The 72,089-nt window shown below is 26.7% G+C and overlaps 2 protein-coding genes across 5 annotated transcripts; one reads left to right on the top strand and one right to left on the bottom strand.

Annotated features, from left to right (window-relative positions):
• The first annotated feature begins 8,917 nt into the window (after nt 1-8,917).
• Nucleotides 8,918-43,550, top strand: LOC145840162 (uncharacterized). Of its 4 annotated transcripts, none has more exons than XM_082947313.1 (10): nt 8,918-8,949; nt 15,598-15,873; nt 18,937-19,092; nt 22,647-22,751; nt 24,807-24,899; nt 31,466-31,659; nt 36,698-36,787; nt 40,833-40,932; nt 41,148-41,455; nt 41,691-43,550. In XM_082947313.1, the coding sequence occupies exons 2-10, from the start codon at nt 15,666-15,668 to the stop codon at nt 41,877-41,879; spliced, it is 1,443 nt and encodes a 480-aa protein (XP_082803439.1). In that variant the 5' UTR covers nt 8,918-8,949; nt 15,598-15,665; the 3' UTR covers nt 41,880-43,550. The 4 variants fall into 4 exon arrangements, with proteins under 4 accessions (XP_082803439.1, XP_082803438.1, XP_082803441.1 ...); XM_082947312.1 differs by having other exon boundaries at nt 8,920-8,949; nt 22,647-22,760; XM_082947315.1 differs by having other exon boundaries at nt 8,922-8,949; nt 31,478-31,659.
• A 6,763-nt stretch (nt 43,551-50,313) lies between these two features.
• LOC145840165 (oligosaccharyltransferase complex subunit ostc-like) lies at nt 50,314-57,203 on the bottom strand. The gene is made up of 5 exons (XM_082947317.1): nt 57,048-57,203; nt 56,152-56,245; nt 54,432-54,548; nt 54,113-54,193; nt 50,314-50,667 (listed from the first exon to the last, which is right to left on the bottom strand). The coding sequence occupies exons 1-5, from the start codon at nt 57,187-57,189 to the stop codon at nt 50,649-50,651; spliced, it is 453 nt and encodes a 150-aa protein (XP_082803443.1). The 5' UTR covers nt 57,190-57,203; the 3' UTR covers nt 50,314-50,648.
• Between the last annotated feature and the right edge of the window lie 14,886 nt (nt 57,204-72,089).

Genomic DNA, 72,089 nt, shown 5'->3' on the forward strand with positions numbered 1-72,089 from the left:
AGTTTTTAATTTAAAAAAGCATCTTAGACATTAAACATTGGAACTAAGCTACTTATATAAGCTAAACGTTAGTAAGTTTGTTTTTTAAGTTTTTTTTTTCGGTAGGTTTACCATATTTAAATACAGTTTAAAATAATGAATGAACTTGTAATATAGTTTTTAATGTTTACAAAACCTGCATTTAGAACGAGAATTTCATACTGAACAAGCATATCAAGTTTTATAAGCAAGTTTGTCAAAATCTTTTGTTTATTTTACTTGTCTTTATACTGTGACTAATTGGGCTTACTACCAGTGTTCAGTATAAGAAGTTTCTCAACTTACATGTATAAATTCAGTACTTTATTTTGGTTTTTATGAACGTTGTTGTATTTTATATATATTTTTTTTTTTTATCAAGAGTTCTTCTTGCTACTTGTTCTTACTTGTCATCTTTGTTAAACTTATATAAAGTTTAAGCCATATCTAAAACCGTAGCGTCAAAGTAACCACATCTGCGGTACATTACCCCCCCCCCCCCCGCATAGTGTCAAATTAACTCATGGTAGTTGAAATGTCACCGCAAGCAAGCTAATTACGACCTCGCGGGTGACATTATTGCGGCTTGTAAGTAGCTCGCATGTACCTTGTGACGTCATAATTAAAAATGGCTAGTTTGGTTAATTTACGGCGGTTGTAAGCTTTTATTTTACAAGTTGGAAGTTTGTTTAAAGCAATTGTAAGGTGTTTCAAAATAACGCAGGAAAACTAATTAAAAATTATCAGATAAGTTAATTATGCTACTTCAGACTAACTGTTTGTCTTTCTGCTAATGAGGCAAAGTTAAAGCGGGTTTAGCAACTTATTTGCAAATTATTTGCACGCTTAACTCAATTACTCACCACAAGATTAACTATTTATAACCAGGTGGCTGCTGCATAACGAATTAAAACAAAATGGTCCGATTGCCTCGCTTTTAAATAGATGCTTCTATATTTAAACGCGGCATTGCAGAAGTTTACAAAACAGGTGTATAGAGGTTACCACATTGATTATAATGAAGGGCAATCAATTTAAGGCACGCGACGCGCTGATATTACTTTATATATATATATGTAATTTCACAAACAGGTTAACACTATTATGCAGCGGGTTCACACCGGGTTATAATGCATGAGTTATCGCCACACCATAACATTAATCACGACATTTTGATTGAGCGCAGGTTCAGAATACCTGTTTGTCACCAAACACAAAACTTCTCGAGGTTCAAGCTGGTGCAGAGGTGCGCGCGCAAAAGTTGCTTTTCCCCCACAAAAAAGCTGCATTAATTTTTCAAGCGCTTTCTGTTCTCCGCTGGGCATTTCACTTAAACTGGCTTTAATTATTCAGAAATGAGCTGAAACTTCCCGCGCTCGGAATAAGTTTTTGTGGAAATTTGCGAGGTGTTTTAGAGGTTTTTAGAGATTTAAACGTGGAAACGTGACCGGACATGTTTTCAATTAGTTTGAAAACTATTACTTTTCGATTAACCGTTTTTTATCACGTTGTAAGTATGTGTTTATCTGTTAGCGCGGTAAAGAAGCAATTTTTAGCGGTAACGGATAAAATTAGAGTTTTTATTGGTTAATTTGGCCCAAAGTTGTAAAAGCTAAAATGATGTAATTTTCAACGGACAAGTTTTGAATTTTAGTCGCCGAAGTTTGTTTTGCAGCAAATTCTTGAAATGTGTTAATCAGGTCTAAATTTTATATTTTATTTACAACTATGCTTGACACGTTACACTAAAATTTTTTTGCAAAAATTAAAACAGTATTTTTAATATACACAACTTTAAAAGAATTTCATGTAATGTATATAGAGTAAGGTATGACATAAATGCAAAATAGTGTAATAACTTCCTTATATTTAACATACAAAGAGAGTTCTGATAAATTTAACAAACTTTTTTAACTTAAGCTCTAAAATATTAGATTTATACCTGATTAGATGTAACAATAGAATTGTTAGTAAGATGATTCAGCGTGTTTATCTGATAATTTTGTCTTATTTTATAATTCAACTTTTCAGAGTTCTGTCAAAGAATGATTTAGATCAAGTTCCAAAAAATTATTTTTTCACTTTTTGAGTTCTTAATCAATTTCTCAGTACCTATTCCACCTACCATCTATAGTATTTCGCGCTTTACTCATGGTTTTTCATGATTGTGGTAACTAGTTAAGGATGTGTGGTAACTAACTAGGATGTGTGGTGACCTCAAACTGTGTCAGTCACTAGAAAACTTCAACATTTTGCCCGAAAAACCTGGTTTTAACTTTATTTAAAAAAAACGCGCTTTTTTTGAATAGCAATAAATCACTGGAAGTATCAATTGTTCCTCGGTTAGAAGAAACTTTCTTACTGAGAACTGGATTCTTGGTTTTTGTTGGAAACTTGCTTTGACTTCCGAGAACGTTGCTTATGAGAGAAGTTCTTTTTCTACAAAGTTGCGAAGTTTTTCTACTGCAGTTCAAAAGATTATTTGTTTGAAAGCTTGTCACTTGCAGTAGCCTATGCACTGAGGTACACAGAACTTAGCACTGTGGTTTTAATATTGTATTTCTACATAAATTTGTTATACAGTCAGGATAAGTGGAGTGTTTAAAACAGAGCAGATTAGGTTTTAAATCAGTAATTTTAAAGTAATTAAACTTGTTCTTACTTGTGGTCAGTTTTTTTAAGTTGAAAAAAAAAAAAAATTTTTGTTCAACTTTTTTTAAATAAAATTTCAAGCTTCACAGCGCTTAACAGTTATTTACCGAAAATTTCTTACAAATCTCAGTAAAGCTTCAAACGGCTATTAATAGCAGTTAAGCTTGGTGTAGCTTTCCAGTATAAGTGCATTCTGTATTTTACATTATGAAAAGTATTTTACAAAGTATTTTGCATTGTTAACTATGCAAGCGTGTCAAAATATTTTGCTGAAGAATATTTCAAATATTGAATGTGTGCAGAATATTTTACGGTAAAATAAATTACTACCATATCGAGCGTTTAGTTGAAATATCTTGCCGCTAACTTTTATGTTGAATGAAATTACTAAGTAAACTGAATATTTTTTGCTGATAACATCTAAACAACTAGATTATTTTCGAACAGATGTGTTTCGTAGTTTTTACTTAAAATTTTTAATAGTGAAATTTGTTCTCTAAATATAACTTAGATAAATTTAATTATGGTTTTGTTAGAAAAAAAAACGCTAATTTTGTTTGAATGAAACCACTTATAGTTGTTGAACAACTTGAACTTATAACATATAAGATTATGTTAAGTTCCTAGTTTTCCTCGTAACTTTTTATTTACAAATTTTTGTATTAAATTTCGGTAAGCATTTTTTGTTTCTTTACTTTATTTACGTAACTTAGCAAGCAAATTAAAATTTTAAACACTGCTGGTTACATTTTCATAACCAGCACACTTTTGCATGTTTTGTTAACCTTACAAAGTTGTAAGCCCGCAACTAAAAACATAATTGCACCATAAAAACCAAAAACCTGCAACAAACTGGCCACATTTTCAAAACCTGTTACAAATCAGTAAAGCAGCCGCTAAAAACTTGATTGCTTTTTTCCACAACCCGCCATTCCGCTCAGTAATTTTCCGCGCAAACTACAGCAAGCACTGTGAAGTTCTCATGCATGGAAGCTCGTATTACTTGTTTCAACACTCAGGAAGCAGCTATTTTGACAGCCAGTAATTAGAAAATACTGGGAAGAAATTTGCGCAGTGGAATTTGTAATAGGATAGTCTCGCAGACGGTGTTGAATTACTTCTCTTTTGTGTTACTTCACACTGTATAGACTGCGCGGGCTGTTGATTGAATTTTTATACTCTCGATATTTGAGTTTGCTTTGTTTTAGGTTACTGTTGATAGATTAATTTACTTGTTTTTGTCAGCTTTAATTTACAAATCGTATTTGTAGAATTTTTTCTATTAGAAAAAACTAAGTTTCTTTATTTAGAAATTAAATTCTTTTTTATTAATAAGTTTTCATAAACAGCTTGTTATTTTCTTATTTGAGTTTTTCATACAAATATTTACAACTTTTTACTTAGCTTTATTATAAATAAACTTTTTTTATTAGATGCACCTATTTTTATTTCAAGTAGTCGTATAAATATCAACTTAAAAATTAGTTGATTAATATCAGTAAAAGCACTTAAAAAATGCAGTTACGTTTATATAGGGCTAAACGTACTGTCGTTAAGCACTTAGAACTTTTACGACTTTCTTAATATCACAAATTTTGTTACACAACAGCACGAATAAAAATACTTTTTACAAAGACTAGGTCATAAATAATTCGCTTTGTAATCTGAAAATATTTATTTTGAAGCTTTCACTAATATTTTCGGAAGATAGAAAACAATAAGTTTTTTTATCCAACATAGTTGTGACTTACTTTAAAGCGGAGAGGCGAATTAATCTGCTCATGTAGCAGTTACACTGTTGAAAGCCTGATTGAAATTAAGACAGGTTGAAAACAGAAAGCCTGTTGTTTACGAGATAATTTTCTTCTGCTGAGATAAGTTTCAAGTTTTTCTGCTTTTTAACACAAAGGAAATACCAATTAGTTTCGGGATATGTTATTCACAATAGCTACTTTTATTGGCAATTTAGAATGTCGATATAAAGTTTTATTTGTTTAAAAGTTCTAATGGAGATTTCCGTTATTTTGTTTTATCATTTTTGTTAATAAAAAATTTTAATATGAGGAGCTTATGTTTATTTTAGTTTAATTTATACTTTATTTTTTCTGCATAAAGTGGTACATATTTATCTATAAAAAGTATTAAATAAGTAATAAGTAAGCAAATAAATAATAACAACAAAATGCAAAAATGCTCATTTAAAAGTTGCTTTGTTGTAGATTTTGAAATATTTACGCTTATAAATCATTGATTAGCTTTTTGCATATTAGCTTTGCTTACTTTTAAAGCTACATTTTTTCTTTACAATGCTTAATTTTAGCAAAACAAAAAACCTCATGTTGTTTTAAGAAAATTGGTTTAAAACATTTTAAACAACAAAACTTTTAAAGGCTTAACTTACAACAGTAATTTTTATATACTTCTAATGATGCAAAACTTGTGCATTTTATCCACTTAACTTTACCACTTGAACAAGTTTATCAAAATGATAACAATAAATTTTTAACCACCAACATTTTAGCGACTTTCTAGGCACGAGACATATAATCACCTAGCTGAACAAAAACAAGTTTGGAAATAATAAAATAAAAAAAAATAGAAAAATAAAATAAAGTTTATTTCAAGTCTTGGCTGCCATTCAGGCTTTCGTTTACCCGGTAGCCACTTTGAAACTTAATTTTATCTATCAATAAAATTTCGCTTTATTTTTTTCTGCATAAAGTGGCTTTACAAACTGACAGTGTTTGGTTTGTTAACGACAAGAAAACTTTTGTGGAAATTTTCGAGGTTTTTTTTTTAATTTTTAGTCAAGTAACTAGTGTACTCGAGACTCTATACTTTTTTTTTTTTTTTGAAACATGATACTTTAAAACTTATTTTTCAGTCTTGCGCAACTGTTTAGTTCAGTTTAAAAAACTGGAAAACTAAAATAAAAAATTGGTACTTATTTTATTTGTTTAAACATAAATAGAGTTAGTTCAGCTTTTATTTTATATTAGGTAAATGTGATTATTTCAGTAATAAAATTTTATCTTTTAGTTTTAAAAATATATATATTAAAGTTTTTATTGAAAAGTTATTTTTTAAGGGTTTACAAGTTTTCTACAACAAGCTAAACTAGTTAATTATTTTACTTTAACTAATTAAATTAGTTAAATAGTTTTAATTTTCAAGCATAGCTTGTTAACAGCTGAAATATATTTAATATTTTTTCAGCTATTGTTGTAAGTAGTTTTAAGTACATACAATTAAAAAAATTTTTATGAATTTTTTTCAAATTATCCCAAATTTATAAACAGCTACTTCTTTATTGTAATACTTATACGTTTTTAATTAATTCTAAAATAGTCAAATTTAAAAAAGTTTTAAGATTATTTTGGGTGTTTAAACACTAAAACAATACTAAACACATTTATATATGTATGTTTTGTATTGTACTTAGATATTGCTTAACATACAGTTGTGTGTCGGCAGTATTTAAATAAACGAATTCTTAACAGCTTGATTTAAACATTATAACTTATTATCAGTTTATAACAAAAACTATAAACTGTATATAGTGAAAGTAACAAGTTTTAAAATTTTACAAATCTAAATATACATATATACAATTATATATTGTGAGCTCTCAACTATTTTTGAATATGTATATAGAAAAGACAAAATAAATTACTTTACATATAGCAAGCTTTGATATCAGTTAAGCCAACACATACTAACAGACTTACTAATCCTTATATAACAATTACTACGTGACTGCTACATCGCAGAGGTCAGTTACCAACTACGATGGTTCAACTGGTTACTTATGGTGGAGGGTCAAACGAAATCAATTTGGAAGTTCAGTTAAGTTCTCTAGTTCTTGCAAACAAGTCGGCATTCTTAAATTCCTCGCCACTTAAAATATTACGAACGCGTGCGAAGGTTTATGTAGAAAGTTTGATAAAATTTGCATAACTTTGTAGCATTTCAATTAAGAAGTTGCTTTTTTTCATTAAGATTGAACAAGTAAGCTACTAGAAGTTTTCAATAATATTAGATAAAGTTTGCAAATGTAAGTTATAAACATGTTTTAAACTTTTTAAATAATTTGATGCTTTGTTAGAGTACAATTAAATACACGATCACTTTTAATGCTGTTCAGATTGAATGTTTTTATAATAAGCTACAAATAATGATTAGCCCTGCAAGTTATGTAGTAAAAACATAATGTAAAAAGTAGAAAGAAAACTTTCTTATGCTTGAAAGTGGTCAAAAATAGATAAAAATGAAACAATATAAATGTGGCACTATAATGCTATGCTTGCACAAAATTTTATAAAAAATTTTGAAGCCAGTTAGTTACAATTTAAAAAGTTTAGAGCTGTTAAGCATGAAATTTAAAGATTTTTAAATAAAAAGTTTTTTCAACAGTGTTAGTAAAACATCGTAAGTTTTCCATTTCATTATGATACCGTGTGCAAAAAAGCATTAGCGATTTTCATACCTAAACAATTTTTTAACCACAATTTAATATTATTACTAAGCTCGTATTTAAAAAATGATTAACATCATCGTTAAACATGAAGTATTATTTAAGCTTGTTAGTTATCAAATTTAATACGCTAGCTGTTTATTTTAGAACTAGATAGCTGTATGTTCTAAAACGTTTGCAAGTTTGTATGCTTTTCAAAGTTATTAGTTTATTTTTACTTTCAAGGTACGAGTGAAAATATTTATAATTTATCAACTAAAAACAAGCGATGCTTTGTAAATTGTTGACTTATCAATTCTCACGGAACCCGCATACTATTAAATGAAGTTTTATAATCAAATTAAGTTAATTTAGTTCTAAAATACGCGTGCCGGGATTTCATTAAATACATAAACAATGAACTTTAAATTTCGAAGATTAAAAACTATATTTTAAATATAAACTTCAAAACTATAAAGTATTATTTTCAAAGTTTCAACTGAAACGCTTGTATTTTTTTATTAAGCTTGTTAGAATAGCTTTAAAACTTTCAAGTTTTTGTAAACTTCTCCATACAAACTAAGTAATTTGTTTTTATTGTACTAACCGAAAAAAAACTACAAAGTTTCAAACTTTGTTTTTGACAGTTTATTGAAAGCTATATGATTTCTTAAAAAAAAACACTCATTGACTGACACTGTCAACTCATAATGACATTACTTAAACTGTTTCTTATTTTTTATTACATCTTTATAAGTTACTAAACTTCTGTATAAACTGTTTAACATCTATAAAAGTTATTTAACCGGTAATTAGTTTTCATAACTTCTTTTCATCTTTAACCCACCACGAATGCTACTACAAACTGTTTGATCTACAACCGCACCTTAGTGTTATATAAAATTGTTTTGATGTTTCGGGTAGTTATATTATACTCACCATTTCGTTTACTAATACTTATATAAACTTTAATGATTTTATAATACAGGTAGTTAGATTGGTCAAATCTTCATTCCATATTTTTATATCCTTCTTTTAAAGTTTACCATGCTTTATTTTTCAAGTGTATTTTTTTTACAAAATAAAAGTTTTAAACACTTTATTTCACATTAAATTTTTCATCATGACTAAATTAAGCTTTTTACAATTGTTTTTACTATTTTACACCATTTTATACTCTCTGTTTACAAATTAAATCTCACAACTCCACTAATAAAAAGATTAATACTTTTACGTTGAAAAGGATATAAAATTGTGATTGGAATTTTGTAATTAATCATACTTTAGTTCTCAATGTTTATTTTTAATTTTTTATAATCCGATTAAATTTTTCACCCATGACAGTGAAGCGAGTGTTTCTCGAAAATATTGCGGCTTTTTGAAAAATTGATTGTCAAATTTTCAATTTTAAATCCGACACATTGTAATTAAAAATGTAAAAATACAAAAACGATGATGAAAAACAACTTTTCTGGTTGCTTTGTTTTATATAAGTTTTGAAAAAAAAAAAAAAAAGGTAATTATTTTTGTACCCATTTGAATGTATTGTTCAAAGATTTTTTTTAATTTAGCTTCGGGTTGTATTAATTATAGAAATTGCAAATATTTTTTATGTAAATGAATTCAATTGTTATCAATTGATCATTCATTCAGACATTTTCAATTTATATGATGAAGCATATAAAAGTTGATTACGAAATTTATAACAATTAAAATCTAGTTAAGTTAAAGTTTTGTTATTGTGAAACGTAATATACTGCATATTTTTCTTTTTGCAGAATTTATTATAAAAAAGTTTGGCTGTAACAAAAGAAAAATTTTTGGATGTAAGTTTCTTGTTGTAGACATATAATTAATTAAGCTTTTTTTTTTTGAACTGAAATAAACTTTAGTTGTATTTATGACTATTATTTGTTATACATATTAGGTTTCCAATGTTTTATTGAACAAAAATAAAATAAATAATATTTTGTTTGTTTAAACAACCTCTTTTAAAACTTCCGATCACGGAAAAGCTAAAAAGTCACAAACCACTAAAACGTGCCACAAGAAAAAATTTACAAAAAAAACTTTTCACAAAAAAGCGCACAAATTTGTCAAAGTGGAAAATAATCGCCAACTCATCCACCGCTTAAGCGCCCGCAAAATCGCACATTGTGACGTCATAGTGCTCGTTTGTTTGCTCGCGTCGTCGTAATACCTGGAAGTCAAACCCCCACCGCGACATGTTTGCTGCCGGTGCAGTTTTGGTTGTTTTTAGACGGGATTAGAAGCTGTTCGGTTCGAAATCTGAAAATTGCGGATTTTCTTTACCTGGCAATTCGTAAGAATTTAGGTTCAACTTATTTATCAAAGTAGTTTTTCTAGAGTGTTTTGTTAATTTTCCCGTGTTTTACTTTATAGTTTATTGAACGATAAAAGGAGCGCTCAAAAAGTTTGGTCTAAGGACCTGGTGAACGAAAAAAACTTTCGGTTATCGTTTTGATTGGAAAATTTAATGATAGGTTTGTAATAAAAATTTTTATTACAAATTTATTTTAATAAATTAATTAATAATTTGTTTTAATATATTGCGATCAGTGTTTAAATTATAATTTCAGTTTGTATTAAAACAAAATGATTTCAGAAAATTTGTAAGCACAAATTATTATTTTTATAAGGAGTAATTTATTGGAGTTTTTCCAACAATATAATGTAAAAATATTATTTTGTTCTTATCTTAACATAAATGCGACATAAACTCAGATAACGGGTTATTTATATACAAGACACATATTTAGTATTTGTAGATAAGATAAACGTATGTGATATAAAGTAAGTGTTTTACAAACATTTAAGTTCAAAGTGCTACATAAATAAAACTATTCATAAATACTCGGACTTCTCTAAGTGCAACAAAATACAGTACTTTTGTTATATATATAAATTAAATATACCTAAGCTTGCATTATAATTTTGCTGGGAAAAATAAGTAGTTAGAGTTTTATTAAATTTGTATATCAAATGTGTTCTAAATTTTTTTTAATTTCAAGTACTTAAACACTGTTTTAATACGGTTTAAATAATCAACTATGACATATCTTACATTGAGTAAAGTGTAGTGAAAAAAGTAACAGCTTTAAAAAGTTAAGCGCTAATTCAAGCATTTTAATCAGATTTGTTGTATTATAAAACCAATTGATTTAATTATAATCTGCAAATAAATCAACCTGAGTGCTGTTTTGTTAGCGGATTAATCCTTTCAAGTTTTGATTTTATAGTGAAAAAAAAACAGTTATTTTCTCAATTGATCAAAACACTACTGTGCATCCGCTTCACAACCATTGAAACAATTCATCAACTTTTGTTAATCATCTTGCAACAAAAGAAAAGTGATTTGTGTATAAAGTTGATAACCTTGGTTGACTTTTGTTTATCTACGATGTGTTTTACTTTTAATATTTCTAATTACAAATTTTAAGTGTTAATTTTAAAAAATAATTAACTTTTTTGATTTATCAGTGTAACAAGTTAAATTCTTATAAACATTTTATATATTAATTTAGCTCAGTTGCTAATGTTATTAAACTATCTATTGTTTTCCAAATATATGTTTATTCCCTAATTTTTTTTGATTGATTAGTGTGTCCCTTACAAAGACAAAAAATTCACATCCTTCTAAAGCAAACAAACCAATTTACACAGTCTGTTTCCTTTTATTACTATCTTACAATAAACATCTATCATAGAAATTTTCAGTACACATTTTCACAATTGTTTTTTGACAGATTAGTTTGTTCCTGCGATAATTCCTTGCATCCAATTTCCCACCAAACTTTTACACAAAATGATAACTCACACACATAGGTGGACTACCTAAAGCAAACAAATGTTCGAAAACGTTCACACAAGCAAAACGCACAAGAACATATCTGTTGGGAGGCATGATTGCAATGGGGGGTTATGTTGCTTCCTATCTGCTTCCTAACAGCTGCTGTTATCTTAATGCGTGTGTGTGGAAATCTTATCAAGTCTGGGAAAGATTTCTCTGCACAATATGTCAAAGTTTTCTTTGAGAGTTTCTTGCACTTTCGCTTATTAAATTTTAATTTGGGAATGTTTTTTGGCGGCTAATGCACGAATGTTCTCAAAAAATTTCTCACATTTTATCTTTGTTTTCTGTTTTTCTTTTTTTAAGCTTTTAATCCGGATATTCTTCTGCTCAAGACTAAACTTTTCTTTCTTAAACTTTAAAATCAAGTTGTATTTTTGCCTTTCCATAGCTTTCTAAATACTGAGTACTTTTGAAATAAAACTATAGAGTAAAAATATTTCATAAAATGTTTGCAGTGTTTCAACCAACTTTGGATTAATTCACAAAAATCAGCGCAGAATGAGCAGACGAAATTGTTCGCGTCGCAGGAAAAGTCAACAAGTGATTACAAGCTTAAAAGTTTCAACGCCAAGTTCCAAGCGCGCCCACACAACACACACAGCAGCAGCAGAAAGCGCAAAAGTTGCCGCAACTCTCTCGTTTTCGCAACTCTCTCGAAACTTTCAGCTCTCTCGAATTGTCGCCTGTTGCGTTGCGTCGTTCCCGCTGGCCGGCCGCTCGCTCCAGTCTGCCGCCTGCTGTGTGCGACGCCAACTACGTGTCTCGGTGGCAATTGTGTAATTAATTACTTTTCTCTACTCTGCTGCTGCTAGTTGAAAGGCTTCCTCTTCACAAAAGTTATTTTTAACTTTTTTCTTTCTGCTTTCTGCTCAAGTTGCTTGCAGTCAATGAGAAGTTTTTTTGTTGGAAGTTTTTTTTTGTTTCAGCTTTTTGTTTGCCAACAAAAAAAAAGTTGGAAGTCAAGCGTTTTTGGGTCGATACTTTTTGTCGAAAAGCTGCAGAATATTTTGTTACCCAATTACTTTAGTTTAGTAATATTTTTTTTAAATGTTGTCAAACCTTTCATGTATAGAAAACGTGTCTCTTACAACGGGTTTAACTTTATATTTACGTCTTATCTTAATCCCGTCTGTTTACCACCAAAACATCAAAAGTGTTTCCACTTTCCAATTTACCCAATCAATCAAATTACTTAATCCTTACCCTCGCTTGGCCCTGCTCTGAAATATTTGCTGCGCCAAAACGGCCGAATGCAAAAGTGGCACCCGGGGCGGCGTCGTACGAAGTATTCGAAGCGCGCGCAAAAATAATTATTAAAAAATAAGTGAGAGAGTGGAGAAAGAAAAAAAAATTGAACAGAAAATATTTGCAGCCTAAGTTGTAGTTATTGTGCAGACGGTGTGGTGGCACAGACGTGTTAGAAATATTTTCAACCGGTAGCAGTTATGTTTTCTGATATTTTTTTCAGAGGTATTTACTGCCCGAGGGGAAGATGACACTGCTGAAGTGTAGAAAAAAGTTTGTAGTTTTTCATGCAATACACAAAATGAAGTGTAGAAAAAGTTTGTAGTTTTTCATGCAATACACAAAATGAAGTTGAGAAAAAAGTTTGTAATTTTTCATGCAATACACAAAACGAGGTGTAGAAAAAAGTTTGTAGTTTTTCATGCAATACACAAACTGAAGTGTAGAAAAAAGTTTGTAATTTTTTATGCATTCAAACTGGTGTGTATTGAAGAAGTCAGGTTTTATTGGTTTATTTAAAACGTTGATGAAGTATGAATCGAAAAATTATCAGTTGTTTTTCGGCAATTTAACCTTCGTAAACATTTAAAGATGTTTTTAAGTTTTTGTTGTAAGAATTTTTTTGAAGGCTATATATAGATGTTTATTTTTATTTTTGTTTTTGCTTTATATAGTTTAGGAATCTTTAATGAAAAAATTGAGTTTTTCTTAATTAAATTAAAAATTGCGTTACAGTTTGAATACTGATACTTGTTAAAGTTTTTCGAATTTTAAGTATTTTAGTCTAAATAAATGCAGAAAAGCTATTAGATATTAATTAAAATAACTTATCAATACTTGTTAGATTAACTATAAATCAGAGGTACTTTGAAAGACTAGAAATTTTTTAAGCCTCAACTTTTTACTTTTACGGTCTACAAATAGTTGCGTTCGTATTCACCCAGGGTTAGAAGTAAAATAGTTACAGAATATATTTTTTAAGCTATCTAGTTAACAGCTTAAGTTTTATAGTAGCAGTTATTTAGACGGTAAAAGGTTATCAAGCTTTGATTCATCTAAAAAATATATATTTTATTTACCAGTTTTAAACAACTAACTGTTTTACGATTTACCAAAACTTAATATAATATATTCTAGTCAACATAGTTTACAACTATTAGCATATTACTTAAAACACCAAACAACTAACAGTTTAAAACAATTTTAAAGTGAAGTTTATTAGTCATACACCCCACGCGCTAACTACAGACTTATTTAAAATTAAAGTTAATTACAGACTAAAGTACAACTTTGTATTTCATTCACAACTTTGTGAGTTTTGTTGTGTACTTGTTAGAAATTTGTTATTACTTATTTCACTTTATCAGTGTTATTTTATTTTTAATTAAGTAAATGTTTTCATCAGAGCTAGAGACTAATAGAATATTTGTTTGTAAAATTTGTGTTAATTTAACACTACGTTCAAAAATACTAAAAAGTGTTATAAAATGTTTAATGAGAATCAATAATTACCTCGCAAATTGAAAAAGTAACTCTAGAAAAATATTATTTTAACTTCAAACGAAACCAGTATTAGCGTGAAAACTAATAAAACAGACGAGTAATAAAATATTAAATAACTCTTAAAAATGGAAACAAAAAATTTGTCGGTATTTAAGCGGCGGTCGCTTCTTAGCGAACACCGCAGTTTTGCGAATCCTTCGATTATCGAACTTTTGTGCAGTTTTTCGAAAACTTTTCACTTTGAAACTTTAAATTTTTAAGTTTTGCAGCTATTTTAAATATTACTAAAAATAAAAATGTACTTTGTTACGTTTAATTAAATGTTTTTTTTACAAGTTTTAAACCCCATGTTTAACTTAAGGTACGTTAAATTAAAAAAAAAAGTTATTGTTAGTTTACTAAAAATAAACACCATCCTTTTTTATGTTTTTTGAAATAATTCTAAGCATGTTAAATTTTTAACAGAAAAATTCAGTTTAGATTTAGCTGAACTAAAAATAAACAATTAGTTTTGTTTTTATACCGGACGAAAAAGAGTGAGCTAAAAATTTTAAATATTTTAACTTACGGAAAATAATGACATCTTAAAGTCGTTAGGAGTAGAAATTAAATATTATTATGAAAACTACTCAATCATAAACTCCTCATAAATGTTTTAACAAGTTCAAGTCTTTCAACAAACTAAATGGGAGTATTTAATATTTTACCTGTTGATAAGCTATGCAAATTCAAATTGTGGCGAAAAATATTGTTTTAAACCTCCGTTTATTTGTAGATTTTTTTGCGTTTATATGAACTAAAATTTTGTAAAATTACATGCGGGTTTCATATGTTAGGTCTTTTATCACTATTATTCTTTTTATAAAAGTGAGAAGTTGTTTTTCTATAACTAATTCCCTTAAGTATTATTTAAATATTAAATATTTAAATATTAAAAATAAACTAAAAGCCGTACGGGAATATAAGAATGTTAAAGAATACACGAAAACTTTGTACAACTAATTACTACTGCACGTTTTATTTTTTTATCATTTGTCTAATTATTTGTATGTGTTATGTACAGCTTGCATAGCGAAATTGAAGAAAATATGGTTAATTTATTTTTATGTTTTTTTTTTTAATTTATCGCGTTTACTTAGTTTACTTTATTTATTTTATTATTTTTTGTATGATGTATATGTTTTGGCCTTGGCTCACGACCATTTTATTAAAAAAACCGTTGAAAAAATCCCCCATAAAATCCATTTTACATTTCTTCAAAGCTTAGTATAAAAATATACTGCTCTAATTTTGTACATACTAATTTTATTTTGTTTTTCTTCATTTTTATAGAGATACAATAGATATTATAGATGTACAATTAACCACTTTTATAGTAACTTAAGTTAAAAGAATACTAATATTAGTACTTACATGTGTTTAATTTAACTTTTATCAACGAAATACTAATGGTTAGTTATATTTTAATTTTATTTCTATGTTTATTTTAGTTCATCGCTCTGTATTTTGTTTTATTTTTTGTGTCTGATGAACTGATCTGCAGGTAAACGGCTCAATGCAATAAAATTTAAACAATAAGTTAGTGTAAGTTATTTGTTAATAAAAGCAGCTAATTAAGTGAGAGTGATCAGAAAAAAAAAACATAAAAAGTAATTGGATGTTAAAAAAAAAATTTTCAACTTAATAAAATGTATTTTATACTAACTTTATTCCCTAGAGTGGCATTTATAAACCAATAAAAAAACTTATATGAAAACAATAATATAATTTACAGTTAAATTCAAAAATTATGCTTTGTGCATTTGTATGTGTCAAAATTAAACCCAATGTTCAAACCCCAATGTTTTTTCAGCAATTTAGTATTTTTCTAATTATTTCAAACACCGCACAACCATTCTGGCTTCTTCTATTCATTCGAGCATGACGGGAAGTCACATCGGAGGGGGATACCCCCCGCAGCAGAGTGACGTCACGAGTCAGCAGGTCGGGGCGATCGGGAGGCAGCAGACGCTGGAGAGGTTGGCCGAGAGTCACGGGGACCTCGCCAAAACCGACTCCCCAAACTTCCTGTGCACCCCATTACCCCAACATTGGAGGGTGAACAAAAGCTTGCAGACCCCTTTTAAAGGTTTTTTAATTATTATATTTACATGTTATTTTATCTAACTAGTACTATTAAGTATTTTTTCCAAATTTATTGTTTATGACAAACTATAAGCACAAGTGTTTGTGTTTAAAGTTTTTTATTTATAACTGTTTCAAAGCTTACAAGTTATCTACCAAAAAATTAAGGTGAGTTTGCATAGTAATTTTTTTTTAGTAGAAATAGTTTTAGGTTTAAAAGAATAATTTGACTTGTTTTTAAATTCTAAAAATAAACTTACGCCTTCTAAATTTCAAGCCATAAAGATAGACTGTTTCTCTTTAAAAATTTTTTTAGATTTTTTTTTTTTTAATTTACACGCAGAGAAAAAAATTGTAAAATATATAACTAAATTCATTTGACTACCCTAACTTGTAAATTTTTACACATTAGTTGAAAAATAGTTTTAAACCCCCTAAGATTTAATCTATTTCAATTTTAATTTAAGCTTGTTAAAGTTTTTTCTGTAAAAACCTAAGTAGCTAAGTGCAATTTTTATTATCAATTTTTAGATTAATTTGTACAAATCAGCTTGATAATTACATTTACTTATAAATAAACTTAACTACTATAGTTTCTATTTTCAATTTGTTTAAATTATCAAACAAGTCATCAAGTGTTAGGCGAATCGGATTAGGCAGCTAAACTAAACCTGAAAACAAATTAGCTTGAAAAGTACTTGTTAATTAGTTAAAGGTGCTTCAAGTAGCTTAGCACGCTTCTATGCGACTAGTATATTGTTGTTACTAGGAAAAATTGACAAAACTTTAGTTTTTATTTCAGTAAATTTCTCTTAAGATTGTTTCACGAACTTTGTTGTGGGATTTCCGAAACTGAATAAATCAAGCAATTCACTTTAAAATTGTTATTAATTTTTTGAGTCTATTTTTTCTGAACTCACGTACAACTTTTAGATTAAGTTTTCATGTTAAATACATTATATAATGTGTATATAAGTTTTATCTATAAGCTACTTTAGAACCTCTTTTTCCCACTAATTTAAATTTAGTTTACAAATAAGCACCAAGACCACTTACTATAGACTTTTATAATTAGTTTAGCTCATAGTTCTTTGTAAAAGATCAACTTGAAGGTAAAGCACAAACAAACACTACCCTGTCTGTGATTAATAAAGAAGCTTTAATTTAGTACGTTATAAAACTAAATTATATATAAAACAAGTTTCCAATAACTCTGAGTTTAGTATAATTACAAACCAAAACTTAACTTTAACATAAAATTATACTTGAACAACACTAAAGATTGTTTTTGGTAAGTAGTAAATTAACTTTTTGACAATATAATAACATTGCCTTTCATTAAATTTTGCCTTATTTAATTTTGCTTTAACTTTTTATGTATATTGACATAAAAATGTCAATATACATAAATACTAAATACATTTAAAATAAAATTCTTTTTGATTTTTAAACGTAAAAGTTTCCTGTAAGCTAAGTCCCAAAAAACGAACTAATTGAATTAAAAATTGAAAATACTTTTAAATTTAAATGTTTGTTATGTTATTATATTGTCAAAAAGTTAATTTACTACTTACCAAAAACAATCTTTAGTGTTGTTTTAGTATAATTTTATGTTCGGATAATATATTTGAAGCATTTTTGGCAAAAAAAAAAATCTTGAGAAAATGGAAAACAAATCTTTTGGGAATTTTAAAAGCTGGGAAGAGTATTTATCAGCAGAAGGCCAAAGAGATTATTAAACTGACATTTTATAAACATATTTCTTTTGTTAATTCTTCCCAAATTCGCACACATATTTTGTCTGGAATGTAAAATAGACAGAAGGCTTTAGTCATGGCATTTTTTTTCAATTTTTTTTTAGTACATCTAAGCGGAACTTTTTCTTAACATATTTAATATAAGTTATCCACAAGACTAATTTTTAGAATAATTTGAAACACTTTTTTATCGCTTTTATGTTAAAAAACCTAAAAATATAAATGGAACTTTTTCTTAACATATTTAATATAAGTTATCCACAAGACTAATTTTTAGAGTTTTTGCAACATTTTATATCGTTTTTATGTTAAAAATCTAAAAATATAAACGGAACTATTTTATATTGATTTTTCTCCTTTTAAGTATTATAGAAGTGAATTTATTACGTAAAAATGTGAAACCATAAATCTAAAACCTTTTTATTGTTTTTTTCTTTTACCATCAAAGGCGATGCTTTTTGACAGTGAATGAGGTCTTTTCTAATCCATAAAATTAAAAGCTTTCATGGGCATATTTACTCTATAAAGTGGTGAAAAATGAACGCAAATTCCAATAACTTCTAACACATATAGTTTTTAAACTTTTACATACAAGAATAGTTTGCAAATCGTTATTTAGTTTTATAGTCTTTTAAAACTTAAATAAATATTTTTGGGTGCTAAAAGATTAAAAGCTTTGCGGGTGCACTTTTTTTCAATTCAAAGTGTCTTGTAATATAATTTTGTATACTTTTTTCCAGTATATAGATTGAAAATGGTTAAAAAATATAGACAAAGCTATGTCAGAAACAGTGTTTTTGTTTCAGTCATGAACTATTTATCTCATTGCCAACGTTATTAGAGTTTTACTTTTAAAAGCTATAACTCTTTTATTTCTGTATCCCTGACAAAATTCACACTTCACAAGTAAAATTAATTTTAATACATTTATAAGGTAAGAGACTTCTAACTTATTTTTGAGTTTTTCAACTAATTTTCAATTGTGACCTCATTAAATATTTTAAAAATTTTATTAAGTATTTTACGTATTAGATTTTTTATATTTTTTACAGCGATGAAATTATTAAATTCGTATTTAACATTCGTGGAAGTATTTTATAATATTTTTTATAGTAGTAAAATTAATTATTTATTTTTGCAATATTTGTAACACTATCAATAGTAACTACCAAAATAATAACATCAAACAATTTTTATTCACAGTTTTAGAATTAACAAAAAACTTTATGATTTCCAACAGTGGTAGCCTTATCAAATATTGTTTATATTTTTCACAACTGTGGTGACTTTACTTGAATTTTTTCCAACAGTGGTAGCCTTATCGGAGATCCCGGACGGAACGGAGATCACAGTTATGGCGGGAAACGATGAAAACTTCAGCGCTGAGTTGAGGAACTGCAAGACGACCATGAAGTCGAACGTTGCACGCTTCAATGACCTCAGGTTCCTCGGCAGGAGCGGCAGGGGTTAGTTACCATGGTTACCGTATTTGTAGGGGGTTAGTTACCTTGGTTACCGTATTTGTGGGGGTTAGTTACCATGGTTACCGTATTTGTGGGGGGTTAATACTTTTGTGGTAGGGGTCGTTACAGTTACTTGTTTTTTCAGAGGCTTCTATGGTTACTATGTTTGTGAGAAAATACTAACTGTGAGCGGTTGCTATTGTTACAGTTTATAAGGAGTTATCATTCTTATTATTTAGTTTTGGGTGGCTCTAGTTACAAGCTATGAAGTGTTGCCATGGTTAGTAACTATTAGAGAGGTTAACATTTAATCACTAGTTTTGTAGGGTTAAGACGGTCACAAGTTAAGGGTAGCGAAATTGTTGTTAATGGTTTCTAAAACAGCTAAACATTTCATACTTATGGTTTGAGTGAATGTAGTTGCCACGCTCACTATGGTTTTAATATTGGCTGTAAAACGATCGTAGCTTTTACTTGTGGTAGAGCAACTGTAGTAAATAAACTATAAAACTGAATACAAAAGTAGGTTCTTATAGTATTGTCAAATAGGGTTAATCAAAATCCAATCACTTTTTCTTTTGGTTTTTGTGTCACTAATATCGAAACCACAATTTAGAATTAAGAGTTTTGATAGGTTTTGTGTGTTACCAAAGTTACCGAATTAGGTAATTTAAAGGCCAACTATATTTTTTTTTGTCACAACGGTTTAACATGGGTTACAATTTTGAATTTATGGTTAATAACTTGGGTAACCGTGTTGTAACACACTATTTTACTACGAAGTTTGGTTTAGGTTTTTTGTCACCATGCCACATTTGGTTAAGGACGTTTTTATCGTGCCACTGTGGTATACATGTTGGTTTCAATTAGAGAAAAGGAACACCATTATTACACGTAGGTTGCTTTGTGGGATTAACTAAAAGTAGCAATGTTGTTGAAATGTATCAACTCTCATTATAGTTAATTTCAATTAGACTTGAACATTGAAATGGTTGTCAGAAATGTTTACTTTGCTTTTTTTCACCAGTAAAAGACCTGTAACATCCTATAAAATTATTCTAACCTTAAAAATTAAACAGAAACTACTTATGCTTAGAATAAAAACACTTTTGTTAGTTTTTAGTATTTTCCTAGTTTTATTTTTTATAAAATTCTTAAAATGGTAAAACTAAAACAACAACTTTTTTTTTTAACTTTTAGTACATTGCTTATATTATAAGTTTGAAATAGTATTCAAAGTTAAAGTTATTAATTCGACAACTTGTGGTCTTCAACTTTAGAAAACAGTATATATCTAATTTACGATATATTTTTAAGTTACTTTTATTTGTTACCTTTATGCTTTTTTATAATTCTTCTGTTTAGCATACTTTAAACTTATAAAAGAATAAAACAACCTTATGTTTTTTAAAAGACAATCAATAATCCTTTTCTCAGTTCAATGCACAATACAACAGTTTAAAACTGGCTTATACCTTATAAAGAATACAATGTGTTGTAACATTCTTATTTCAATGAATAACAAAGAAAGTGTTGTATGCTAAAGAAAATAGTTTTCCATCTTTAAAATTCTTAACTTTATACAAGGATTTCGTCAACAGTGTTAAGGATGAAATGTATGTTTAAGGTGAATACATGATACGCATTTTCTTAAAATATTTTACAAATCGATGCGTTTACAAAAAACTTTCTGTTCTTCAATGTTGCATACACATTGTATTTTACAAGAACAAAGAAATATTAAAATATTAGTCGATACCTAGCAGAAAAAACGAATAGTTTTAAAACTTATGTTTGTTGTAGCAACATAGTTTTTTTTTATGTTATTAAAACTCAATACATATTTAGTCATAGAAACTTTTAAACTTGTTTTTACGACTCATTAATATTTTTATTAGTGTTTGTACTTTGATAAAATTTAAAAAACATATCAAACTACACTGTCAAGTTTACACATTAGGCTAGACTATGTGCCTCAAAAGTAAACAATAAAAAAACCTTGAAAGCAAATAAAGTGTTTGTTTTTTAAATTATTTGTCTTTCACCACAAAATTCTAACAGTCCTCCAAAATTTAGTCACTATTTGACAACTAAAGCGTTTTTTATTCGGAGAAATAAAAAAATTTGTTTAGTGAGGATTAATATGTGTAATTGTGGTCTTTTTAAAGGATTACACAGATAAGCAAGCCACATGAAAACTTTGAAATAATTAATTGAGTTTTAATTAGTTTGGTAAGTTCTCTTGGTTGAATACGTAAATAGTATGGATTATAAGTACTATTCGATTATTTATCGTTAAGTTTGATTTACTAAGTACTGAGCTAAGCAATTTTCAGCTACTTTTTTGATTAATAGATGAATAAAAAATTTTAAGTATGATTTATTTTTAATGAAAAAGACGATGTCAATCATAGTATTGATTCTTCATGGTTTAAATAGTTTGAAATCAAAGTTGTTTATTTAGATATTTTACAATGCTCAATTGTCAATGTTCAGTATTCTAATTTAATTTAATTATTGACATAGGAACAATGGGTTCTAGTTTCCTAAATTGTGGGATCTTACTTACAGTAATTGTGGATGTGTGTTTCTTGATTGTACTTAGAAAGTTACACCTAAAGTACAAACAAACTTTGACCATAAACCGAATTTTAATATTCTAAAGTTTGGGGATCACTTTTACTTACATTTGTGTTGTGTTTTTTCACAGTGGCACATAAGTACACAATTCACATACATATACACTTTAATAAAAAGAGAAGTGTTATTACTTACTTTAATGGAGTAACATAATTCTATTTATTAAGTTCTTAAAAAGATAGTACTGTTCACTTAACTTTAAACCAAAAACAGTCATGTACTTTGGGATATGTACTTTACTAATCATACTAAACTTTCACTAAAATCTATAACTAAAACATTTGTTTATCTTAAAACTTTAATTTGCGTTGACTTATTTTAGTTATGTAAGAATACATAAAGTTTTTAAAAGATGATTTACTTGATAAAACATACCTTAATTATTTTTCAACATTTACAAAATATGTTTTACAGTGTGTAATTAATTTTTTTAATGATATATTATAGCTGTAGTGAGGTCGATAAACTAGCTGTATAAACAAATTTTAAACTAAGTTATTTAATTTACATGTAATAAGTGCTTTCTTAGTTTTTTCAACCATTCCTACAATGTTACTAGTAACTGTGAAACGCTGATGGCATTTGAATATATGTAAATAAAAATATAACTTTGAAGACATCTTGTTTTATTAGGGTTCATTATATTTGATTTTGTTTTTCATCACTACCCAATCAAGTTTTCAATCTATAGCAAATATTTTCTAACTGCATACGTGTATTTTTATTTACACTAAACCATCTAAATGTTATTTTAATAAATACCTAAATTACCTTTTTTATAATTCTACATATGTATACGTAAAAATATTTTTCAAACTTTTGTGTATACGTAAAAATATTTTTCAAACTTATGTGTAAAATATATACTCTATACTTATACTTTTTGTTCTAATAATAAACACAAAATAATTTAACAGGGAAGTCCTTCACACTAACAATAACAGTTTTCACCAACCCTCCCCAGATGGCAACTTACCAAAGAGCCATAAAAGTCACCGTGGACGGACCAAGGGAGCCGCGTCGTAAGTACAGTTAGTAAATTTCACTTCATTTGCATACTATGACGTAATAATTGAGTCGTAAGTACAGTTAGTAAATTTCACTTCATTTGCATACTATGACGTAATAATTGAGTCGTAAGTACAGTTAGTAAATTTCACTTCACTTGCATGATGTGACGTAATAATTGAGTCGTAAGTACAGTTAGTAATTTTCACTTCATTACTATGACGTAATAATTGAGTCATAAGTACATTTAAGTAAATTTCACTTCACTTGCATGTATCTTTTATGACGCATTAAACTATTATTGGTAATAACTTTTGTTTTAAGATTTTTATTTTTTTATTTGATCAACATTTAGTTTTAAATTTATTAGCTAAAAATTATTTGTATAACAATAATTTTATGTTTAACTTATTTACTTAACTTTCAAACTACTTTCACAATTTCATTTTGCAAAATAACAATTTGAGTTTTGGAGTTTTACAATGTTTAAAATATTAACCAGTATAAGTACGGAGAACAGAAAATGTTAAAGCTTAAAAAGCTAATGTTTAATAATTTTAAGTTAAAGGTTCCAATGTGTATTAGATGATTTAAAAAAAAAAACTTTGATGTAAAAACATGCCATTTTTATTATTTACGTATGTACATGTATTTTAAGAAAACTCTTAAAACACTCCATAATGTAGTTTTTAATCAGTGTTTATTGCAACCTCCCATTTACTTTTTAAATACTCAAAATTTTCTCACATATTTTCAATTATTTTAAGCTTATCTTGCTGTAAAGTTTTATCTTTATTCTTTTATGAAGGCTACTTAACTATTGGACGTTTTCTTAATGACTTTTCAATTTAAAATATTTACACATGTTAATTTTTGCAATAAATTTACATATTTTGTCAAATTAGTTTAATTCAGTATATTTAAGACTGTATGATAGTAATTAACAAATTTTACATAAAAAACGTGAAACCAAAAACAGTTTAAATTTGAAGAACTTAATTTGCCAAAAAACTCATTTGCCTTTAGTGTGCAATCAATTATACGAAAGTTAAATGGCTTATAAAATTTAATCTCAACCAGTTTCAGATAAAAAACCGAAAACTCACATTAGTGGGTATATTCAAGCTACTGAGGTCTACATCTAATATATTTATGGTTTAATAATACATTTAATACAATGAATATTATATTCATTCTAAAAGTCACAAACAATTTAAATTTATGAAAGTTTTAATCATATCTGTATTTTTATTTTTGTAATTAAAACTTTTTAAATAATACCAAATTAAACAGATCAGGCGTAAAACCCATTTAACTTACCGAAAACATTCAAAGCATGACTGGTTAAAAAATCAGTGGTAAACAAGTTAACTTATTTGATATATTAACATCTCACACGAATTCCTAGTTGAAGTAAGTCTACCTTCGGGGCGAAACGACGAATAACTTGAATAGTTTCAAAATTGTGCAGTAATTTAAAATTGCCTCCAATTTTTTTTCCTATTCTTTCCACGCCATCCAAATTGTAATTATCCACGTTTTATGGATTAAAACGAGCCGTCGAACTTTCTTTTATGTGTATATACATATTTACATGTAAACTTGAAATTTCACGATATTTTTTTAATAGCAGTAAACTTTGTGATTTATTTTTATTTCAAAGTTTTATAACATGATTAAAAATTTGCTATGTATTTTTGCTTGTGTTGACAACATTGACTTTGTCAGATTTTTTTTTCGTTAAACTTTAAAATCAATGCAGTTCATTATTTTTATAAGTTTTATAAAATTATGAAAACTTTGGACTTTAAGATACTGAAATATTTTGTTAGATACAAAATTTATTAAGAAAACTTTATATAGTATTCTAAACTTGCTACTTTTAGCAATAATTTGTAACTGTTTTATGTTGCTTTAATAAAACTATCTAGCTTTAGCTATATTTTTAAAGAATTTTGACATTAAGTTTTAATATTCTAATGCTTGAATGTTTACTGATCAAAAGATGTGTTATAACAATTTTTAAATATAAAAATAGCAGTTATAACAACGTTTTAAAATTCATTCAGGAAACCGGCACCCAAACCTGGACAGCAGGTCAAAAGGATTCCCATTCACAGACGGGTTCCCGATGATTGCCGGTAACCGGTACCAGACTGGAGGTAAACTTTTTATTTAAACTTTTATTTTTGTCGAGTTTCAAACACCAAGTATTTGTAGATTGTCAAGTAAAAAATATGTTGAATACTTTTAAATTTATATTTTTCCTTTATGTAAGATTCTGAATTTTATTTAATCTGTTTGTATAATGGTAAGTAGTTCTATTTTAAGTGAAACCATACTAGACAACTAACAAATTAAAAGTTTGGTTTAACTTTTTAATTTTCACATTAGTGCTTTTCAACCGTAAGGTAACTAAGTAAATGAATAGTTATAATAACTAGTTTAAGTTCATTGTAGTTAATTTTAATTTTTCACCTTAAAGCGTTTATATTAGTTGTTTTAACATTAATTGTCTTTGTAAGTTTTTAATTATTTAAAGTTATTTTAAGAATGGTATTTCAAAAAGACTACATCATACTACTAGTTACTACATTTAAAAAAATATCATAACTTATTAGTTGTTAAAAATAATAAACATGAAACAAACATTATAACATCGTTAAAACCATAAAAATTTCAATAAACTACAACCTTCTCATTTCAAAGAGATTTCAAAGTTTTATTAGTGAAAGTATTTACCGAAGGCATATATGTCAATAAAGTTTAATTGCAGTTATAAAAAAGAAAGAGTAATTAGTTCGTTCAAAGCGAATTTAAAAGCTCTTTAGAACGGAAAACGGTGCAAAAATAAAATTTATATTTAAATTCTCATCACTTTTGTTTGAATATAACAATTTTTCTAATTAAAAAAAAAATTAAAAATCTTAATTAATCTTTACATTTAAAGTTTTGAAATTTAATTATTTTCATTGTTATACACTCAAACTGAGATAAAGACTTTAAAGCTTACACAAAACAACTATATGTAAATCTTAATCCGTTTTTGCGAACTAACAAATTTTATACACAAACAATAACCTCTTTATTATACCCTGACATTTTTCAATCAAAAATGTATTAAAAGATAATTCGCATTCGACAACAAACAGATTACAAATTAGCGCCTGGAATAAATCCTTAAATCTTTATTTAATTTAAAATAAAAATACACTCTATCTTTGCACCCAAAACAATACGGTGTGTATTATAAGAACTTAATTATCACTTCGCCTTCACTGGAAGATAATCTGAGAATTTAATCACCATTATTTCATATTATTTTATATTATTTTGTATTATTTCAGGCATTCTGGCTTGCCCCGAAGGCTGAGCGCCTCATAATCGAATTAAATGTTTCATCGTGAATGCTTCCATTGTTTTGAGAGTTTCACGATAAAAATCTAATATTATGTGTATTGAAATGCTTCAATTTAATCAAAATTTTTCGAACACGACTCAGCAAGGTAAACAGTACACAGGTTTCTGTGCAAAATGTGTTTATGTAAATATAAAATGACGGAAACTTCGTGTAGAGGGTACAATGAAGTTGTTGTTGAGTTTGTGTCAGCGTTAATGTCTTTTTCATAAGTTTTCTGACCACAAAATTTACATTGAAGTAGCACAAGACATGTTTGTTTGGTTGAAGAAAAATTAAACGTAAATTACAATAAAAAACTAGCTACCAAAAGCAGACAAGTTACAACAAAAACGTTATTTGAGCAGCTTTTTAAACATCCATTGACCACAAAAAAAAATCAATGAGTTAAGTTGTTTGAGTAAAACCAAAGTATTTTTTCAACAAAACATTTTAACCGAAACCAGAGTACTAACACAAAACGTCTTACAATAATTGTGGCCACAAAAACTACGAAAATAGTGTCAAACAACCAAATCTCCAAAAAATTCACTTTTCTCCAGATTGCAAGTCTCCAACTTTGCGGCAAGTTTCCATACAGCTGCTGAAACGTGACTGGGGCGAAATTTACCAGAAATAAAACAAAAGCACAACGGCCGCTAAAGAGGCACTTTTGTGACGTCACAAAAGCAAACTGCTACGTCACAAAGCACACACACACTCAGTACACATTCAGCGGTGGAGTGTAATTGACTTTAACGAGCTACTGACTTGCATGGTCGAAATACTGGTTTTGTTTCCGGCGAACATTCGAAGTTGCATAATGTTTGTGTGTTGGTTTCGTCAGAGAAAGTTGTTTTCACAAGCCACTTGATAAGTTGGACATCTTTCAAGCCACGAAAGCAGCTGACGTTTTGAGTAAAATACCACTTTTGAGCTGGTACAGTTTTTCAAAAGTTGTTGGAAAAAGTACTCTCTATTCTATAGATACTTCGGTATAATGTTTGAGTTGTTTTGGACCTATAACTTCTGAAAGCAACCAAAAGGTTCCGGAATATCAGTTTTTTTTTCAATTTGGTTTATTTTAGTTTGTGAAAAACCAGTTTAATTTCAATTATTCATAAAATCCATTAAAACGCTCTAAACTCTAAAGTATGATTAGTTTTGTTTAACATGCGGTTTAAACTAAGTGATACAATCCATCAATTTTGTGTATAAATAATTGGATTAAAGTATGCATATTCAGCATTTTTAACCAACTATAGCAAGTGGCACCATAAATTAAATAAAAATTATAAAACATTTATTCAAATACCACTAAATTTCAAACATTTTTGCTTTACAAGCCACATACAAATGTACTTACAAACAATGAAACAAGCCACACGTGAAACAGACGGTTAATCATGTACTTAAAGGAACTTGGTTGCAAATTTGCTAAACATTTATAAATCATTTCCTCTCAAGTTCAACAGATGAAACATTTCACTTACCAGCGGCTTTGCACAACCGCTTTCTTTTTGAATTGGTCTGAAATTATTTACTCAAGCGAGCCGCAAAAAGTTTAAGCTTGCTTTTCGCGTTAAAATCTTTACAATCCACAAAAACCAACGATCCATTGTGTCTTGTTACCAGAAAAATTGCGCCGTACCACCGTATTATACACACAATTTCCATTGTCGTGGCCATTTAATTTGAACAGCTTGATCCAACTTTTTCTTGAAAGCCACCGGCGCAACCTGGTAAACCCCAACAAAGAACGCCGCCGTATTGTCGCAAAAAAGTCCCCGTTGTAGAAACTTTTTGGGGTGGAGCACCGACACGAAGTTGCTGTCTGCCACTTGGAGACGGCAGTGAGTTCTTTTGTTCGACTGCGTATGTGCTCTGCCGGTTTTGTTTGCTGTTTGAAAATTGTTTGTAAATTTTCAGCTCGTTTATTTCACAGTTTTAATTTTTGTAAAGAATTTAAAAGATTTTTTTAATACCAAATTACTTTTTTATTCCGCGAAATTTTCACGTTATTTCTTATTTTCTACATATATTTTCCTATAAAAATGATCAAATATTTGTATATTTGGGTGTGTATTCACTTCTTACCAATGTATGATTTAAAATTATTGTAAAATCATATTATCGTAAAACCGCATATGCATATTTGTTTTCAATTTCAAGCTATAAAATTATTGAAACAAACTTTTTTTAGTACTCATTCCTAATTTTTAAAGCTGTTATGTAACATACTTTGCAAAAAACAGTTTTGACAGTACTACACATCCTTCCACAACTTTCCACAAAATTATTTGTCATTCGAAGCACGAATTAAAAACAACTTTACGCGCGATTAGATGCCATTTGAAATATTTATTATTATAAGAAGCGACTTAGGGGCAGTAGAAAGCCACAGACAGGCCGACAAAACACTGAAAGCGTTTAACAACAAAACGAGTCAAGTTCAATTTAAAACTGCGGTCGACAATACACATTGTGAACATAAAGAAAACTTGTTATCCTCTTAGCATTTTCTTTTGGTTTACTAAGCAATTACTAGCTTTTTGTGTTTAGAAAGGCAAAGCTACTTAAAGCACCCATTGTGTTTAAAAGATACTTTTGAAATGGCTTGCCGGTCTTAATAGCTGATCTCAAAACTGTTGTAGACGTGTTTATATAAGCAGTCGCAACTTGCCAGCATTTGTTATTCTACATCATTCACGAAAGGAGTCAAGTTCATTAATGCGCTTTGCGGTCACTAATGCTGAACTTTTTTCCTCTTCTACCAGCTTTATTTTAAATGATGGAACAATCACATATTTTTAACATGTTTTCAAAATTTTTTTTTCAATTTTGAAATTTTAAATAAGTTTTCTGTTCTTATTTCAAGTGTGTTTATTCTTTAGTCCTACATTTAATGAAGCAAACTTAAACAACATCATTCAATACACATTCTTTTGATACGCTCAATTAGCTTTTAATAGCTTAATACCATGTAACTTAAGAGACAATTTAGCCAAGCATACTTTTAAAAGTGCTGTTGGTTTAGTAGTAAAGTAATATCACAAAGAGAGGTATTGTTAAATTTTTCCCTTGAAAAAATCGTCGCAATACACACTTTTATTTATTGCTTTTTTTTGCCTATCTCTGCGTACATCAGACAAATTTTGTATGCTTAAGAAGCTAAGTACTATGCTTTCAATGCTCTGAAAAAACATGTTTTCAAAGCTTACTTAAGCTAGAAAAACTTTAAAGCAAAGTTATTGTAAACCACTTTTACAATCCCTCTAATTACACTATCAAGATTAATAGGTTTTTTCCTTATTTTGGTCTATAATTTTATTTTTTATTTTAAAAAATTCCGTGTTCATTTGTTTTCCAAATTATATATCAAGTAACTTTTTTGTTTTAACTTGATTTTCACCACAACTCTTTAAAACAATTTTGAAAACCAATTAGTTTTTAAGTTTAAAAACAGAAAGCATTTTACTTGTTTGATAATTGCACAAACTTTTTGAAAATATATCCTTCAAAAAGCTTTTAAGTTTTTGATTGTTTACGGCTTCTTTCTATTTGTTTGTAAATCATTTCAGCTACTTGAGTTGAAACCTTTCAAAACGGGAAAATTGATTTGAAACACTAAAAAGTTGAAACAGTTTATTTTCTACGCAAAACACTGCTACTTTCAACAAACTTCTGGTTTTTCCTGTTTCAAAAGTTGATTGAAAATTATTTCGTGCGCATAGAAAATGAATATTTAATTTCCTAATTTGTTTTTGAATGATCATCTAACAAGTTGTTGTGGAAAGAAACAGATAACAAATTTGTTTTGAGTTGTTCGCTGCGGTTCGGTACTCAGTATATGGCGGACAACTTGCGTATAAGTTAATAAAAAGCTTAGACGTTTCAATATAAAATCTTGATAAAGTGGTATCATCAAAAACACTTTGTTACATTAACGAGCTTACCAAACATTGAAACCAATGTATTTGATATTTGTTGTAATACTTTGGCGATTTTAAACAATGTAATCTTGACGTTTAGGCACATTGAAACTAGCTTAATCTTTTCATCTAGCACACGTTTAGCCGTTTTTAATATAGATATAAAATACCCATACCATGAAAAGTATTAATAAAAGGATGACTTAAATTCATTTCAACTTTTATACTTGGAATTGCATGTTGCTATAGAAAAAATTTTAAATCGTTAATCTTGTTATTTTCCAAAACATAAAGAAAACCATATTGATGCATGAATTTAAACTAAAACATTTAAATTAAGAGCATAATTACTTTTAAGAGCATGAAAACTTAAGATATGTATAAAAAAATTCCGTATTAAATATAAAATAACAAAGTCAAAGAGCTTTTAAAAACTTACAAAGAAGTTAAAAACACGTAAATAAGTACAAAATTAGTTATATAACCTCTAGTGTGAATTATCTAACTTGTATAAAGCCGAACTTGCATATCTAGCTTGTGTAAAGCCGTATATCTAACTTGCATGTGCAAATATGCCCATGAGAAGGATGTTCAGCGAGAAAATGGGCGAATTTGTATCTAATACAGCTACTTTGAACGTGCCGACAGATATATATATATATATATATATATATATTGCGTATAAATCCACCGTGTCAATTCTCTCATAAGTTGTGTATTTGAACTTGGCAATCTGCTGCAGCATCTCGTTGTAATTGGCCCTGATAAGCAGATATCCGTAAACAATTTGTCCTTTTTCGAAATTACTGCGACTACTTTTGTGCTTAGCAACGCGATTATTTGAACTTCTTTGCTGGAAGTCCTTCTAAGAAGCTTTAAATTCCAGAAAAACTGTTTTGAACAGTGATCTTTTCATTGGCAAAGTTGGCAGAGGATGAAATCAAACTTAAATTCTAGTTTGCACTACTAATTAGCTTATCTTTTTGAAAATAATTAAACTTATTTAGGGGTGTGCGTAAAATATTGGTTTTAATTTTAAGCTCTTGTAATCCGGTTTTAGGAACTTAAGAATTAATTTTACGTGCTTTTTTCGTAAAGAAGTTAAATTTTAACATGAGAAGTAATCCCGGAAAAATAACAACACAAAATATTCTTTTTTTTACGTGTCGACCACTGGGTTTCGAACATGCAAAGTTCAACTCAGAGAGTAATAATAAACAATACTTTAGTTAGTTTGTTATAAAAAAAATTTAGACAACTTTTACAAAACGTTAGCTTTGTTTGTATACTTTTAATAAAGTCAGCAAGAATTTTTTTTTAAATTTTTTTGTAATTATATTTCTTCTACTAAAACTGTGAAGATATTTAGCAGAACGTTTTCGTTGAAATTTAAATTCAGTTTACCCCGTAGGAAGCTGGGGATATCCGCCAGCGGCGCAATTTCCCTACATAGGACACCACACTGCGGCGAACATAATGTCGCGACAAATCTCCAGGCAGCCGGGCGGCGTCAATCTTACTGCAGGAGATTTGACGCACCACCAGCCGATAGTGAGCCCGCACCCCACTACTGATGGCATCAATATGATCAAGGTGGGTTGTTGAGTAAATGTAAAAAAAATAATAATAATAAATTAAAATTTAATGTCACAATTAAAATTAAAATCAATATGATTAAGGTTGGTTTTTAAGTAAAAAAAAAATGAATTTTTAGTTTCCAAGTAATTTTAAGTAAAAATCGTAAAGGTAAGGTTATTTAAGTTATAATAATGAGTAAATTAAATTGAAAAAATTCTTTTAAAAACTACAAGCCCAACTCAAAACATGCTAGAAATAAGCTCTGTATTTGACATGTCATTCTATATGGAAAATATTTATACGTTTTTGTATTACGGAACCTTAAAATATTTTCTGTTGCAGCCATATGCTTTTATTAGATTAGAATCTGCTTTCTTTTGAACTTCAGTAAAACCAGTAAAATTTTTGTACTTTTCTCTTGGCTTCATTGCTTGTGTGACATTTTATTAACCCGAATATTTTGTACGATCAAATGTAGATTAACACTGAGAACTCTGCTGATGAAGAAGAAAGTGCAACTGCTGAAGAGTCGTCGTTTGAAGATGAAATTATCTCATTGTAAAAAAAAATACTATTCACAGCCAGACATACGATATTTTATTAGACAAACTGCTTTAGATTTTCAAAATTAAACTTAAATTAACAACTAGAACAACAAATTTAAATAATACTCTTAATACTAACACAACTTGATTTTTGCGACCATGTACTTTTTTGATTAGGCAACCCTTTTAGATAGTTTTGAATTTTGAACTAACAACAGATTAAAATAATGTTTAAAAGTAATATTTTGAAAAATCTACTTTTCCTAAAACCCTTTGTAAACTTAAACTAACACAACATATCACGCAATTCTAATTTTATTCGATGTTTAATTAAAATATCGAATAAATTTAATAAAGTTAAAAGTATTTTTTATGGCGACTAAATACTATTATTAATAAAATAGACAACTCGCTTAGATAATTAGAAAACTATTTAGTAAACTTATATAATAAATTGGTGCTATAATATGTCTGCATGAATGTTAAATGTATTATTTTTATGTTAAAAATGTTTACTAAAATATGAGAATAAACTTTGCTTTAAAATATTTTTATAAACAGATTGTCGATTTATGCTGCGACTTTCGTTTAGATAAGTTTTTAAAAAGTTGTTTCAGACTTTAAAACTTGTTTTTAACTTAATTAACAAGCATTTATTTAGGTAGTGTTGTTCAAGCAAATTAGTTTTTAATTTAATTAGCTCATTGAAAAGTCTTAAATAATAACTTTAGTGTATTTGTTGTTTTATCTAGGGATTAATACCATAATTGTGTTTGTTGGAACAAATTTATTTCTTAAACAACGATTTGTACCAAGGTAATTTGTTTGAAAACTTATAGATAAATACAACATTTTTGCTTAATTGGATAGTATTATTTTTGTCTTGTATTAATTGTTGATTTAATAATAAATTCTTTCTTTTATTAAACTTGGAAACAATAAATCTATTCATATGTTAAAAATTTGTGTTGTAATTTATGTTTAACAAATTGTGTGCATGAAAAACTATTGGTTTAATTCAACCAATACACGCTTCTAAATACACTTGATAATTCGCCATTTTTAAATTAATTGCTTTTCATACAGCTATTAAAATTTAATTTTTTTTTTGTTAACACGCATGCCATATATACTATGATTTTTTTTTGATAAATTTTTTCTAAGTATATACTTAAAAAATATTTTATTAAAACTAGGAAATATCCGGTGGTATAGATAAAAAGAAAATAATTGCACTTAAACTACTTTATATTGATTTAAACACTAATTATAAACTAATTCAAAACTTTTTAAACTACTTTAGATATCAAAGTAAAAGTGCGTTTACTAAATAATTATAAGGTTAAGTATTGAGCTACAAATCTTATACTTTAGTTTAAAACTTCGCTAAACTAAATTCAAGCAATTATTTTGCCTAGATGTATTTCTTTAGATAATCTATAAAACATTTACTTTGATCTTTTAAAAAGCGTATATTAATGTTTTTGTTGAATGATTTCCTTAAAAAAAGCGGATAAGTTAAAATTTTATTCAAAAAATATTCACTGATAACATAGTGTGAAATTTTTAAACGAAATATACTTCGTCATTTAACATTTTATCTATTTTGAAATTCGTAAAAGTGTCCAGATAATTATAAAAAATTCGGAGTATTTTCGATAAGTTAATTGATGTGCCTGATCAAAATAACTTGTTATTACTTGACATTAAGGTTAAATTTAATTTGTAACCGATAAAATATTTTAGTTAATTAACTTATACCGAAACGTCATTATTTTATTAATCGATGTTATCAGTAACTAACATGAGAGTTTAAGTTCTGAGTATGTAAAGTATGTCATCTAGCAACTACTTAAAAGTCTTCACATGTTGTTTTATTATCTATTTTATTAATAATCGAGTTATCTAGTCAACAACATGTGTTTGATGATTTTTGAGAACTTTAACTAATTGCGGTAAAGTATTTTGAATATTTATAAAATCGCACATTACTGTTACTTAAAAAAAATGTATAGTTTTATGTAAAACTCGTTAAATTGCGAATCATCAGAATAAATAAAACGCAAATCAGTGCCTGTTTTTAACAAACTCTTTAGAATTTTTATTTTTTTTAACACTTTGAAAACATAGTTGCACGATACAACTTTTCTGTGTAATCACAAATCATTAAAATAATAAATAAACAAATTAATGTTTGATAGCTTGTTGTTAGCAAATTTGCGCAATATAACTGCCAATTTAAACCCTGCCATGGGAGTTAGCGCGCATAACGCCATTTTGTGCCGATGCAGAATGCAGACGTGATCACTCCATACCAGCCACTTGTAATTTGTACAAACACCACTCAACATTTGTTTGTTTCAACACATTTTGTTTGTCCTTTTAACCTCTGCATTGTCTGCAGTTAAAACAAATTGATTGCAATTTATTTTATTAAAACAAAAAGTAGTGGTTTGTTTAAAATGCTCGTAAATTTGAATTTTTCGCACAGTTTTAGCAAGTGCTTCTTTATAGAGTGTTCACTATATAACCATCAATTTTTTGTTAATTTGTCATTTATCACAAACATGTTTGAGTATCAAGATTTTTTCTATGAAATTTTGTGTTTTATTATAATCAGATTTTAATTTATTTGTTTATCGTAAAGTGAAAAAAAACAGCAAGAATTAAGTTAGTTCAACTTTTTATATCGTATCAGGACAAATAAAATTTTCTACCAAACTACTTTAATAATATATTTCACAATTGAGCAAACTTGTTGTATTTAAAAAATTCTACAATAAATTTCTTAGCACAACAGGCAGCTTTATTAAACATTTCAAAAACTTTTTCAAATTTAATCAAAAGTTTGTTGTTTAAACAATATACTCCCAAATATTTCAAAACAAAAGTGAGGCTTACATTGTCAATGTTTTCACGGACAAAATTATAATTCATAGAAAAAAACTTCCTACAAAAACCAGCAACTTAACTTTGTGGTCGAATCGGTCAACTTTCGGTCAGATGGACACATATACGCGGTTCAGTGACGTCACAATACATAGATCACCACGTGTCGACCGGCCCCTCAGGTATCTGAAACTTCAAAGCCGCGTCACGCCGTTCAGATCGGCATTGTTACGTCATAAAACGTTCGCCTGAGTCACAGTTCTTTTGTTTGTGTTTGACGCCGGCAACAAAAGAAAATCGTGAAATTAAAAGTCTCAATGCGAAATTGAAAGTTGTGAAATTCGCAGTGTGAGATGCAGTCGAATGTAAACAAGTTCGAAGTTTGAAGTTTCTAGTCATTTTTTTAAGTATTTTTGTGAAGTAGTCACTTCTCCAGTAGAGTTTCTAGTCGTTTCTGTTAAGTTTTCAGACGTATTTCCGTGAAGCCTTGTCATTTTCAGCGAAATTCAGTCGCTTCAGTAAAGTTTCGCACCGCACACTTGCAAATGCGGTCACCAACTCAGACTTGTACCTGAACTTCTTTTGTCTTTCGAAAGTTTTTATGCGAAGGTAAGAAGGTTTATGTTTACGTTAGCAGCTCAGTAATATGTCTGTACCCGAAGGCGATTTATGTACTAAACACCTTATATAGAAGAACATGTTTACATTTGCACATACTTACACTAAAACAAAATATATATATATATATATGTTGACAGTATTACTTATGCATACTATGATCTTCTACGATTTTCTATCATATATAGAAAGTGATCGTTTACACTACAGGTTACAAATTTACGAATACACTACAGGTTCTATATACAAACTGTTAAGAAGAAGTTTGCATTAGCACTAAGTTTGATTATATATAGTAGCAGTTTCATTGTAGTCTGACTAATATTCGTATTGTTTACTTAAGTTTCAACGTTTAACACGTTTCATGGGAACAATATTAGACCACGTTTACTCAGAAGACAAGCCGTGTGAGTTAACAAACCAAATATATGTATATATATATAAATACATATAGTGTGTGTGATGGCCTTTCACAAAACTTGACAGTTTACTATTATTTACATTAAGTTCAGACAAAACAAACTGACGCTAAAGTCTGACTATATATAGCTGAACTCACAGAATTAAACACAATAGGGCTTCTGTTTTAAGGTTATAAGCAGACAATATTAATCAATATTATTATGACAGTTGTAAGGTAACTTGAGTGTTATTTTGTTTTCACTGACAACTTTTCTTAAAGCTAAATATAATTTCACAATGATGAAATGTGTTTACATATAAACTTACCGCGGGTACAAATTAAAAATCGATGTGTTAGCTACTAACAGTTAGCATAATAGTACTGAGTATAATGAAAAATATATAGATACCTTAATAAGAACACTTAGTTTAATTTATTCATATTTAAAAATTTTTAATAAATGGAATTGTATGATCTATTTTGAAAAGAATGTTCCAATTGGTCTTGAAGATTTTGATTGGGTTTTTTATACGAGCTTTAAAATGTACTTACATTAGTTAAAAATTTAAAATATTTTACTTATTTTTTATTATTTCAGAGAGAAGACTCAGGAATATCAGGGATTTCAACATCAGCAACGGCAACCACAATTGACGGTTCCTATGGAAACGATTCCGTCAGATCTGAGGTTTGTTCAAAGTGTTTTTTAATAGAATAAAATTTGGTAATTATTAAAAGTTTTTAATAGTTTACTGAAAGTTTTAGTTAAAAATCATATGTGACATAGTTACGTTGAGAAACAGCTAAAATTTTAATAAACAGTTGAAGTTTAAGGTTTTCATAATAAGTTTGTGAAAATATGAAATACATTATAGGTCTTCCAAGTTATTTGTGGCTTATTTACCAACATCTTATAATTCAACTATCTGTTGCGCAACAATATTAATAGGAACTATGTATTATTATTAACAATAAATTTTCCTTTGTTATAAGTGTAAAGTTTATTTTGTACTTGTTTAAATTTTTGAACACGACATACAAATCTGGTTTAGGCTGGTAGATAAATAGGGTCAATTAGATATTTAGATAAAAATAAATTAAGACTTCTGCAACAAGTTTAAAATTTTTCACAGTATAAATAATTTGCAAAAATTTTTTAAGTTCGTTTTCAATAACAAAACAGTCGCGCTGTTATAAAGTTTAAACACACAAAATATTTTTATGTAAAGCAAATAAACGCTAAAGCTTTATTTTAAATTTCTTATAAGTGTAACTTTTTGAAAAAAAAACAATTTTTAATGAGTCAATGGGACTTTTATTTGATAAAAATTTATGCAATGTGTAGACAAAACAACTTTAAAGCTAAAAGAGCAAGTTAGATACAAAAATAAAAAACTTTAAGGGCAGTTACTGAATGTAAGTTTAAGTTAATTATTTTTTTAAGAAAATACTTTTCAAAATATTTATTTGGAGTGCAAGTTATAAAACTTCAAAGTTTCTAACATTTTAACTGTTTTCAAAAACATAGCTTTTGAAAAACATAGCTTAATTATAACACTAAGGCTGAACAACTATGTTTAAAAATTTTCACAAAACTATAAAAAAAACAGTTGTTACACTACAGTTGTTTTAGTTGAATTATTACTCTAAAAATATTTCCCAGTAAAAAGTTAGGATTCGACATTTTTCGAAACTTATTGATTATTGCTGTTTGCAGGCTCGTTCTCTTTTTTTTTTGCAGGTCAAGTAGTTAGCTTTAACCTTTATAAATTATCTACTAAGAATGTACAGAACACAACAGTTATTCTTATTTGTAGAGACATTTTTAAATGTACAATGGCTCGTAAAGATTTATATAGAAAAACGTCATTTTTACAAAACTTTTTTATTAAATACAACTCTTGCAAGCAAGTTTCTGCTCTGAATAGAACTTTTTTTTTAACTTTTATAAACTTTTTTTATAAATGCAAGTTTTTCCTCTTTTGTTTAAACTAAATTGTCAATTTTGAATTTTAAATCTGTTTATAATATAATTTTTGTCCGTAAAACTTAGTAAAACTTGTAAGTAGCAAGTATGTGAAATTTCTGGTAAAAAGTCTCGTATTCACGAAAAATCGCCAAAATTCGCAGTTTGATTTTTCACGGCATAATTTGTTTGTAAATTAAATCGCAGCTGCTAGCAAGTTGTTTCGATTTTTCGTGCAACGGGCTTACGCGTAACTAAATATCTTAAGTTGTGCGCGCTACAAAATTGAACATAGACGATTTCTCGCAAGGTAAGAATATAATTTAAGCTACTGTTGCTAGTTTGTTTTTTTTTCACTTAAAAACTTTAAATTATTTAAAACTATATGTTTAGGAAAACAAATTAGTATAAACACAATTTGGATTTTTATTTAAAGTAAAATTCCACTTTTGTTAGTATTGGTTAAGTATTACTTTTTTAATTGTGACCACTAATTATAATTGTGGTTACTATTAAACTTGTGATTTGTTTTAAAAAAAGCGGTTGTGATAAACTTGACCCTTATTTTAACCACAGAGTAATTAAGATAACTTATTTGTTTCTTTCAAAACGTAGCAGGTTGTCTTGAGACCATTTACTAATCAATGTGGTAAATTAATCAAAATTGTTTTAAAATCTGTTCTAACAAAAACATAAAACAAAAAGTTGCTTCTTAGTTTTGGAAAAAAGATGAAAGTACTAAAATGTTTAAACTTTTGAAAAAACTTAACAGTATGATTTTATCGATTCTCTAAACTTGAAACAGTGTGAAACAAGCTTTAAAAAAGTATGTTCTCAAAGTAATATTTTGAAATAGAAAAGTTTAAGCATCACAAAGTTAAACTTCAAAAACTTTTTATTCTTGAAAAACGCCATAAGTTATACAAAATTCCCTCTATGATTAGCTGGAAGTTTCTCACAGAAAATAAACTTACTTCTGCCTTCCTGAGGGATTAGTATAAAATCGCCATAAAAGTCGCCATATGCTTCCATGGAAACGCACTTTGTTGCCATGGGAAGCGACTGGCTAATGAGTTTCCTTGGAGATGGAAGTAGTGCAAATTTCTTCAAACTTTTGCGAGTTATCACAAAATAATAATGATAATTTATCACTTTGGCTTGAATCTAGGTTACTTTTACACTTTGCTTTCAATAAATTAAAAAATCTTTTTCTTTGCTACAATAGAAAACTTCAATTGATTTTCATAAACTTCTTACATCTAAGAAAAGCTTACTTCCAAATCGAGAATTGCTTTATCAAAATTTTCAGTCTAGTTTTTAATTTATCATGCTTTAACATAGACATGTAACTGTGTTTTAAAAAAAAAATGTTTATACTGTAAATTAGCAACTATTTTAGTTTTCCTACTTATGCTTTAAATAAGTCAATAATTTAATTCGCTCAATTTTAGCAAAAATTAATAGGTTTTACACCCCCAACGAAAATAACTTTAATACCGCAATTATTTGAAATTAAATATTTTTGGTCTAATTTTGCGTTTACTCATTATCGTTGGTTCTGAAACGACAATATTTTCCTACCAATGTTTTTTGCTGAATCAACTGCTTGTTATTCCTTTTAGGGCCATGAAATTTTTCAGCCAATTTTACGCACGCATTAGGAGCACATTGTGCATGTATCATGTATAGACTCGAACATTAAAAAAACCACCCTAACCACCGAAACCAGACGAAACCACTTACTCGCTATAATGTGCATCACGGCTGATGCAGCGGTTTCTGATAATATGCTGAAACCACTTGCGTGTTATACGGTGGATCCATGCATTGACTCGGTTGCTTTTAGTATTCTTTAGAATTACTTATACTTGTATAATGTAGCGACTACGTGGCTTACCTTTATGGCTTTTAGTGGGTATTTTTGTAAAACCATTAACTTACATAGTGACATTGTGGTTTTAAAAACAACTTTGCTTCATTATATATGTACAACATTGCATCTTATTAAAACTTGGTATTTTAATTTTATTTTATTATAGCACTAACTATCAACTAAAGTGATGCAATTGTTTTTATAACTACTCACACATAAACTGAATGCGTATCACTTTGTAAAAAAACTTTGGTCTGATACACTTTAACACGCCTGTTTGTAATATAACTTGTCACTCGTACATATCAACAACATATACCAAGTTGTTAAAACTTTATACAATTCTAAAAAAAAGACTAACTAGTTTAAATTGGCGATTTACACAAACTTGGTGTTTAAACATTTTGCACCACGTGTCATGGTTTAATATTCTGCACCACACTACCTACCACGTATCATGGTTTGACACGGTGGTTAATACATTTTGGTTAAATATACTTTAACACAGTGGTTCAGTTTAAACGCAGTGGTTTCAACGCCGAACGCAATGTATTTCACAATGGTTTTGTAGTTCGACCTTCAATTTTCAGCTCAAACTTCAAGGGTGCAAACTTAACTCTTCACACTTTTGTATTATTAGTAAAGTAATCAAAAAATTCAAATTTAATACAAACTAGAGACAAACAATTATAAAGTTCAAAGAAAAGTTTTTTTTATTGTACACGTTTGTACTGCATTTGGCTTTTCAGTATTAATAAAATCGATACTTATGCAATGTTTTCTTAAAGTAAAGTTTTTTTTACTAGTTGTACAGTATTTTATAAGCAACACAACTATAAGCCCGAAATAATATACAATCTTTTCTCATAATAACCTCATTATTACGCCACGCAGATAACAAAGAGCCAATTGGAGAGAAGTTTCGGCAATAGGGGAATACCCGTCTACCCGGGAGGTACTTTCTCAACGTACGATGCTGCGATGCTCCCTTCTGGTTTGTTAATAATATTTACAATAAAATTTGTTGTAATTATTTTTCTTAAATAGTTTTTATTGATTTAAAAATTAAAACACAGGTAACTTAGATAAAATTAGTTTAATATAAAATGACTCCGAACTAAATAATCTATAACTTTACTTCATAAACAAGTTAAATTTCCCGCTTCTTTTTAAATCCCCACAAAACCCCCTCAACTGATCAACTTTCAGGTCCCACAGCCAACGCGAACCCGGTCAACCCGTATCTCTATGGCAACGCGATATACCAGGCCGGGGGGTTGTACGCCCCTCCCACCCCCACTTCCATGGTTACCAGCGGTTACCAGGGGCAAGTGACGAGCCAGCCGGCGCAGAGGATTAAGGAGGGGGTTTCCCCCAATGAGCAGCAGGGGGCCAGGAGGGGTCGGCAGGACGGAAGCAGCGTGGGGTCGGAGGGGGACATGAGCGCCACGTTGTCCCCGGGTTCCGGGTCGTCAGGGCAACGGGATCAGCATAACAACAACCACAACTCTAATGAGGTATAAAAAAAATATGTAGTTGAATAAATAAAAACAAATGTTTAGTATTTATATTATTCATGTCATTTGATTTAGTTAGAGCTTCCGCAACAATAAATAATTTAAAAAAATTAAGTTGATATTATAAGTTATATCGTTGATTGTTTCCAGTTTTACTTAAAAACTTGTTAATAACTTTTCAAGACAAAGTTTACAAAAAAAATTACTTATTTTAAATTTAACTACTTGTACACAGCAACACAACACGACAACTACTCCCACCCAGCCATCAGCACAACAACAACAACAGCAACAGCAGTGGAACACTAGCGACCTGTGCAAGGCCATGTTCGACGCTAGGGGGCAGCAGAGAAGTGCTAGGGAGGGGGAAGTACCTCAATCGACACCAAGCGACAACAACGAGGATGTGTGGAGGCCGTATTGAGAAATGATGTGAAGGGGCACGACCCCAGAAAGTCACAGGGGTGTGGAATATTTTAGGGGAATGGAAGATTTTAAGAGTTCTGTGATTTGTGTCACAGAAAAACTAATGATGTTACAGATTTTAAGGTTTTACTTTTTGTAAGAAGTCTGCGAAACACAACATGTTAAAGAACTTACCAAGAAATGAAAGTTTTGCAGGTGATACGACTTGACTTGATCAAAAGCTCTCACTTTAACTTTAAGAGTCAAAACACTTTGAAAAGTTTGAAAATAGACAAAAACAGTTCTGTCAGAGTTTAATAACATCGGACAAAATTTAAGGGGGGTTTCATCACAAAAAGTACCTGGAAAAGTTTAATTTGACACTTAATTTAAAATATTTACTTTCATCTTTTTCTATAAATTTCCTCGCTTCTATTGTTCAGCTGTCTCTCTTTTTAAATTATTTTTCAACATTCTCACAACTTCTAACTGTCAACTATTACTCGTGTTTATGGGAACCTCTTATAAAGTGGACAGGTCTCCTGAAACTATTTTCTCAACTTTTGTTCTATACAAGCATCTGGTGAAGTGTCTTAGCAAAATTCTAACCTGAAACGAATAGCACTGGAACTGAACTTTTTCAGATTTATGCAATTTTTACTGTGAAGTTTGGTAGATACTCGTCTTCTCTTTATAAATTTTCATTTGCATTTTTAAAAACATAACAAAATTTCTTACCTGGAATACATAGTAAGTTTGTTCATTAGTTCTATTATAAAAAGTTCAAAGCGTTCACTCATTCAAAAGCTTCTCAGAAATATAAAACAAATTAAATCCGAAAAATTTGAAAAAAAATACTTAAATCATCAGAATCCAAAATTTATTTTCACCAGTTTGTTTTTAGACATGCTAATTTTATTTAACAGTTTAAAATTAACTTGTACAACTTCCGAACAATAAAAGTTTGAAAAATAATTGTCATTTAAAAAACTTCCCCAAGTATAAAACCTTTTTCCAGCATTTTCTAACTAACTTCTGTGACTTCCTAGCCTGTCATACGTCGCGATTGTTATAATTATGACGTCACAATTTGATTGTTGCGTCAAAATTTCTTCCTGTTTGTAGACCCACATTCTGTCTGCTGAAAACTCAAACTTTTTTTTTTCAGTTTTAATAACCTAATTGCGAAATTTAATGTTTTTATTGTTTTTTAACTTTTTTGAGTAATTTTTTATGGCGACCGAAGTTGTTTTTTTGATTGTTACTGATTTTCACTGGGTTTTTTTAACAGCCTAAAATTATTTTTCACCATATTTTTTGCTGAATAAAAACTAAAAGTCTGAATAAATTTATAAAATTAGCATATGAATAAAACTTTATAAAAAACTTTTATTTCTGTGCTGCTGAATTAACTTGTCCATCTGTTTTATTTTGCAGATGTAAAACTAAAAACAAAAATTTCCTTTTTTTTTACAAAACAGCAAAAAACACAAAAAAAAATCGGAATTAAAATATATGACCGAGCTGTTTATTTTTGATTAAAAACTATTTTCTGTATCCTTTAAACTTATTTAAATTTTAATTACGTTTGTGCCAAAACAACTTCTTGCAAAAATTACTTTTTAGAAAATATTAGACCAGCGATTTTTTTTCTACGAACTACTTTCAAAATATTTATTTATTTTTAATAAGTGCTATTACATTTTAAACTCTTTTCTTTGAAAATCTATTTCTCTCGAACTGCATTCAATTTGGACTCAACTATGTATGATATTTATAAATATTTCATATTTCTGGTGCTAAGTTAAAAAGGTGCTTAAACTTTTTACCTGAGAATAAAAATATTATTTAATTAATAAATAGGCGTGTTTTAACGCTTCTTTTATTTTTTCTTTTCGCTCTTTTTTTTTGTACTTTTGGCTTGAAATCTTGAACTCTTATTAATAAAACGCCCAACCTTAATTTTTTTGTGATTTTATTTTTGAAATACAATTTAAGTTAGAATTTAAAAATTATACAAAAGCTATATTTTTCAATAATGTCTTGGTAGAACTAAGTTAGTTAAATTTTACAACTGTTTGACTGTTTACCAATTATAATTTACAGTTTTATATTAATTATTTATATTATATTAAAACATGAGTATAAAACTACAAAACTATACTCTACTATGAAATAATCAAAGTAAAACTAAAATAACTCAATTCACTACCTGTAGTGAAAAATAATTTTTTATCAAGCATTAGAGTATTACGGCCCACCAAACCTGCGATGAACTTTCTAGTTTGTAAATTTCTTGTTTTAATGAAGTTATGTTAATGTGCTAAACCATTTATAATAAGTTACAGTATAAATTAGCGGTTAAAATAACTTATCATTACAGGTTTAGTTTTAAGAAAGTTAAATTAAATAATACGTTTTTATAAAGCAGCCCGTTAGAATTTTGATTGTGTTTTAGTAATTGCAGCCGCGCAGTAGATTTTTTTATTAAAACTAGTCCGTCAAATAAAAACGTTACCCACCACTATATTATAATTTGCATCTAAAAGACAGATTTAAAAGGGTGCACGACTATTTAAACTTGGCCTACTAAAATTTCAACAAACCAAGTTCTTAGAAAAAAGTTTAAAGGCCACCACTCAAAAGTTAATATATATGAAAAAAAAGGAAAAAGGAGTTTGGGTCTAATTATAAACTACAAAAACTTATTTATCGCAAGGTTTTTAAATACTTTTCCGAAGTTATTTTCAAAACATATTAATTTTCAGTAATTTATAAAATTATCTTTCAATATTTTTATATCTTTGATTTTTTTTTACTATCATAATCTTATTAATTTCAATTGAAAACGCTTATTTTTCAATATATATTATATACATATACCTAAATATATTTATTTTCGACTATCATAATTTTATTAATTTCAGTAGAAAACGCTTTTTTTTTTCAATATATATTATATATGTATATCTAAATATATATTTTTTACTATCATAATCTTATTAATTTGAATTAAAAACGCTTTTTTTCAATACATATTATATATATATATGTCTGTGGCCCTTTAAAAGAGCTTGAATTGTCATGTAACCGAGTGAGTTATATATTCAAACTCGGACAACTCAAATTCTTTAAAAAAAACGTTTAAAGGGCCACAACTCTAAAGTAATGTATGTTAGAATCATATTCAGGTCTTATTAATATCTACAGGCCGTTATTTTTCAGTTTTGTAAAGCTTTAAATATTTTTTGAGTCATGGCTAAAAAAGCTTTTAAATATAGCTATTTTTAGTAATTTTCAAACTTCACAAAAAATTATTTAGAATATGTATTTCTTTTTGGAAATATGGTTTCTTAAATATTTTTTAAGAACTTAAATTGCTATGTAACTCAAATTTATTTTTCAAAATAAAACTAATTCACGAACATGAGTTAAATAGTCAAGATAAGTAAAAAAAATAATAAACAAATCATGACAAAAAAAGTTATTTTGCTTTTCAACTTTCCTCTTCACCAACAAGTGCTTATACATTGTTGCCTCTCGTCGTGATCAGGATCTGCGTCATCTGCTGCAAATTTATTTTTAATGAAGTCAGTCAAAAGGCATTAAATCAATTTGGATATCTAGTTTTTTGTTGCTCGTTTTTATTTTGCATCATCTTAGATTTTGTTTAATACTTAGCATTTAGTCAGAAACGCAAGCCTGAAGAAACTTCCATCTTCATTGAGCGTTGTTGGCATGCCAACGGTGAAATGTATAATAGTTGAGAATATATTCACCTACTACATTTACGGACCAGCCCTCGCTACTTTTATTTGAGGGAAACACCCAATCATGATCCGGTGTTTGGGTCTTCTCGCAGCTAAAGCTTGTTACATAAAAACCTGCAATAAACTTCGATTTAAGTGCAGGGTTTTAAATTAATTTTTAGGAATGTTGATCATTTGTAAAAATTATAATATGTAAAAGCCAACGGTACTTTTTCGCGAATGGAATATGAAAACTAATGATTTAATTAAAAAAAAAAGCTTCTTATAATAACTAAACTTGTAACTTAAAAGATATATGTTCTTATTTAGTAGAAAAACAATTGAAAAACTCAAGTAAATGCGTACTTTGAAAATTACTTAAGTATAACACTTTTTTAGATGGTAATTAGTTTCATTTACTTTTAATACTGCCTCTTTAAAACATGTAGATATCTAAAAATTTCACGGTGTTATATTTTAATGTGATAATACTCTTAATTTTCAAAAGCAAACAGCTAACAAATAAAACAAGTTCTAAAAAATGTTTATTAACTGATTTTATAAACACAATCAAAGCGTTGGGACGCTTCTTTAAGGATTTACTATTAAAATTTCTTCACAATAAAAAAAAATACTTAACTTGCCGTAGTATTCTAAAAGAATTATTTTAAACGTAAAACAAACACACAGAAAAAAAAACTATAAAACAGTCAGCAAATTTAACTCACAGGCTTAAAAAAGAGCATATTTCAAACTTTTAAGACAAGTATTTTTTAATGTACTTTTTATGGAAAACTGTTCTTTTCTAGTTTCACTAAACTTTTAACATATAAACCATATTTGTAGTTATAAAGATAGTTTTTTGATTTTTTTTTTTTTTTTGCACAAATTTGTTACTAAAAGTAGGAATAAAAAATGTTTATATTCAATTCCCAATATCTAAATTTTATACAAACTACAAACTTTCATAACTACAAACTAAACCCAGTTTATACAAAATATAGTCAGTTTTGTTAGTGTTTTTAAATAGCTAGATGACTTTATGTAGTACTGTAGTTATAAAATAAAATCCATTGAAATATTTTTTTTCTAATATAGCTCAATTAAGTTAAGAGTCTCATTGCATATACATACAAAAAGTTAGCTAGTTAACAATTTGATTTACTTAATGATCTAAAACATTTTAACATAACTAAGTTAAGTAAGTTACAAGTTTCATTTATTAACTATAGTTGCTTTTTTAAACAGGCACAATTAATGAAGTCTGAAAAGATTTATATAAAAAAGTGATACTACTCTGCTTCCATGCCACTTTACTTATTATTCTTAAAATTCAGATTACTTTAAAGTTTGAAAGCTTATCTAACAAACAGGTTTAAAGAACCTAAGTTTATACCTTATATTTACAACATTTAGCATCTTTTCGTATATAAATATATTATTAAAAGTATATATGTAAATACAATATCTTGAAACCATAACGCGATTTATAAATTTAAACGCATAACATTTAGCAAAAAGTATCTTAAATAAATACACCAGAAGTATACATGGAGAAATTTTTTGTTATTTATACGAATTTTTTTCATAATCATGCATCTGTATCTAATCGATGGATTATTCTTTTCAACTTAAAAACTACAAGGAGTCACACAGAGAATTTGTTGAAAGATGAAAATTCTGTAAAGTGTCTGGAGAAACCAGATTATACAATTCATTACAAGTTTTTAACAAGAAGCCATCATTGCTCTCTTCATTGCCATCGGAATCTTCTTCATCAGTGATGAAGATTATACCGTTGTGTCTTCATTTTCATTGCTTTCTCCTTCTATATCAAGATTGTCTTGATCATTAAACAATATTTTATTAATGTTAAATACATTTATGTTCATTATAAGTGTTTTTATTCGAAGAAAATTTGGTCTCATGTTTCATATTTAAAGAATTTCTATTTAAATTTTACATATGAATAGTTTATGTTCTCAGGATTTGTACTTAATCAACTTGTGCTTGCAGGATATATGTTTTATGTTTCTAATCTTCTGATCAGAAACAACTTATTTTCCTTGTAAAACGTATTTTATAGGTACATGTTTTTCCAATTGATTTTATAAAAAGTTATACTGTTCAATTTTTTTGCTAAAAGATTATAATTATAAAATATAACAAAAACAAAACTGTTAAATTGAAGATGTTGACATTAAAGCTTAAAATAAATAATGCTTTTCGTATGTAAACTTTTCGAACTAGTTTTTGATAATTACTTTTTTTTGATATAATTATAAATTTATAAAACTTAATTTTACAATCACAATTTTGACTCTCTTCTATTTTACTTTATTTTTTAGTAAAGTATTAAAACTTACCTTTTTTTATAATTATGCAAAAAAAAGCTCCTACAGAATAAATTTTTCAAAAAAGTGGTTAAGCTTGTATTAAATATTTAAATCAACAGTGAATTAAAACAAAAACAAAATTGATTATATAACTTAATTTATGTGTAGTACAAAACTAATTTTAAATACAAAAGTAACTATTTGAAGTAAACAATTGTTTTGATTGTAATCAATGATATTTTTTTGGAAATTAATTTAAGGTTTATAAATTTTATCCAGTTAAGTTTAAACTAAAGTATATTTCTGCTTAGGTAATTTGAAAGCAAGCTTTGTATTTGTATTATTTAAACTACAACTTATGTTATTGTTGTAAAAACTAAAAATCTCTCCTATTGCTTTATCATATAAATATATGTAACATTTAAAAAAAAAATAATAATGCTGCCAGCTGCCAACATTTTCATTCTATTAGCAAATTAATTTGATTTTATTTTTATTGATAAAGACTAGAACTTTTATAATGAGTGGAAAAGTTTTTTTTTTTGCAGGCCAGACCTTTTACAAAATAAGTGTTATTGAGTCAGAAAATCTTTTAAAAAGAAGGTAACTGAGCCTTATAGTTGCATTTATAGAACTTTTTTTATGAACAGCTAGCTACTATGGGGCTATAACTTTGTGAGTGACCTTTAAATTACAAGCCAAAAAAAATTGTAAAACTTGATGTCTATAGAGCATTTTATTTTGTGGTATCTTAGCACAATGTCTCAAAGTGCTTGCATATGAAGTGTTCTATTGTGAGTAAATACTTCAATGTTAAATAAATGTAATAAATATTACCAAAATAAACTATTTTGGTATATTTTAATAAGTTTTAATATCTTATTTACGAAAACTAATTAAACATTATAATAAAAGTTTTAGTAGAAAAAATGCTTATACAAAATTTTCAAGTGTTTAACTAACAGAATTTTTTGTAAACTAATGTATTAAGCTTTGTAATTAACTGATTAAACCAGTCAAAATAATTCTTAAAACGGTACTATATAACTTATCAGAAAAAGAGTTTGTATTTTTTACTTTCCATTGTTAAATATTTGGAAAAAAGAATAATTTATTTAAAAGAAAATACGGATTTCGGTGATAAGTAGTAGATATTGTGGTAATAAATAAACTTTAGTTGTGTAAAATACTTAAAAATAAAAGAATTAAAATTTTAGACTTTTTAAAATTGAAAGAATACTAGTTTTGTTTTTTCAGTCTCATCAAATAAAACGCTTTTTTCATGTATGTAAGAAAGTTATAACTAATTTATTACTTCTTGAATAAAATCAAACACAAGTTTATTTTTTAAATTAACAAAATGTGTCAACCACCTATTATTTATAGTCTTTCTACTCATAAAAAATGTCTTTTTGAAAACAAGAGCAACTTATTTTCTTTTGTTATGAGTCTTTCATAATGCAATTAAACAGACTTGTAATTAGACTTCTATTAGTATTAACTAGAAACTTTTAAACACCAAGTTAATTAAAACTGTTAGACTTTACAACTTTTTACGGTCAACCTGTTAAAATAAAAAAGGTTACAGCTATTTAAATTAATTCTCGATGGTAATTATTCCAATTAGGGTTTATAAACTTTCTTATAATCGATTTTATTCAGGATGTGTTAATCCTGCTAATTTAAAACTAATAGTTTTATCAACACTGTATCAACAATTTCAAAAAATATTTGACACCTAGTTAATCATTCTACAGACAATCAAACCCTTCAATGATTTTTTTATATTTTTTCTAATTAATTCTTATACTTAATTTTTAATCACTTATTAACTCTATACTTTTTTTATAATTGACTTTATCTGAATCAGCACAAAACTTTTAAAAAAAGATTTGTAACAAAATTTTCCTGCTATCTGAAAAAATGTTATTATGATTTTGAAAAAAAAACTCATGGTAAATTTCTACAAATACTTTAGTTTTAATCTGTAGAGTTGAAACTTTTTTTTAAACTTTAAATGCTTAATAGTAGATAGATTTAGCTAAGATGTTAATTAAATGTCAAGTTTTTTTTTTCGCTATAAAAAGATTTTTTTTTACAAAAAGTACCTCAAAAATAATTTTAATGTTTAAAAAAATTTAAGCATTTTAAATAATTAAATTCAAACAAGGTCTTTTATTCAACACAAACAAATTTGAACAAACTTTCATCAGTGTGATACAATTGTAACAAAAATATATTTGTGTCGATTAAAAGACCTTGTTTGTTTTTAATCAAGTACAATAGCAGACTAATCTTTAAAATTTAGATAATAATATTTAAATAACTACATATTTTATTTAAACAATTTTTTTTTAAACAGCGGATATAATACTAAACATAAAATTAAAAAAAAAAAAAACTTAACCTAGTACTCAAAAATGTATAAAATAAACTAAAGTCATTTAAAATTTATAGTATGTAATACTTACAAAATGTACAAAACAATTATGAAAACTTTAAAAAATTAAACTAATTACAATAATAAATGCTCATTAAGAATAAATTAAGTTTATTCTCACATAAAAACAAAATTAGAATGTAAGAACTTAAAGCATTAAATAAATGAGAAAAAAGAGTACTATGTATTTAAATATGAGATGCTTCAATAAAAGGCATTTTACCATTTTCAGGTTTTTGACTGCAAATATTTGATTTCTTCACTTAGGCAAGGAGGTATCCTCTGTTTAAATAATTATTTTTGGTAATGTAGTAAATAATTAGTAATTTAACTATAAAATATTAGCAAAACTAAAGTAAAAATTTACCGAAGCTTCAAAATTTAAAAAAAACTAGAAAATTATAAATTTGACTAAAGTACAGTCTGATCTATTTTGTTATATTAAAGAAAAACAAAAGATATATAACGATAAAACCTAAAAAATATTATTTGCTTTTTCAAATAGATATTAATAACTTTTTAAATGCTTGATTTTTCGTATAACAGTAAGATTTCTAAAATTTTTAAGTACACAAATTAAAAAAAAAAATTTTAACAAATCACATTAATATTTTGAAAAGACTTTTTTAACAACATAAATATTCAAAGCATGAAAGTTAGACTTTGGCTAACAGCACAAACCTATGAAAGTAGAAAAAAAGTTGTAAAAACTTATGCGACAATGTTTAGAGTAGAAAGTGTAAATTTAAAAGGAACTTTCTGAGTTATTAACTGTTTTTTAAGCAAAGCAACGTTTATTATAAGTTGTATACATTTTTAACTTTTTCTATGAATTACAAAACTATTAGAAGATACTTGATTAAACTTTTAATAATAACTATTACTTTTAAAATGAGCTTTCACTTTTAAATTATGTCTCGTAACTAAAATCTACCCCAAATTCTGATGCTATTATTACAAACATCATATAAACAAGTATTTAATCCACAGAAGATATTTTGACGTGACAAAACGCTATAAATAAAATAACAACTAATCAACTATACACTTTATATGGGAACGGGTCTAAATTGCATGTGGAGACTAAATTGCACGAGCGTACAAAACTGCACGAAGATACATTTGCACGAAGACTAGTTTGCACGCGGGCACAAAATTGCACGAAGACTATTTTGCACGGAAGGTAAATTTTGCACAAAAAAGTACTAACTTAAAATAACTAAACTAAAAATATATTAAAACCTTTATATTTTATAAAAAGAAATAATAAGCATGTATTAGTGTAATTAATTTCAATATAATTAGGTTTATATTAATTTTGTTTCTATATATTTTTTAGTATTTTTATCTTCTTTTAAATTGAATCTAAATTATTGTGTTTAAAAAATAATATAAAATAAAGAAGTTTTTAATAAAAGAACTAGAATATTATTTTAATAAAAATAACCCTTATTAAAGAATAAACATGTATTGATGTAAACTTAAATTATTTTTAAATTATACTAAACTTCAATATGAATTAAAACAAGATTAAAAAAATTAATAAATAATATTTACATGGTTAGGTGTTAAAATTGCACGAGCGTACAAAATTGCACGAGGGGAAAAAATTGTACGAAGATACTTTTGCACAGAAAAAAAAACGAACATGCAACATAGCACGACATTTAGATAAATTAAGAAAGGAGAAAATCCGTCTGATGAAATTTTTATTGTGCATTGTACAGAAAGTTATGTTATGGCTGTGTACTTTCATAAGTTATACTAAAAATTGTTTTTTTTTTAATTAAAGTTTTAAACACAATTAAGTATAACTTTTTTTTATTCGTTTAAACTTTATCTTAGTTGCATCACTATTTGCACGCGTATAACTCTTATCAGCTCTTAAGTTTCTCCTGCTCTGTTTTTTCTCTTTATCTAACCCAGACTTGCGAAAAAGCATTGACAGAAGCTATTTTCTTCTTACTTTTTTAGAAGAAAAAGGAGGTACAAGCTTTTGACTAAAATGAAACAAACAAAATGATACTACAGCTACAATTATTTAATTTCTATTTTCAACGAAAAGATAAAAATTTATATAACCAAAACTTATTTTGGTAATTATATTTCAATAACGGTTAGAATCTAATTTTATAATCTAGTTTTTATTTTTAATTATATATATTATTGTAATTATTTAATTTATTCATTTTGACTTTTTTAATTATTATTATTTCTTTTACATTTATTTAATTATTTATTTCATTTATTTTAACTTTTTTTTATTAATATTAATAATATTTACTTTGGACTCTTATTTAATGTATTTATTATTTAATTTATTAATAGCTTACTTTTATAAATCTTATTTATTTTGTGATTTTTTTAAAACTGATTTTCTATTTAGTTATTTGATTTTTTAAATGTTTACTTTTTTTATTATGTATATTAATCTATTTAACATTTAGTTTATTGTTTTTTACTTAAAGAATTTTTTTTTTTTAATAATATTTTTTTTTTTTTTAGTATTATTTTTTAAATTTTTTATTTGAATTGTTATTATTTACTTATTTTAAATTTTTATCTATTGATTTGATATTTTTTACTTAAAATTTTTTGGTATTTTTTATTATTTAGTTATTAATTTTTTTAACTCTGATTTTTTTTTTTAACATTATATAAATTTTTTTCGTGCAAAAGAGTCTTCTCGTGCAATTTTGTCCCCTCGTGCAAAAATTTCTACGCGCAATTCTGACCCGTCCCTGGGAAGGATACAAAACCCGTGAAAAATTGACCCTCAGTTCAAAAGTGAACCTTCGTGCAATTTTGTCTACGTGCAGTTTTATCTTCGTGCAATTTTGTGTTTTCGTGCAATTTTGTCCCCTCGCGCAATTTAGACAGCTACCCACTTTATATACAGTGACTGTTATAAAGTGTGTCTACACTTTTTTTTTGTGGTCATAAAACAAAAAAGTCTTAGGTGTTTTAAGGTAGTTTTGAAACTTACGTTAGATATTCTGGAGTTGATGATGAAAAGCAAAAAAGAACTTATAGGCGGTTTTAATGGAAGTTTGAAACTTAAACTAGATATTTGGATTTGGAGGGGGTCATAGCTTTTTTAATTTCTCTTAAGGGGGGTCTTTTAAAAAAAAGTTCGAGAAAACCTGATGTAGAGTTACTCTTTTGAGCGTGTCGACACTTTTTTTCCTGAATACTTATTTAGATAAAATTTTAAAGGCTTATGTTTAATTGATTAAAAATTATAAAAGGGGCTACAGATTAAAGATTACGCACTGTGTACTTGGTTATAGTTGCGATAAAACTCATATAATTTAAGTTAAAAAGAGTTATGCTTCAAAGATTAAAGAGTAAGGCTTATTACACAAACGGGTCAAGAATTAAAGATAAAACTTGAGATGGGATTTGGTATTAGGAAAAGGTTAAGGTAAAACTACCTTAAAATTATATTTATACAAAAGTAATACTCATTTGTAAATCTGACACTATGTTACATAAATCAAACTTGTTAAAAATTTTAACTTAATTTAAAAAATTCATAGAAAAATTTTAAACTTCAGCATAACAAATAAATTCACTTGAATGCTACGTAGAAAAATCAACAAAATTAAATATTTATCGATATAATTCCACAATTAATTAAACTAACGGGAGCTTCATCCTCATGAAGAATCTTGCTGCGAAGAATGAAATGAAAAAAAAATGCAATAAATTATTTAATTAAACTAACGGGAGCTTCATTCTCATGAAGAATCTTGCTGCGAAGAATGAAATGAAGACCGATCCGAATCCGATCATCATAAGCATGGATCTAATTGAAATAAATAAAAATAATTTATAAGTATAAATAAACATTAATTATTATGAGCATGGACCTATTGTAATATTAGAAACTATAAAAAGTTAGGAATTGATTTAAACTAAAACATCCCTGTTAAGTCTCATGGTGTTCATATAATTTATTTATAACTCATTTAGCTGTTATCCGTAAAAAAACTTTAAATTGTGTATTGAAATATACTTTGAAATAATCAATAAGCAAATGAAACCTGTTCAACTTGGGAATGTTGGGAGCATTAGATTTGTCCAACAAGATGAACCCGAGTCCTCCAATAGTAAACAGGAAAGAAGAAGCCAACCCCTCCATGATGTATTGTCCGTTGACTCTGAATAATATTTTTATTGTTTTACTTACTATTAGATACAACTAGCTTACTGATTTTATACTGCCTGTTATACTATTTATTATCAATATACATAATTAGCTAATTCGTGATTTATGGTTTGTTTACTCTAAAAAACTACTGATTAGCAAAAGTTTAACCTATTAACTTTTTTCTACCCTAGCATCACATTTTGGACAATTTTATTTGGTTAGTGAGCAATAAATAGGAAACAGGCAAATAAAACTTAAAATTTGGACGTATTTTACATGGTATCCATAACCTTTTAACTTATAAGCTTTAACATAACAAGTTCTTTAGTTAAAATATATAAAAAACTTTAATTTAGATTAAATGATTGCAAACATTTGGTGATAACACATTGGAAACTTTTACTAAATTTATTCAGCAAACTAAAATTCGCTGAAAGAATTCTTTATGAGTTGCATAAAAAACTCTTGGAAAGTAAATTGTTAATTGAGAAATTATTAAAAATATTAAACAAAAACATATTCAATATTAAATTTATTCACTTGGAATACAGACCAAAAATAATTACAAATAGTTTACTTTGTTTCAATTATTAGATAACTTGTGAAAAATAAATTGTAGTAGTTCAACATTGTTTCTATGTAGTTCTAAAAGTAATTAAATTTATTGCATGAGTTATTATTATCATTACTAATACTTAATTACCAATATTTAATTACCAATATAAATTAAAATAAGTTTTAAACGCGAATAAAAGTAATTAATAATTATATTTTCGTTCAAGTTTTAAATAATAATAAAAAAATTATATTAATATATATTTAAAAAGTGAAAAGCTATTACAGATTTAATTAGTATACTTTACTCCATTACAGAAACGAAAGTATATATAATTTCTAAGTTAAAAAAAAACTTTTGTTAACAGTTTTAGGTGGTTATTTTATACATATACAGAATATACATATACACATTGTGAGTTAAGAGATATTTATGTAAATGTTGTATATAGACTAAAACTAAATAAAAATACCTTCTAAGCAAGCCAAAAATTAATTTTGTTACACATTTGAGGTGGACGCAACACAATGTTATTTTATTTACAACTATTTTTATAGGAACATAATATACTCGACTAAAAACAGAAAACTTTTTTTAGTTAAGCAGCACATAACTGATTTATATACATTTAAACTCATTTACTGTTTAAAATTTTATTAATCTTCAACGAAATATTTGTGCACTAATAATAAAACTTGATTAAATTTTAAAAATAATAGAATAATGAGCAGCATTGACTACTATAAACTTGTAAATACTTTTGTACTGTCAAAATTAATGCATGCTAATATTACCTGTAGCTCCATTATATCTTGATATTAAATCAGCAAAATATTTACATGTAAGCAAAAAAAGCATCTTGTTTTTATTATATAACACACAAGAACTAGCTTAGATCAACAATATAAACGCTACACATATCTGTTACGAGATTTATAAACAACTTATATATACAGTTTCCTACCTTCAACAAGCAATTGGTCTTAATTGAAAAGAACTTATTATGTGTACTAATTGATGACAAAATATACATATTTATTCACAATTAATTTCTCACCTGTAAGCGAGGAAAGCCACCGGTCTGGCATTTCCCTTATCATCAACAGTTTGTCCAACACTTGGGGGTTCTACAATCATGTCATAGATAATACCTGTAAACAAAATTAATTAAAATAAATACAATCATGTCGTAGATAATACCTGTAAACAAAATTAATTAAAATAAATACAATCATGTTGTAGACAATACCTGTAAACAAAATTAATTAAAATAAATACAATTATGTCACAGATAATACCTGTAAACAAAATTAATTAAAATAAATACAATTATGTCACAGATAATACCTGTAAACAAAATTAATTAAAATAAATACAATCATGTCGTAGATAATACCTGTAAACAAAATTAATTAAAATAAATACAATCATATTGTAGATAATACCTATAATATAAGAATCAAAAAAAACACAATCATGTCGTAAATAATACCTGCAAATAAAATTAATTAAATAAATATAACTACAATCATGTATTAAATAATACTTGCAGATAAATTAGTTTAAAAAACTTAATCATATTGTAAATAATACCTGTAAACTAATAATTAATAAAACTAAATAACTAGAACCATGTCATATATAAAACACATAAACAAAGTATATAAAAACAAACAGACTCTACAACCATTTCATAATGATAACCTTTAAGAAAGTAAATATCAAATTTCAAAAAGATAAACAATTTGCCATTCTCCATGGCCTAAACTACTTTCACTAAATTTTCATGTTAGTTAAAATTTTAATAAATTTTACGTATTAACAATATTAATCCATCAAAAAATTCTATTTTATGACCAAACATTTTACAAACTAATTAATTAATAAATACACTATCCTCACATAGTATATGTTGTCATACAATAAACATAACTACAATAAATGTAAGCTAACCAGCAGTAACTAGAAAGTAGGTGATCATGACACAAGCGTACATTGTCATAGCTGAAGGTTGTCTCAACCATGATGGCTTCTTCAGCTTGAGGTTGGGACACTCTAGCACATTGTAGAGTCCTTCGTATACACAACCTATCATTATCTACTGTATATACTTCTGTGAAACATTTATTACATAATGATTTGTAAACACAAGACATATTTACTATATAAAATATACTGATGTGTAAAACATTAAATTATATGTACAATTAAGTTATCTGAACAGTTATCATAAAAAAAAATTTTTTAATTTTAAAATTATTTTTCTTTTAACCTGCCTACTACTAGTTTAAATAAATACAAGCTTGACTTTGGTTGCTAAAAGTTTTGAAAAAAAAATTCTACGTTTGCTAGTTTTTTTCCAGTTTTCTTAAGTACAAGTTTTCTATTCTAACTTTAGCATAAAATTATACTTAAGGTTAAAATATGTCTTAAATAGTATGAAAATATTAAAATATATTTTGATGATACTTAAAATGTGTTTTATAATAAAAGTATTGTGTATGAAAGATGTTTTGTATTTAATATTAACTTCCTTTTATTGACCACTACATAAGTAGTGAAATTTAAATGACAAACTTGTAAAAAATACTTAAATGTAATGTTTTAAGATCTAAATGCTTGTAGTCTAAAAATATCTTTAAATAATGAAATACTAAAACAATGATAGTTTTAGTTGAATTTACGCTACAGTAAAAATTAAAAACTCATTATGCTTTTATTAGTATATTTTAAACAGTTTAAATGTAATTTTAGTTTTTAGTGAACGTTTCTAACTCTATACTGACACAGCAAAATTTTATTTCAAATTAAAATTGAGCACTGCTGATACCTGATTTGTGAAAATCTACTTTACTATATTTTTTTAGAAGTAGTAAATTATTGGTGTGTGTAAACTAGATTTTCCAAAAGTGAGTTATTTCATAGGTTTTCATAGGGCAAAGAAAAGCAAAAAAGTCTCAAGCGTATATTAGGGTAGTTTTAAAGCTTATACTAGATATCAAGGGAAAATTTCAGAAACTTAGGGGCAATAAGCTGTAAAATGAGGAAGCACAAATCCACAATTTAAAATTTACAATAGATACTCTAAGAGTTGATGATGAAGAAACAAAAACAAATTTAAGGGTAGATTTTTGAGAAATCCTATTGAAGGGGGCAATAGCTTTTTTAATTTCTTCAAAGGGGCCTTAAGAAAAAAAAAAAAAAAGGGAAACCATAGTATAAATTGTACCAGCTTAGAAAACTTTAAAAACTTACTGTTGGTTAAAAACTCAGTGAACTAACTGGTTAATTATTTAGTGAACTAGCTAGTTAATTATTTAGTGAACTAACACAAACAGCAATTGTCAATATAAACTTTTTCTATCGTTTTCCTATAAACACTATACTAATTTTCAAAACTTAAGTTATAAGGAAAAGTCACTCTCTAAGCCAAAATATCTATTTTAAGTGATTAAAAACTGTCTTAAGACATCTCAAGTTTATTTGAATCTTTTTAAAAATTCTAAATTAATACTGAAAAAATCTTAAATAACAGATTATACAGTAATCTTCCTTTATTGTACCAACATATGTTTCTGTGTGTTAATGGATTAAAACTTTTCAACTGGGTTAGAATGGAAAGAATATTATTTACAAAAACACATTCTACATGAAACAAATTGAAGAGAGCTTCATAATGAAATTTTTAATTTTCTGTTTTATTTTTTTCATTTTTTGTTAATTTTAAGTTTTTTTTAGAAAATTTAAAAAATCCTCCATAAAAGTTTCTCAATCTAAATAAAATAGAATGTGTTTTAATGATTTAAAAAATCATCTTCATGTACAACAATTTTTAGTCGTAAACTTGAAGCTTAAATTTTGAAGGTCACATACAATTTACATTTATAAAGCTTGTTTTCAGAAAAATGTAAACACCGCAACACAGTGGTAAAAACTTGAAAGCTAATTATATTTGTGTTGTTAATTAATGTGATTTGCCACTAACAAAAGTTAAACTAATCTCAACTCCAAGGTCAGGGCAACAGATGCACCCTAATAAATGTTTCAATGTTAATTGTGTTAGCTAACATTTTATAGTTAGTGTATTTCTTATAAACGACTAAGTAAAAAACTACAAAACCACTTCATAGTCAATTTGATCTTATAAGATGTTTCTCAACATTGTGATTTTCAGAGGATACAAGTAAAAGTAAATATTACTAAGAACATAACTTAGGTAAATAAACGTATTTTATTTTTAGAAAGCAATCAAAATAATCAAACTAATGCTGTTTACCAAATCAAATATCAGTTTGTAGGAATTTTTTTTTACAAATGCAGATCACTATTTGAAACAAGGTTGAAACTATTTGAGGCAAAAAACTAACCTAGATTTTAAAAACTGGCAATATTTTTCAATTTTAAGCCAGTGCAAATTCCAGTGCATATAACATATTGTAGTGTGTACAAAAAATCTCAAAATTGGCAAAAAATGTATTTAAGTTTAATAATAGGTTTTTCAACTAATTCTAAACAATTATTAGCAAGTTTTCTTATGCCATGCTACTAAAAAGACAACTGAAATATAAATAAGTGTTTTATTTTAATAAAAAAGTCTAATTTAAACTATCTCTTTATAAGTACTAAGTTATCAAGATGCTGAGCACCATGCTTTTAATCAACTTAATTCTTAAATCTCTAAAAGCAAGACTAAAAAATAAGTGTGTGTAGAAACCCTGTTGAAAACCAAACAAAACAACTCTAAAACAGGGGTTGGCAAACTGTGGTCTGCAGGCCAAGAGCAGCCCTTAGAGCTAAAATATGCGGCCCGTAAGGTACTTTATAGCTTAAAATATACTTTAAAAAAACATATCAAAAATTTTTATGTGATAAAAATTACAATTAGGCTCTTAATTTAACAATTACTCAATATTAGTGGTTTAATATTAATTATTTTATCACATTTTTAGTTTCAAGTAATATTTTAATATTGATTACCACAGTTGTTTTAAAATAAATGCAACAGCAAAGACTTTCATCTATTCAGCCCCAAAACAATTTTTGCTAGAATTGCTGCCGACCCCTGCTCTAAAACATTGGATTACATTAAAAAAAATAATTCCCACAAATTTTCTACACCCATACTTTACTTTTGTTTTTGATCTTTTATGAAATCTTATTAGTTTACTAAAATTTTACTAAAATGACATTTCAACAGTTAGTAGTTTATTAAATTGGACATAATTTTTCAAACTATTTTTAAATTATTATTCTAATTTTCTTAACATTTGAGTAAATTTAGTTAAGTTGTGATCTTAACATATTTCTACATGTGACCTGAAGGCATCTTTACAAAATTAAAAGCAAGTGGTTGACATATACACAAAACATAAAAAACATCTTAACTAAATAATGTTAATCTTAAGTTAAAATAACATATAAGTTGTATAAGTTAAATTGACAAAGTATTAAACTTTTTCTCATAAAAAACAAACCATTAAATTGACATAACTAGTTTTTAAACAGCTTTTTTCCGGTGCATAACTTATTTTTTAAAATATCTTTAAAACTTTAAACTACAGTATGATTTTATTTCAATTTGTATTCATTCTACTTCAGTAAGAGACTATTTCTGATGAGCCTTACTACGAAAGTACTAAAATAATTTAAAAAAAAATTAAATGTATTTTGTTTTAGTTTTTAGTAATACAGAAAGATATAGTTACAGATTTAATGCAATTAATTTATTTTATTTAATTATAGATTTAATTTATTATAATATTGTTATATGGTTTGAATTAATCATTTAACTCAAGAGCATTCTGATGTCATTTTATTAGTTTGAACTTGAATTTATTGGTATTAATAAAGTTTATCAGCTCTAAAAAGATAAATCATCATAGTTAAAATGGCAAGCTGAAAATTTGTGGGAATCTGATTTTAACTAACCAAATATTGTTTATATTCAAACAACAAATTGCTTTCTAAATTGTAAACACTTGTCAAAGTTATATATATACAAATTTCAAACCTTAACTTATTAAAAACCAATACAAACTGTATTTTTTGAAATTAATTTTAAGAACAATTAATTTTTTTCACATATTCAAAAATTTATGAAACATTATTGTAGAAACTGTATTTAAAATTAGTATTTTAATTCTCCTTAATTCAGAAAAACTAATTCTAAAGCTTTAAACTTGCAGTTTGATTAAATTGCTGCAAGGCTTCAACGTGTTACTATTATTCACAATAATCAATCAAGCGTAGAATATACGTGAAAATTAGTAAAAGTGGCTGATTTTATGCGAAAGCAAGGAAATTTGCTTGAAAATTAACTTTACAGTTTAAAAGTAAATTGTATTTACGCTCTTAATATTAATACAAAAGCAAGGACAATAGAATGAAACTAAAACTTTCAACTTAAAAGTAAACTGTATATACGTTCTTTATTTTAACACTCTACCAATTCGTAGAAATAAAAGAACTCCAAGTTTCATTAAACAACTTTTTTTGTATAAACTAAGAAAAAATAAATTGTTCTATTTGAATAAGATTTTATTCAACTGAAGATCTCGTTTGACTAATTTGAAGCGAGTGAAACATTGTATTGTTGATAAGATTAAAAATTTATAATTGATCAGTCTCCTTACATTTAAGTTGAGAACTTTGATTGTCATTTTTAAAGTATAAAGTACACAATTAAAAATAATACTAAATTTTAAATGCTCGAGTAAAAAATAGACCTAATTAAAAATACATGATTAATTAGCAACCACCATTAGTGCATGAATTTTGACTTTTGTTTAAGAGACATAAAAAAAAATAGTAAAGGATGTATAATTTAAAGACATATATAAACTAAGTATAGGTAAATGTTCTACGTTTGTTTTAATGATTTCAAATATTTTTTGACCGAGTAGTTATGTTAGGATGAATTTAATTGAAAGTTTTGCTATTTGTTATTGTTATATTATGTTATTAAGTTTAATTAGAGTTGCTATTTTAATAAGTCTGGACTGCAGACTTGGAAAAGATCACTGTGTTTGGTATTAAGAAATCCTGGTAGTAGGATTTAAACAGATGTTATAATTAATTTAAATCTATAGCAAAGGATTTTCTAACACCAAGCACAGTGCCCTTTTTCAAGTCTGGTCTGGAGGTAAATACAATATCAAAAGCTTGTTGTGATTATCAGCTATGCTTTTATTTGTTGAAACTTTTGCATAAGTAGTCTTAAAAATATGAAATAAAACTACTTTTGCAATTTATGTGTGGGGTGTAATTTTAATGAACAATATTTTTTTTTTATGTTTTAAGTGCTAAAAACTGTTTAAAATTTTTTTTTTCACGTTGCTTTTGGTTAATTTGGGATCAATATGTTTGTTTGAAGTTTATAAAGTCAACTTTTAAGATATAATTTGTATAAAATGAACAAAAGGGTTGATCATGCCAATTCGATCATCAGACCACAAGTTTCGGTAGACTGAGACCGGTTTCGTCCTTATTAGGACTCATCAGTCAGTCTACCGAAACTTGTGGTCTGATGATCGAATTGGCATGATCAACCCTTTTGTTAAATTTGAGCTTGTCTCACGGCAAACGAAAGTCCGGACCAGACATGGTAACAAACGTCGCAAATTAAATATAACACTATCAAATAATCCCCCACAGTAGGACTTTTTAATCTCAAATGTAAATAAACTTTTAAAATAGTTATAATGATTATTCTTTAATCTTAAAACAGGTTTTCTCATTTTGAAAATATCAAAAATAATTTGATTTCAAATCTTTTTATTTATTTTATTTATTTTTTAGCTACAAACTAATACTATATAGTTATTTCTTTAGAATAATTCAGCCTATAATTTACAACTCTCATTTGTGGACAAAGCATGCACAAAATAAAAATTATTTTTGTATACTGTATATAAGCCATGAAAGTATTTCTTTAAAAATGTTGTTTCTAACTTTTATTAATTAATGAAGATATTAAAACATTTAAGTGTAATGTACCTTGAATAACTTATATATTAAACTTTATAAAAAAAAATTATACAAGAAAAAAACATTTTGTAAATAATAATATTGAATAAAAGATTAATTTACAAAAAAAATGTTTTATAATCAAAAGTTTTTCTTTTCTTCTTTTAAACTTCGAGCTAAAAAAATTTGTTATAATCAAGAAATTTTTATTGAAAAAAAAATTGAGGTAATATGTGAAAATATTACAATAAACTATATTAATTTTACATTAAAGGTAATAAAATTGTTTTAGTACATTTTAAGTTAAAACTTATGTAATTTAACATTATAGTAGGTTTATAACAACAAAAGTAATAAAGATTAACTTATGAAATTTTATCCAATGTAAAATATGAGAAAAAGTATTAGCTATGTTGTATTACTTTAGCTTTCTAGTTACTATAGCAATAAAACAGCTGTAATTAGTGGTTTTCAAGTTTTACCATGCCTGGTCCAGACTTGTTCTGCAGACTTTCGCCGATTTTGTTGATTGTATAAAATGAAATGATAAAATATTTTAAATCAAAAACAATAGACTTTAAAGATGTAGTAGATATAAAATAAAAATAAAAATAAATTCTACGGAAACAAATGATTGTAATGATTTTAGTTTTTTTATTCTAGAAGACCTCGTATACAAAGTTTGAAGCTAAAACTTAAGTTAACTTAAAACTCATTTTAACCAAAGTTTTCATTATCATAGATTAGTTTATTTTTATTAGTTATTTATGTTGTTTAATTTAAATGAAAGGTTATTTTAGAGCATAAAGCTATTATTTGTTAAGCTAAAAGTTAGAGTCATCATAGACTAAAACTTTTTAAGGTTTAAAAAAGGGGTTTTATTTTTTGAAAGAACTAAAACGCGATAAACGCGCTATATTTTCTTCCGTAAGCTTAAAGTGTAAAATCACTTATCACTACTATTTAAGAGATAAAAGCGTACTTATTGCCAACTTCCAAAAAAGCTATTTTTTACAAAGGTTTATTGCTTTTTAGCTACTTATGGGAACTCTGGGTATATGTTTGTCAATTTTTGTAAAACTTAAGCTAGTTAGTTGTTTTTTTTTTTTCAAAACCCGTTCTAATTTATATCATACAGATAGAAAAAAACTTTTTAGTCATTTTCACTTCTAGTGTTCTTTTAATTTATCAAATTTAAACAGAAGTTTCAGTCTAAAGCTGTTGCTACTAATTTTTCAATTTTATCTTAAATTCAGACTGACTCAGGTTTTTAAGGTTTATCTCAGACTAAGTTTTGGTCATTCATACTAACTTTTTTCTTTAAAAATTGGCACCAATAATAACGTTAAAATTAGATGATGAATTTTTGATAAATTAAATGTATGCTTTTAGTTTTTTTAATATTTTATTTGGCAAAATAATTTTTGCTCAAAGAGCTCGTCAGTGTTTATAATAAACTAAAAACAATAAGAAAAATTAAATTTATAAGTCATTTAAAGTGATTTTATAGTTAAGCATTTAGTTGAAACAGATCGCGAAAACAAAACTATGAAATTGAATTGAAAACTGAATTTCTCAAAAGTTCTCAAAAAAAAAACTTTATCAAAGCAAAATAACAACCATTCAAACATTCTTTAAATTTCGTTCAAATGGTTACTTTTTATTTTAAAATAAATTTGTTTCAAATAAGCATTGAACTTTTATAACTGCTGTAACCAAGTTAATAAAACAAAGACAAAAAAAACAGGACCTAGGTTTATACTAGAGTTTTATTTTTTTTGAGTTTTGTTACTTTTTCATTTTGAATTAAATTTATGTATTCAGTTAAAAAATATTTTTCAAAGTTTTAACTTTTTTTTTTCTAAGATATCTCCTATAATTAATGTTCTCAACAATATGTTTTGATAACTTTTTTTTTTAATTAATTTTACTTGCAAGTTTTTGAAAAAAATCACGTTTACAAAATAAATTTTTAAGTAAAAAAGAATACCTTTGATTTTTATTATTATCTGAAGTTAGTAATTGTAACTACATTATTATTAAGTAGTATATTGTAGAATTAGTACTAAAATAAACTTGATTATTGGTTTGATATTATCTCTATAAAACTAATTAAATCTTTTTGTTTTATTAAACTCAAACGCTATAAAACTTTATAAAAATTCTACTAATGTTTTATTAAAAAGTACTTATTTCAGTTAAGAAGTGACTTAACTCGAAAAATTCCTAAAGCACTTTATCTCTAAAAGTATACATTTATTATATTCTTAATATTAGCTACATACAGTTTATAACTTTTAATATTTTTTTCTCATATACATTAATACTTATTTAACTTTCCTTTAACTAGTTTAGAAAAAGAATTCAAAAACAAGAAACTTTCAACAATTTTCAATCTTTTCTACTACCTACCATGTTATCATAATAACACTTATATATAAAATTTTTTTTCATCACTTAAAAATTGATTTTAAGTAGAAAAACAAAGACATTCTTTTAAAATAGATTAGAAAACTTTATTTAAGCAAATTTTTTTGCAGACTATAATGTTAACAAAGGAAATTTGTATTAAACGAGCAAAATTTTCAAATAGTGCAAAAAATGTTCTTGCATAAAAACTTTGCATAGTACAATAAAAAATAGTAAGCTTAATCATGTATTAATAAGATACAAGTACGAAACTTACTAAGCTTAATACACCTAATAGTATGCTTAGTTTATTATAAAGCAACTGATACATTAATAGACACTTGTCAAGTTTATCTCAAGAGACAACATTTTATATAAACGAAGTATGTAGACTTGTGATTTACAAATTTGTAAGACAGCAGATTGTATGTATTGATAAGAAATAAGTCTTTCGGGCAAAGACGTTTACGAGCTAACATATTTTTGTTAAAAAATACTTATGAAAACGATTTTGTTCTTTGAACAAAACACTAGAAAGAAATTAAATACAGCATATGAGCTTAGTGACGACTAATTTAGATCATACTTACAAATTAAATTTAAAAAATGTCTTTAGCTACAAAATCTTTAAAATAAAAAACTACTTACAGTCCGTTTTTTACACCAGTAGAACGATTAAATAAAAGTTCATTTTGTGTAACTTAAACAACTTACAGTAATATAAATTTTGATAAAAATTAATTTAATTTAATTAGCTGACACTAATTCATTGAATTTACGTAGAGATTTTAGATAAAAAGGTTTAAACACAAATAGTTGGTTACATAGATTTTTTAAAGAATTTTAACTAAAAAGTAAATAACTTTGAAATGTTGATGCTAGAGTAACATAGTTCTGTAAAAGAATTTTCGTAATGTAGTTGCTGATATTTAATTTACAACTTAATGATAAAACTTCTAAATATATACAAGTAGGTTAATAAATGTATCTAAAATAATCTTCAAATCCGTAGATGATAGATTTAAACATTATGTTTTTAGTACAAAAATTAATCTTAATTTAGCGTTATACAATACTACTTGTATTTAAACAACTAAAACGCATAATAATTTTTGAATTTTTTGTAATAAAAATGTATTTTGGTAAACTACAGCAATGCTGAAGTCCTGGTTACAAAATGAATATAAATTCATATATGATTTGTCAATTCCCAACTAAAATCAATTCTTAAAATAAATGTCAGTTAATTATTGAATATGGGAACAACTTTTTTTTTTTTGAGTTTTAATAGAATTAAAAATTGTTATTTTATTTTTTGCTTTATTTGAAAAAGGACATCGATAAGTTTTAACAAAACTTAATAAACTCAAGACGTTAATGAAAACCAGCTAAACTATTTTAAATATGTTAATGAATTTTCAAAATCGATTAATATAACTTTTTCAATTTATGAATTGGAACGGGTCAAAATTGCACGAAGACAAAATTGCACCAGGGTACTAAATTGCACGAGGGCGCAAAATTGCACGAAAACAATTTTACACCAAGGGTCCTTTTGCACGAGTTACATTTTTGCACGAGAGTAAAAAAAAACAGAAAAAAGATATATACGATAAATTAATAAAAAATCCAAAAGAAAAAAAACAGTTACTGACCGAGCGTAAGAGTTAGGGGTTACAGTTATAATAAAAATGAAAATAAAGAATTAACTAATAACAGTTATTAAAAAAAAAAATTAGTTAAAATAAACTAACTAATTTAAAAGAAAAAATAAAGCTACCGACCGAGGGTAAGGGTTAGGGGTAACAGTGATAGTAAAAAAAAATCATAATAAATAAAATAAATATTTTTTTTTTTTAATTGTAAAAAAATCAACCCGTGCAAAAATATCTCCGTGAAAAATTGTCTGCTCGTGCAAAAGTGTCATCGTGAAAAAGTGTCTTCGTATAATTTTATCTTCGTGCAGTTTTATCCCCTCGTGCAAAAGTATCTTCGTGCAGTTTTATCCCCTCGTGCAAAAGTATCTTCGTGCAATTTTGTGCCCTCGTGCAAATTTTACAGCTACCCTTCATAAACAATAAGAAAAAAAATGCTTTAAGTAAAACTGAGTAAATTTTTTTTTAATTTTTAAATAAAGCATTATTTACGAAATCTGACCAATAATACTTTAGAAAACTGCCCATTGCTTTTATAAAGTATAAATTTTTTATACTATTTCTGCAAATATTATCCTTTTTTTTTGATGAAATGCATTAACTTCTTTTTATTAAGAAATTTACTACAAGTAATGGTATTTTTGACAGTTTATCAAAAGTAATATTTAACAAGTACAGATAGTTGCACAAATTTTGTTTTAGTTGAATAGTTGTTCCACAACACAAATAAATATTTGAATATATTTTAAGTATTATCAGGCCCCATAAGTAAAATTCAGATTTTCTTTAATTAATTAATTAATTTTCTATATGACATAGCTTTTCATGTTTACTTTTAATTTATTTATAAAAATTTTATTGTTAAAATTACTTTTAAAAATTGTTTTACTTGAAGATGGCCTCAGTTTTAAAAAGTATTGATTAAAATATTTCTTATTAACTAAACTTATAGGTTTTCTAAATGGGGATGGGTCTGTTTTGTACGGTGTCACTTTTGCACAGAGGGTAAAAGATCGTTAGACCATATTTACTAGCCTCGATTTATTTTGTATTTACAGTTATTTGGTTTTCTGTAAATCTTTGTAACCTACAGATGTAGGTACCTTTAATATTAAACTTAACTTATACTAAATAATGATACTAATAATACTTAGGGCTACTCTATATAAAACTAGGCATGGCATGAGTTAACATATTTTATATAAAGAACAATTGTAAACATTAACAAATATATAAAGAATATCAAATTTAGAAAACACTTTAAATGTGGTCAAAACCTTTACACAAGATTTAATCTAGCAAGAATATATTTTAAGAATGTATAAAACAAAATAAGATTTAATTACTTAGAATGTAAATAAGAAATAACACTAATAAAAAAATAGTTTATAAAGCACAAGAACACAATATAAATGTTTATTCTTCATTATCATGTTTACTGCAGCAGGCTGTGGCTAATAACTCCCACTGCTTTCTGTGGTTGGTTTAAATAGCAGCGTTCTTAACTTTTTGCAACATTACATCAGTAATTTCTGGTCTGCACTTTATTTTCTTATTTTTCAACTGTATTAAACTTGCATCAGTATAAAACTTGACCGTGCGAGCTTTCTCTTAACCGCTTGAATGAACTTTTAGCTTAAAACTTCCAACCAAATCTAAAAAGTAATCAAGTGCAACTTGATATATTGTTACATCTTAAAATTAATAAAAACATTTTAGTTACCGCTTTGACTATTTATCTTACAGCTAGGAGTTGCAAAAGAAATAAAATCATGTAACTTTTCTTTAAATTTTGTTTAATATGGTTTAATATTTTAATTTCAAAACTTAAGTCCTTGATACTATCCCACCACACTTCGTTGTTAAGTGCAAACTTTTTGTTATTCAGAGGCATTAAAAATTAAGAGTTCTTATTTCTAACAGTTGTAAAACTTACTTCACATTTTTTGGACTTAATTTTCTTTACTGACTTGTGCTGATCAATATAACAAAAACCATTTTAGTATTTAAATTCATAAAGAGTTTGCTCTACAGATTTAGTTACTAAAGTTTTTGGCAACTGTTATTCAAAAATGTAATAGTTAGGATAAAATTCAAATAACACATAAGTTACTTAAACTTAATTTAAAAGAAGCAAATCATAGTCAATGTAAATTGAGTTTTCAAGTTTTATCAATGCTAAACTACAACTGCTGGTCAAATCCATAACATTAAAATAGTATTTCACAAGAAAAAGAATATTTGATTAGTTTAACAAGCACAGAATTAAATATTATTTATTACATTTGCATTAAAAAATGTCTGCCTAAACTTTTGCATACAGAAGTTTAAGAAAAACTAAAAGATACACATCATTTTTGCTTAAACAATGATTAAAAAAAATATAGTAATTATAAGTTTATCTGTATAATTCCGATCTATGTTTTTAGTAACCTTACACATAAGCCTTCATTTCACAAATTTTATCAATGATTGATCCAAACGTTCTGAACAATAAAAACTGGAAGATATTATTAAATGATAAAAATTAAACAAAAAAAAACTCAGTAATAGCAACAAATGGAAAGATAACTTTTTTGACATTATTTTAGCTTACTTTAATGTTTAACTTAAGTTTAGACAGCTAGCTTTTTTATAACTTCGTTTAATTATGTCAAAACCAATGTATGTTCATCAATTCTTCCATAAAGTTTTTTCTTGTACTTAAAACATAGAATTGAGTATAGTTCAAAAAGCTTTAAATTTTAAACAAGTTCATCAAAAATGAAATGTTTTGATTTTAAGTTTTATATGCTGTTTGAGTTGAAACCAAAAGTTAAACTTTTTAATAAACTTAACTTAAACAGCATTATTAAGTGATTTTGATCGCTCAGTCCTTAAAAGTTTTACGATAAAACTATTAAAATAGTATTTCATTTTTTTGTTTATTTTTTAGTCTAGTAATGGAGTAAAGTTTTAAAAATAAGTGAGGTGCGTTTATGTATAGGTTTTTAAATTAGTTTTTAAACTAATGTTATTTAAATATGTCTAGTATAATAGTTTAAAAATTAAGGTATAAAACTTAATAAAAGATAAAAATAGAAGTTAGTAGTTAACTATTTTTCTTAGTTTTAGATAATAAATTCAAATGAACTAATTAATATAAAAAAATAATTTAAAAATTTGTTCCTAATGTCATAGTTACACAATCAATCAATAAATAACGATTTTACTAACAGCCACTTTACTAACAGCTGATTAATTTGTAAAAAGCCCCTAAAATTCAACAGGATTAACATCATTCACAATAATTTCTCAATACTTAAGCAGTTTTTGAAACATTAGAGTATATATTTAATAAACTCAATTCTATGAACTTTTTTTTATATATCAGTGAGAAATGTTATATATAAATTTTTTCAAGCTTGAATGAGATTTTCAAAAAGAGAAAAAAACATATTTGAGAGTTCTTAAGAATCTCAACATTTAATATTTATTAACTAATGTGTTTAAGCAGTATTTATTAAAGCCACCATAAACAAACTTGAGATACTTTGCATCATCAATAATAAATAATCTACAAGTGTTTTAATTGAAATTTTGATAAGTAGCGTATTGATTCTGTTTTTTGAAAAAAACTGGGAATAATCTATATGAAAGCTTTTTATAGCATAAATGTTTTTTTGCATATGTGTTGACCACTGGATTCGATTTTGCAAACAGGGTTGCTACTTTACCTGGAAAACTGGAAAAACCTGGAATTTTTAACAAAATTCACTAAAAAACTTGGAATTTTAAGCAATATTTACATGTTAAGTTCTAATTTGACACCAAAAAATTTATCATGTATGTAAATTTTTGGTTATGGCTAACTTTAGGTGAGCACCAATATCAAGCTGAAATTATAATACATTTGATGTCTTATTTAATCATAATTTTAGGCTAAAAATTTATCTTTTATAAATACATGAATAAAATTAAACTTATATATTATAAACTAATAAACTTAAATATTTAATTGCTTATATTTTACAATATAAAGTGATTATATCAATACAATAATTTATGTTCATTATGATATATTAAAATAAAAATGATTAAATATTTTATTTTATAATATATTAATTTAATTCTTTCTTTGTACTTATATAGCTTGTTTAAAACAAAGGATTGTTTTTTTATGCCGAAAATTATGGTTAAATAAGACATCAAATCTATTATATTTTCATTTTGATATTGGTGCTCTCCTAGAGTTAACCATAACCAAATTTTTTTGTCATCATCATTTTTTAAAATAAAAAACACATCAAAATAGCTTTGCAATACCATTTCAATGTTGTTATACTATTTGACACATTTTTTAACTTTAAACTTAATTTTAAACTAAAAGTAGACCCAACAGTGTGTACTTTTGAAAACCCGGAGGAGATTTGAAAACCTGGAGAAAATTTCTCCAAAATCAGTAGCAACTCTGTGCAAAGTTTAACTCAGACAGATTTCAAAACTGTCCTTAGCATTCCTACACCATCAGACAACTTTTAGAATATTTAAATGCTTTTTATATGACAAAGTTTTTGAAATATACAACATTATATTTTATAATTAAAAAAAAATCAGTTTTGTATGTGTGTAAACTGTAAACTAGTAAGTTTGAATCTTATAATTTTGTATTATTAGAACATAACTTAAGACATTTGAAGTTTTTAACAATGAAACCAAATTGTAAGTCTTATAATGTATCCAACCAAGGTTTTTTTATTAAAAAAATATGACATTTTCTTTAATATTATGTGGTTTGGTTGTGTACCGTTCTTAATAACAAATTTGAAAACTTAGATAGATCAAAAGCAATCTGTCAATACATTTACCAAAAAAAAACTAAGTGTAAATTATAAAATGGGCTGATAAAATTACTCATAATGTAGCTTAATGTAAGAAAACATTTATTGTTCTAAAAGAAAGGGTGAATTCTTTTTTCACTAACACA

This window comes from Thalia democratica, chromosome 7 (genome assembly GCF_965202585.1).
Source record: "Thalia democratica chromosome 7, ktThaDemo2.hap1.1, whole genome shotgun sequence".
NCBI lineage: Eukaryota > Metazoa > Chordata > Thaliacea > Salpida > Salpidae > Thalia > Thalia democratica.

Coding starts and splice junctions, on each gene's coding strand:
- LOC145840162 (XM_082947312.1), top strand. CDS start 15,666: ATGACGGGAAGTCACATCGGAGGGGGATACCCCCCGCAGCAGAGTGAC. Junction 15,874..18,936: donor CTTGCAGACCCCTTTTAAAG/GTTTTTTAATTA, acceptor TTTTTCCAACAG/TGGTAGCCTTATCGGAGATC. Junction 24,900..31,465: donor TAACCGGTACCAGACTGGAG/GTAAACTTTTTA, acceptor ATTTAAATTCAG/TTTACCCCGTAGGAAGCTGG.
- LOC145840165 (XM_082947317.1), bottom strand. CDS start 57,189: ATGATAGGTTGTGTATACGAAGGACTCTACAATGTGCTAGAGTGTCCC. Junction 56,246..57,047: donor CTACTTTCTAGTTACTGCTG/GTTAGCTTACAT, acceptor TTTTGTTTACAG/GTATTATCTATGACATGATT. Junction 54,549..56,151: donor GTGGCTTTCCTCGCTTACAG/GTGAGAAATTAA, acceptor AATATTATTCAG/AGTCAACGGACAATACATCA.